General features: G+C 44.0%; 1 protein-coding gene across 1 annotated transcript; it reads right to left on the reverse strand.

The window, feature by feature from the left end:
• Nucleotides 1-3907: 3907 nt before the first annotated feature.
• On the reverse strand, nt 3908-43178 carry COMTD1 (catechol-O-methyltransferase domain containing 1). Its single transcript, XM_033148043.1, is given in 12 exon segments — nt 3908-4018; nt 4021-4131; nt 4134-4146; nt 6043-6069; nt 6071-6174; nt 7169-7223; nt 8135-8253; nt 9986-10051; nt 10054-10090; nt 11464-11547; nt 11549-11592; nt 43166-43178. Coding segments are annotated over 12 exon segments (717 nt in total). The 3' UTR covers nt 3908-3974.
• Between the last annotated feature and the right edge of the window lie 28911 nt (nt 43179-72089).

Here is a 72089-nt window from a genome sequence, read left to right on the forward strand (position 1 = left end):
ATGCACATAAATCGCTTTTTCTTTAGCAGTCTAGCTGAGCCCCTTCTTTCTGAAGCCCTGCTTTAGAAGTTAACTCTTATTGCATTATTATATTAATGCAGCAGATGACAGAGGCTGTGAGCATCTGCGAAGGGGGCCATGCTCGTGCGTCGATGGGGCCTTCCAAACAGAAGGACAACCTGACGTCAGCAGGTCAAACTTGGCGAGGGGGGAGACTTGGTGCTCATCTTCTCTGCCACGGGCAGACAAGCGGAAATACTGTGCCCTGGAATGGCCCCCTCTTGCCCAAACTTGCCAATTCCCTCTTCTGTGCAATGTTAAAGCTGCAAGAGCCCTCTTCTCTTTTTTCAATTGGTCACCCTACAGTTGTCTACCATTAGACAGTGTGACGCAGCTGCAGAGCATTGCAAACTCCTCTCGAATTTCCTGGGTTTCCTAAGTTAGGACACACTATTTGGCCCAAGGGCATTGTTGCTGAGACAACCAGAAGTGTACCTTTGTATCGGGATATTCATTCACCGTATTTTTCGCTCCATAAGACGCACTTTTTTCCTAAAAAGTAAGGGGAAACCTGTGCGTCTTATGGAGCGAATGGTGATCCCTGGAGCTAAATTGCCCAGGGGCCAAAGCAGATTGTGCCCTTTATTTTACAAAGAGAAAGGGGGGTTTGAAGGACCCCGCTCAGCAGCTGATCAGCAAGAGATCGGGAGAGAGATAAGAGTCCCGGCTCCCTTTCAGCCCCGCCCTCCTTTGTTGAATGTGCTGCAGAGGGGGTTGTTTGTTTCCCCAGGAAATTTGAGTTGAACCCCATAAAAATGGGCTTTTCCTCTTTGCTTTTCCCCCTTTATAAAAAAAGCTGCAAAACTTTTAGCTGATCCTCAAAAAAAAACAGGCTTTACCCTTTGCAAAAAGCTGCAAAACTTTTAGCTGATCCTCAAAAAACAGGCTTTACCCTTTGCAAAAAGCTGCAAAACTTTTAGCTGATCCTCAAAAACAGGGCTTTTAGGAGGAGGAAAACCAGAAAAATTTTTTTTTCCCTTGTTTCCTCCTCTAAAAGAGGTGCATCTATGGAGCGGAAAATATGGTAAGTGTGGATGGAGTTCCTTGACCCTACATTGTGTCTGGTGGCAGCACTGCCCAAATGAAGAGGCAGGGCATTGAGCAATTCTCTTAAAAATAATTACCATACTTTTCATTTATAAGAAACATTTCAACTCTAATTCTCACATTTCAAACTTGGGACTTCCCTCCCTCTCTTTCTGTAGTTCCTTAGATTTTTACATCTTTTCCTGCATATCCCAACCCTCTACTTATTCCTTTATTCATCTGTTTTCATAGATGTTTTTGAAACTGCAAGTTTCTACACTATCCTGCTAATGTCCTAATCTGTTTGCAATTTGTAGATATTTGCTCAACCATTTTCATTCCTTAATTAAAAAAAGCTTGTTGTCTTGACTTTTTATTCTTCTGACATGTTTTGCCATTTCTGTAGCCATTCTTCTCTAATTGGGACTTTTCTTCTTTGGCATTGAAACAATTCAACTTATCTACCAGGGTTGAGCGCTCTCTCTTTCTCTCTCCGCTGCCAACAAGATTTGGGGGGGGGGCACTCTTTGCGAAGAGGCAGGGAATAATGCACCTCCAAAATAGGTTTTGCAGCATGGATAAATTCCACAAAAAAAATCACTAGAGTAGTAGGTGTAAAGCCTTTGTGACGGAGAAGTAGGATTATATTACTGGTGAAGATCGGCAGAAAACAGATCCAAACATGCCCTGCCACAGCTTTCCTGAAACTCCTCCGGCTGACTCACAACCATGATATCTGGGTGGTTGGTATGGAGAGCAGAATAAATCCGTTAGCATCAAAGAAAGAATCAAGGAATATTTAATAGTCATGAATGAAAGACAACCCGGACAGCTGCTCAAGTTCACCCACGCTTTGAGGAAGTGGGAGGGGTGTAATGTATTCTTGGCATTCAGTTCACGTGCTTCCTCTTAACTTTTGCAGCAAGTTTACAACGGTTCATCGATTGCTGGCCTAGCCGGGCTTGGGGGCTTTTCTCTTAATGGCAGCTACGGGATCAGAAAGAGGGAGCTTTCAGAACATGCTCTCTACACGTCTTTAACATAGAAGACAATCAGGATCATTGTAGGGAGAAGCGGCCCCACCCTGGTTTGCTGTGGTCTAAGCCACTGAGCCTCTTGGGCTTGCCGATCGAAGGTCAGCAGTTGAATCCCTGCGACGGAGTGAGCTCCCGCTCTGTCCAGCTCCCTGCCAGACCCTGCCAACCTAGCATTCGAAAGAACCCAGTGCAAGTAAATAGGTACAGCTGTGCGGGAAGGTAAACGGCATTTCCGTGCACTCGGCACTCGTCAGTGTCCCGTTGCAGCAGAAGCGGTTTAGTCAGCTGGCCACCACCCAGAAACTGTCTGTGGACAAACCGGCTCCCTTGGCCTGAAGCGAGATGATTGCCGCAACGCCATAGTCGCCTTTGACTGGACTTAACCTTCCAGGGGTCGTTACAGGTGGGTAGCCGTGTTGGTCTGCCATAGTCAAAACAAAATCGAAAATTCTTTCTAGTAGCCCTTAGAGACCAACTGAGTTTGTTCCTGGTATGAGCTTTCGTATGCATTACCTTCTTCAGATACCACTTTCCAGGGGTCCTTGTCCTTTACCTTTTACCCCAATGCCGTCCATGGGCGAGGGTACGTCTGCTGTGAGGCAGCCTGCCAAGCACATGTTGGGGATCGCTGTGGGTCCTCAGCCATGGACAGCATGGAGAGAAGCTGATCAGACACAACACTAAGGCACAAAGCTGGTTTTGTTTCCTCTTGGTGAGCCAGGAGGGCAGTGAGGAGTGGTTTCCTTGTGAATGCAGTAAACCATGGTCATTCTTACGTATACAAAATCCACAACACACAAAAATAAAACATGAGGTGCCGAAATCCCAAAGGAGCAGAAAAGACTGTTATGTATGCGACCCACAGCGCACAGATGTTCTGGCCCAGAAATGGAAAGAAGATAAAGTCCCCCCCAGAGAAGAATGGCAGATGAATTTAATGGACTATGCTGAAATGGCTAAAATGACCTGAAGAGTTAGAAATCAGGAAGACCAAAATTTTAATAGGGAAGGGGGAAAATTATAAACAGTTAAAATCGTTAGTAGGATTGGAATATCACTTGTAGTTTTGCTATATACAGTTTGAAATTTTAATTTACACTTTTATCACATTCTACTCAGCTGAGTATTTTTTAAGCTATTTTATTGTTAGTAATTGTAAACCAGTCTGTGATGTTCTGTTTCTGTTTTCGGTTCTTATGTGTTATGGGCTTAAAGCCGAAATAAAAATGAGTTAGTTGGGCACTTGTAGTTTAAGTTGATTCTGGATATAATGGAAGAGGTAAGGGGTTTGGATTAACATAAAAGAGGTGGGAGGAAATGAGTAATAATAGGACCCACAAAGGGGAGGATGGAAGTCCAGGAGATCCTTGGAATCTTGTTTTTTATGATTTTGTCTCTGTAATTTTTAAGTTGAAAACCAAATAAATAATTTAAATAATAATAATATAATAACATTATGGGAGACTAGTCTAGAACCCCTCTCCAACATGCAATTTTCTATGCTTCAGGTTTTCAACCAACGAAGACCGAAGCAGTTTTACCACCTCCCACGTGAATGTCGTTTAAGCAACTGGTGTCCATGTGTCCCGGAAACCCTGGGTATTTTGAAGCTTATTTCATTGTATGATTTTGCATGTGAAAATAAAGAGTTTTTGTTTCCCCCCCCCACTGAGAACATGCAAAATACAGTTCCCTGCGCTCTCCGTGATTTCCAGCCGTGACTGCGATAGAGAAATGAAGGAACTTTTCTATGTTGGTTGCTGATTTCAAGTCTAGGTCTATTTATTGAGACAAGGTCAAATATACATCATTTCATCTTCATTGTTCCCATGATTGGAGGGCCCAGCCCATCTACAGCATCTGGGCTTCTCTCCTAAGCTTAAATGCCAACGTCACCCATCGCCAATGGGGAGCATGCTAATATTCACTCGCGGATCACGGAAGATCTTCTCATTCAACTGATGGGGGTGCTGGCCATCACAGGTCTCTTTGGCTGGCTTAAGGACTCTCCCGACCACAAAACCTATTAGAAAGGGTGGGGAGGGCAGGGAGAGAGAAAACGTATCTTATTTTTTACAAGAAAACACGGCACAGTGCACCTTTTACCCTTATATTTACATATTTCTATTTTATCTATATTATTTCCATATATGCCTAGGGCCTGACATTGGAGTCTGACCGATGTACCACCAGATTTGAACAAACAGCCATTTCCCAAAATACTGCTTGAAAAGTGTAGTCTGCGCTCTGAAAATCAGATTTCAAGCCATCTGATGATGATGATGATGATATATTTATATCCACCCATCAGGCTGAGTTTCCCCAGCCACTCTGGTGGCTCCCACAGAATATTAAAGCACGATAAAACATCAAACATTAAAAATCCCTGAACAGGGCTGCCATCAGATGTCCTAAATCTAAAAGTCAGATAGTTGTTTATTTCCTTGACATCTGATGGGAGGACATTCCACAGGGTGGGTGCCACTACCAAGGAGGCCCTGTGGTACCCTGTGTTACATACGTCATACTGATCCTTCCGGGTCTTGCTACGTAACCCAAGCATACGTAACGCGAACGAACAACAAAAAAGAAACACCCAGAGGTTTGTGGGTTTATGCGCTTGTGCAGAACGCTTTTGCGCACCCGCCGTGTGTGCGCTCCGCGGAGGACTTCCGGGTCGCGGAGGTGCGGTAAACTGGACGTACGCAACACGGAGGTGCCAACACAAGGTATGATGTATTCAATCTTTGCTCGGAGGTTGATTCAGCGATTACTCCCAGCAAGGGACTGTACTTTTAGTTCTCTCCCCGCCCCCAGTACAAATTGACTAATAGAACTGAGTTTTTTTAAGATACAAGAGATAATTCCCTTCCAAACGAAGTTCCAATGCTTTTCCCTTTCTTTCCTTCCTGTTAGCAAAGGCATAATATGTGTCCTCTGTCCACCACACCAGTATTTCCCCCGTAAAAACAACTCATGTGACTGAGGGCCTATCAGTTTAAAGCTGTCACCCAAAATAAAGGAGTGGCTTCTATGACTTCCCTTGATCGGTGCTATGCTCAACAAGGTCTAGTGTCCAGATCAAGGGAAGTCATAGTCCTGCTCTACTCTGCCAACTGGATAATGTGTCGAGTTCTGGGCCCCACAATGTAAGAACACTGACAAGCTGAACTTGTGTAGAGGAGGGCGAAAGATGATCAAGGGCACATAGGCAACTCGGCCGTCCAGATTTTTGGGACTACAACACCCATCAACGCCCTGACCACCACAACTCCCTGACACTGGTCCTGTTAGCTAGGAATGATGGGAGTTGTAGTCCCCAAAAACACTGGGGGCTGAGTTTGGCCTATGAAATGATCAAGGGTCTGGAAGCCAAGCCTTACGTGGAACGGCTGAAGGAATTGGGAATGTTCCGCTTGGCGAAGAGGAAACTGAGAAAATATATGACAGCCATCTCCAATATCTAAAGGGCTGTTACATGGCAGATGGAACAAGCTAGCTTCCTCCTGCTCTGGAGGATATAGGGCCCGTAGCAATGGCTTCAAGTTACAAGAAAGGGAGTTCGACTAAACATCAGGAAGAGCTTTCTGACAGTAAGAGCTGTTTTACAGTTGAGCGGACTTCTACGAGGTTGTGGACTCTTCTTCCTTGGAGGTTTCTAAGCAGAGGGTGGATGGCCATCTCTCATGGATGCTTTAGTCGAGATTCCTGCATCGCAGGGGGTTGGACTAGATGCTCGGGTGCCCCTTCCAACTCTACAATCAATGATTCTATAGTGTTTCCTATATCATAATCGTTGGAATTCTTTGAATGATTTAGTAGTGATTGTTAACAGGCTCCACAAAACCTATGCTCCAATGAATTTGTTAAGAACTTTTAAGGTGCCAGGAGCTTCCTTGAGGAAGCATGCTGTACTTACATTATCAATTGCTATTATCCCTCCTTTTCCTCACAAGCTGTAAGCATCTTTCATAGTAATCGTTGTACCCATCTTTGTTAGCATCTATGAAAGCAAAGTCAAATGTCCCAGCTTCGCCATTTGCCAGAAGTTCTCTAGACATTAAAAAAAGGACAATTTCATTTCAAATAGGAACGTCTGTGACAATGGGAAAGTCATATTGCAGAAGAAGGAAAAGAGAGTGAACACCATTCAGGGTTGCACTTTGCTATGAGAATGCTACAATGCTGCACGAGCAACAGAAACAGAAACCAGTTTTGCTTTGACTTTTGGGTTCAGTGTTTTGAGAGGGTTGGAGTGGGTTACAAAAAATGGGACATGCTTTGGAAATGGAAAATGTTAAAAATTATAGCCAAAAATTTTTGAGACCGGAGGGAGGGAAGGGTAGAAAAAGGGAAAATTTAGCTTTATAAATTGTTTGAATATTTAAAATCTGATAAAGGTCATAGAAGAGTTCAGAAGTTTTTAGAGGCCGAGGTCGAGTAAAAAATTATAAGTAATTAACTTGATGTATAAATATGTTTAAAAGTGGTAAGGAGGAAAGTTAGTGGGTAAAAAGAATAGATATGATGTGGAAAACTGGGAATTAGGTTCGACTTTGAATTCAACGGGGGGATCAGAGGAAGTCAATCGATGATGAAATCAAGAGAGGAAGAATGGCTGGCCCTTGGTGGGAGGGGGGAGTATGAAAAAATTTAACCTTGTAATGTTTTGTGCTTTAAATTGTAAAAACCCTATAAATTTTTAATAAAAAGGAAACATCTGTAGGACAGTTCAGTTTCAGTGAAACTAGCAGACTCCTCCCATTAGCATGCCTAATGTACAATAGCGCTGTGCTATAATTTCATAGGAGCTTGATTTGTGTGAGTTGAATTTCAGATTTTGTGTGAGTTGATATTTCAGAGGTGAGGGGCCTACCAAAAAGCAAACCATCCTTTATGAAAAAAACAACACTTTTTTGCATTAAGCCACTCTCCCGACACACCCACTAAACTGGTGAACCCATTTTGTTATTTACTTTTCTCAACCAGTATGACATGTCACAATTCAGCTGCACATTCTATATTTTCAGGCATTATTGACATACCTAGTGTTTGGATGGCTGGCTTTATCCTTAGGTCAATTTTGTGATCCACTCTTGCCTGAAGAGAGAGCTAAAGGTCATTTCCTATGAAAGGCAGCAGTCATGCACTGTAATTTGAACGGAATCCGTTCTGGAAGTCCGTTCAATGAGCCTCTTGGGCTTGCTAATCAGAAGTTGGCGGTTTGAATCCCTGCGACATGGTAAGTTTCCGTTGCTCTGTCCCAGCTCCTGCCAACCTAGCAGTTCAATAGCACGCCAAAAAGTAGCCCCCCCCCCCAAAAGCTGGAACCACTGATTAAATAGAAGGAAACAGCATCAAGGGGGGAGGTTGATATACTCTTCTAAGCCCGCTGTGCCAACCAAACTCTTACTTCTAGTTAAAAACTAAGAAACCCAATGCCTGAAATGACAGATCTCCCATGTAATACATTGCTTGGCTATCAAAAACAACGGGAAGGATAAGAGGACAAATGAGACAAGTAGTCTATAAGGAATGGAGAATTTTTAAAGATTACTTAAAAAATAATGGTATAGAAGGAATTATTGGGGCAGAACTAACTGAACCTTGTACGGATGAAATATAAAGGGTAAAGAGATATAGAGAAAATATAGTAACTATACAACTGTGTGATATAAGACAATAGACAAAATATAGTGAGATTAATTGGAGGTCATTTTTAATATTGCTTTGTTTTTATAGGTTTTGAAATTCATTTCGATCTAAGAGTATATAAAGGATGAAAGTCAGGCTATATTGGTTGAGTGAATATTCATTGTCTGTGAGTGTCTTATGTTTTTTTGCATGTAAGTTTATGTAGTATTCGTTTTTGTCTTTTCTTTTGTCTTGTTACTTAGTTTGTTAAATGTATTAATTTTAAACAATAAAGAAATATTCTTAAAAAAGCAAACATTGCTTAGCTCCGGTTCTCAGGTCTCCCAGTCCCAGGTGTGCCGACGCAGCTCGTTTACCTCTTTCCACACCGGCTTTCCGATATTGGCATAATCTTCGCTTATATCGCAGGCGACGACTCTGCCATCCTCGGGTATGAGCAGAGCCATGTTTAAAGCATTGTACCCTGTAAAGACACCTGAAACACACCAGGAATTACGGGCATTGTCTGAGCTTGGCTCCTATTTCTGAGACACAGAGAGTTCTACATCCATTCTTAACTGGTATCTTAACACAACCTCCTCCAGGCACGAGAGACTGCGGATGTCCTCAGTACTTGTTTCCAGAGAGAGAAAAATATTAAAAATAATATCCTGGCCTCTTGGGTGGGTTATTCCAAGCCTACTAACGATTTTAACTGTTTACAATGGTTTTTAAGATAAATTATAAAATTTCCCCATTCCTTATTAAAATTTTGGTCTTCCTGATTTCCGATTCTTCCGGTCATTTTGTCCATTTCGGCATAATCCATCAACTCGATCTGACATTCTTATCTGGTAGGGTTTTGAATATTTTCATGTCCTATTTGTAGAATGCCATTGCGTCATGAGAGAGAGCTACAGCAGAGAGAGAGAGAGAGAGAGAGGGGGGGGGGGGAGAAGCAGGCTCCAAAAATCTCTGGTCCTTAATGACCAATCCTGCACGGATGCTTGCGATGTCTCTGCAAAACCCACGAATTGCTCTCCTCTGCCCCACCCCAATTATCTCGCAGTTTCTAGTAACTAATGCAGAAGTGAAGGTGGTAGCGGAGACGGCCCAACTGAAACTTGCGTGCCAAGTGTTTTTTCCACCCAGCAGCCCTTGAGACTTTGCTTCGTTCTCATTTGGCCCTGCCTTGCCCTTCCTGTAAGCAGCTCGAATGGTGCTCTTGACAGTGGATTAAGCCCTGAAATGCAATTATTCAATGCTTACTTATATAGTGTTTGCCCTTGCGACTTCACAACGCTCAGAGCAATCTAACCGCAGCCAATGTACATTTGCAGGAGCTGCGGCAAGTTTGGGGATACATATGGTCTGGGACGCAGCGCAGTTCGGAAGCCACTTCCTGGAAAAATAAAACTTCTCAGAATTGTAGGCCTAAGAGGTTGCAGCCTGCTCAATGCTAGGCTTCCATTCAACATTGCCCTGGCCAGCTCAGCTCAAAGAAGCTAGTATAATTCAGACGAGAGTCCAGGCACTGAGTCATCTTTGGGGAAACCAACGCAACATTTTAAGGCAGAGGGCCAGGGATTGAATGCTGAGAAAGTCACAGAAATTCTAAAAGAACAAACGTTTGTTGCAGAATTGGGAGCATTTGTTCCTCTGCCTCAGCCCACAGCCTGAAAAGAACACGGGGATCTTTAGAGCCAAGCAAAATGTTGGGGCAGAAACTAGAAAGTGGTTGGATGCTAAGGGCTATGTTGAATCAGCCAAGCTAACAGCTAAAATACGAGAATCGAATGATGATTGGTGTTTTTTTATTTTGACGAATGGAAACCTTTTTCAGATTATTTGAAGAAATACTAATGCACGAAGAACCCGCCAGCAGGATTCAAACTATGAGTGACAGAAAGAATGAAAGATTATTGTGTTCTGACGTTAAAAAAAGAGGGAAGACAGGATGCAGCATAGGGGGGATAAGAAAAACGTCATGGCAAATGGGATGTTGACACACTCTCTCTAATGTATTGGAAGTTTTATGTGGATTTTTTTTTAATTTAATGATTTATATTTATTTTTAAAGAAAGTGATTGGATGCCAGACTTCCAGTGGACACAAGGTCACTTCTCCTCCAGATGCGATTAGCAGGCAACAGCCACATGACCCACAGATCCTGCAATTCACCTACAGATCATTCTGGAGCCATCCCGGCATAAACAGAATGACTTAACCTACTTCAATGACCTTCTTTGCTTTGATCAGCCTCGCCAGGTTGGCCATAAGCTGGGCCTGTTCATAGACACCATCATCATTTTATTGGGAAGGTTTGAAGTAACCTAGAAAAGACACCTGTTTATTACAAGTGGCTATCTTACTGATCAGTAACCAGTGCTATAAGTTATTATGGGGTGTGGGGGCTGTGTTGTGCATGTGAACACAATTTGCCTTCGGCTGATTTCTCATCTGTAAGGACCAGAGAAATGACAATAAGCTCATACCAGAACAAACTTAGTTGGTCTCTAAGGTGCTACTGGAAATATTTTTTGTTTTGTTTTGTTTTGACTATGGCAGACCAACACGGCTAACCCACCTGTAACTGCTGCACAGTGCTATTTTTTCTAGAAAAACAGGTGCCGTGAACTCTCCATGAATGCCACCCTTGTTCTCTTAGAATGGCAATGGCGGCCACCTGAGTTTGGGCATGATCCAGCTGGGAAAAGAAAGCCCTGCTCCTGCATAAAGTCTTTGCTGTAAGTCATTTGAGTTGCCTTTAGCAAAGAAAACGCAACCAGTAACGTTAACAAATATAATAATAATCACAGTAATAATTGGTAAAGGCTATACACTGAATAGCAGGAGAGTGGGGAAAACTACTGTCCCACAACTGCATAGACAGGTAACACAGGGATACCACATTTTCAAACTGTTACGTGAATTAATATTCACTGCGACGAGAGGTTCAGCAGTCGCAAGCTCCTAGAAATTACCTGTAGGTCAGCCTCGTTGCATTAACAGGGCTATTTAGAATTGGAAGGGTATTTAGAATTGAGTTCACAGTGGCAAGGGGGAAAAGGAGAGTCCGGGCCACGATACGGCCTACTCTCACTGCGGCTGAGCAGTACCACTTCAGAGGAACACAGCCTGGTGTTTTCTGCTCATCTCAGGAAAAGCAAAAGCTAAACACAGCCCGGTGTTCTCATGATGCAACGCTCTCTCAGAAGCAAAAGCTAAATTCCTCCCAACACAGACTACAGGTTGGGGGAACCGAACTGAGCACCTCCCTTCTTTCTCTTGTCTTGAGTCAGCATTCAGTCAGCAGTTACAATGGACCCAGCAGGGCACAATTACAGGGGGAAAAGGGAGGGTCCTGGTCTTTACCGATATTCGATTGTTTTTCAGAAGGGTCATATGGTGATTATCTGGTGAAAACAGCACAGAAACTTGGGGCGGAGCTTTTAGGTTTCTTTGTGGGCCCCATATACCTTTTCCTCGAGACAACGCAGAGTGGCTTCAGCTCTGGCGCAAAAAGAAACCATTGCGGAAATAAACAACCATAATATTTTCCCTGGGATGTCTATCCTTATCATCTCATGGAGAAGACAAACACCCAGTTCTGGGCACGAGCAAGTTCCTAAGTGGACTAACTGAATGGGGCACTTACGTGAGAGCTGAAGTCAGGCAGATAGACCCAGTAGAAAGACATACTTACCAATCTTAGCTTCTTCAAAGCCGGGTGTTCCCTCAAGGAGTGATCCAGTACGTACTGCAGTAATGGGGTGTTTTTTCCCTTTGAAACGGCTTTTGGGAGTTCCAAAGGGAAGGCCTGAATATCTTCTGCCTTTTGGGAAAGAAATAAAACAAGCATACAAACCCGTAAGCATCCAAGATTCCTGGTGTGGCTGCATGCACACATCACTCCCTTGCACCTAAGGGTTTCCTTCAATGGCAGAAGCAGATCTGCCCATGCAATCATTTAAAGGCCTGTCTTCTTCACAGAAGTTTATGGTAAGCTCATCCCAAACTCAGTGTGTACATCAGAGCACAAGAGCCCCGGGACAGGGGCAGTAGAGTTGTGCCCCACCCTCTTCCCTCTAGAAAGGCATCATAGGACTGGGAGCGTGCCGATTACCGCAATGTGAATTTTCCACAGCCCCCCCCCCAAACCGAACAGAGCACTACAGTGAAACTCTGCGATGATGTCCTTTTTACAGGCTCCATCCAGCCCTGACAGGAGGGCTGTTACACTATACAGTGGTAGCTTGGTTCTTGAACTTAATCTGTTTCCAGGAGTCTGTTCGACTCCAGAAACCATTCAAAAACCAAGGCACGTCTTCAGATTGGCTGTAGGAGCTTCCTGCACTCAATCGAAGCCGCGTCATATGTTCGGCTTCCAAAAAATGTTTGCAAACCAAATCACTCACTTCTAGGTTTGTAGAGTTCAGGGGCCGATTTGTTTGACAACTATGGCGTTCGAGAACCAAGGGACAAGGGGAGCGCTGTGGTCCTAAACCACTGAGCCTCTTGGAATTGCCAGTTAGAAGGTCGGCAGTTCAAATCCCCGTGACGGGGTGAGCTCCTGCCACTCTGTCCCAGCTCCTGCCAACCTAGTAGTTCGAAAGCATGCCAGTGCAAGTAGATAAATAGGTACTGCTGTGGTGGGAAGGTAAACGGCGTTTCCGTGCGATCTGACGGTGTCCTCCTGTTGTGCCAGAAGCGGTTTAGTCATGCTGGCCCTGTGACCTGGAAAGCTGCTTGTGGACAAACGCCGGCTCCTTCAGCCTGAAGGGAGATGAGCACCACATCCCAGTCGGCATCCTGAACTCCCTCAGTTTGTCCTGTTAAAGGGAGACTGGGGCTTGCCCCAACCCTAAACCCATATGCTCATTAGGGTTTGGGTTGCCCCTCCTCACACCCAGCCCACCCACGACTCCACCCTCGTCCGGGTCACGCGCGCAACAAGCCGTGGGGCCCCTGGCGAATGCGCACCAGGGCGGCGCCCACGCGGATCCTGCTTCCAAGGCGGACTCAGAGGACAAAGGGATCTAGTCTCAGGATCTTACCTACTAGGAATCCAGCAACAGCAACCACCCCCAGCGCTGCAGTCCCGACGACTGCTTCTTGGAGAGGTTGAAAGCGGGCATTTTTGGGGTTTTATTTTTTTGGGTTTTCTTGGAAAGCGTGCTAGGGAGGGAGGGAGGCTTCCTGCAGCTTTGCACGCCGAAGTGGACTTTCTCCCCGCCGCGCTCACGTGATGCCTGCAAGCTCTTGCTGTCGTCACGAGAAGGGAGAGGAAATTCCCGGTTTGAGCGCGCGCGCGCGCGCAGGGGCGGAAACTGGGGGGAAAGCCCACCCGTCTTGTGGGTGAAGCAGCCGGGGCGTCGCAGGCTCGACCCCCGGCATCTGCGGAAAGTTTGAAAGCCTGGACAATCGTAGAATGATCGAATTGTAGAGTTGGAAGAGGGGAACCCAGAGTCATCTAGTCCAACCCCCTGCGATGCAGGAATCTCGAACTCAAGCATCCAGGACAGATGGTCATCCAACCTCTGCTTCGAAACCTCCAAGGAAGGAGAGTCCGCAACCTCACGAGGGTGTTTCTTCCACTGTTGAACAACTTTAAAAAAACAAACCTTTTTATTTTGACAAAGAAATAATCATAAGTAACAATAAAAATGTGCACCCCACCACCGAGACCATTCCATTGTAACTATCCAACCTCCCAAAATGTCAACACCTCTTGAGATGGTTCGACCCCTTTCCGTTTTAACGGTACAAATTCTACAAACACCTTCCATATATCATCGAAATCATTTCTCCTGCATATTCCTGTCTTACCTTAATGGCACATGTTAATTCATCATTAATAGCTATATCCCACACCATTAATAGCTATATCCCATTTACAGTATAGTCAAACTACTCTTACCTGCAGAAACTTCTTCCTGATGTTTAGTTGGAATCTCCTTGAGACCTTGTAACTTGATACCTTGATACTGTGTTTTAATTTGTTGGAAGCAGCTCAGAGTTACTGGTGTAACACAGTCAGTTGGGCGGCATGTAATGTTATTGTTATTGTTACCATTGGTTAGGGTCCTACCCTCCAAGCCTTCTGCCACCTAGCAGTTTGAAAGCATACCAGTGCAAGTAGATAAATAGGTGCCGCTGCGGCGGGAAGGTAAATGGCGTTCCTGTGCGCTCTGGTTTCCGTCACAATGTCCTGTTGCACCAGAAGCGGTTTAGTCAAGCTGTCTGTGGACAACGTTGGCTCTCTCAGCCTGAAAGCGAGATGAGCACCGCAACCCCATAGTCACCTTTGACTGGACTTAACTTTCCCTGGAAGGGTAAGGATGGGGAGGCGGTCTCCACATACCGTGTTTCTCCTAAAATAGACACTGTATTATATTTCCCCCCCTCAACAAAACACAGTATGGCTTATTTTCAGGGGATGTCTTATTTTAACCGCATCGCATCGGTACGCTGCATAGCCACGCCTCTCCAGGCTGTTTTAATGGGAGGTGCCGCATCACTATGGCTTATTTCGGGGTATGGCTTATTTTCGGGGAACGGCTTATATTTCGCAAATGCATAGAAATCCTGCTATGGCTTATTTTATGGCTATGTCTTATTTTAGGAAAAACAGGGTAGGCATTTTCCACAACAGCTCCGCAGCACAAATCCATTCTGCAGGCAGGCACCCGTGCGCAAGAAATGCGCTCTGCTCCCCACAGCAGACCCATGCTCCCTCGCCCTCTCGAATTTCCCCTCTGCAAGCTGCATCCATGGACAAAACATCGCACCTAAATATTTCCATTCTGCACAACGTGCAGCATTTGCACGACCCCCTCCTAACAGCACCACACACGGAGGGATAATTCCTACACACAGCTTGATGGGCACATGTGCAACCCCCCCCCCCATAAATATATATCAGAACTGCATCAGAGGGAATGGCACATGCCTCTTTGTCAATTTGAGCATAGTTGCGCTCCATGGGCGACAACATACGGGAACAGAAAGAGATGGGCTTGGCCTGGGCAGCCCACAGGCCTGGGTAGGCCAGGTCGTCCTCTTATATACTTGCTGGGATTGACAAGTCACCTGACCCTCAACCTCACCTGAATCTCATAGCACTCCAGTAGCTGCCTTTGATTAGTTATAATTTAACTCTTGGGGGAAATAATTAGCATCACACATCATGTGCCTGGAAGTTGCCAAACCAATTAACCAACCAGAAGGGTTACTGTTAATAACTTGATATTGCTGGATAGTTTTGATCAACTGCAAAAGCATTTTTAGTTTGCTTTCTGTTGCCACACGGGAATGTTTCTTTATTAGTGCCACTTTGTTTTGTATGATTCCTTGCAAATGAAGGAATAAAAAGATCACTGCCTTTACATTTGATTCGCATGAGTCCGGATAACTGCAGAATGGATCCCGTTTCCGTCCAGTTGTAGGGTTTTAAAAATGGATTAAAAAAGGATTTAAAAAGAAAGCTGGAGTGCAGCTGAAGGTGCCCTGTTGAATATCATAAATCAGATTAGTAACTCTCTGCCTCCATCTAGTGGTCACTCTCAGTAACCACTTCCTATTATGTGGTTCCTATTATGCTTTCTAAAGTTTAGCATCATTGCTTTTATGGATCAAGTTCAAGGTAATTAAACAAGCATTGTTTTACTTCTGCTTATTTTGTTATGAAAGCTACTGCCGGGGTTAGCGCTTCAAACTTATTTATTCTCCGCCCTGCCCAAGCCTTTTAAGAGTGGTGTTCAGCTTAGTTTTACCCAGAGGAAACCAAATGAAATTAATGAGTTGCATTCATTCATTTCAACAAGTCTACTCTTGAACAAAACTGAATACTATCCTAAGTGTTGAGATTGTTGTTTTATGAAATTAAATTGATTTTGAGTATCGGTTTCCTCTTGTATTTTCAACTTTATTGTTGAGAATAACAAAGGAGGGAACAAAAATTTCCTAAATAAAATAAATAAAGCCCCTGGTTTGTACCACGCCCCTGTTATGTATTCCACTCTTTCTCAGTCTTGCTTTCCCCTCCATAGGCAATGTGTAGGATAATAATATTGCTTTACCTTAGAGCAGGGGTCCCAAAAGCCTTTAAAAAACATTTTATTTTTCAGTTTGACAACAATCACACATAAATCAGTACATAATCAGTTTGACTTCCCCCCTCCTCTTCCGTGGTTTTGTATAAAATCCTTTCCAAAACGGCATCTCCCATTTTACACCTTTTATTTAGTTACTCTCTAGTTTCCTTTTAAATAAACCTTTTAACTGCTTGTTACAGGTAGGTAGCTGTGTTGGTCTGCCATAGTCAAAACAAAATAAAATAAAAAATTCCTTCCAGTAGTTGGTATTTTATTTTGTTTTAATTGCTTGGTTTTAGATTAATCCTGCTAATATGTTTAGTTGTTTGCAATAGTTTTTAAGATAGTCCACATTTTTTGTTGAAAATTCTTCCTTCTCAATTCCGTATTCTTCCCATTAATTTTGCAATTTCTGCATTAACTTGATCTGCCATTCTTCCTTGTTTGGAACACCCAACCCCCCAACCCCCCCCTTTTTTACCCCAGGCAAGTTTGGGAAATCTAAGAAGCTGTCACAAAATGTTGCCCCAAGGAAAGAAGAAAGCAATACAAAATCATGCCTCGTTGTTAAAATCGTCAACTATATTATCATCAGAGACTCTTAGTTGCTTTAGTCATTTGGAAGCTCTATTGAAGGTATGCAGTTTTATGTTGAATTGGCCACAATTTGGAGGATGCAAATATAGGGCTGACGTAAGCACTTATCTGTAATGTCTTTGTGAGTGGGGCACTGAAGCAAGCGATGAAGGGGGTTTGACACCACTTCACTTCAATAGATACTCTGGAGCCTAAACTCCTCTAGTTAAGTCCGTTGTGTATATTCCAATCTGCCGAAAGCATCACTTGAACCTTTACATTTCTCTTGCAGCCATGCTCGCAACGCCTCCAACAGCCTGCTCTTTAAAGATGATGAGCTCACACAAACAAATTGCAGCTTGCTAAATTATCGGCGGCTATGCCAAGGCCAAGGCAAGACGGCAGATCGGGTTGCTGATCCAAGAACGGCATGCTATAGACAAAAAGCACAGACTGAAACGATAACTTTCGGTTAATAGGCTCGACCCATCCGGCAGCCAGCAAAAAGTGCCGTTGGGCTGCCCTTCCCACCTGAGTTCAGAAGGGTCGGAGAATGAAGGCCGCAGCTGCCAAAGCAGCCTCCTGCTCGTCCAAAAGGGCCCATTTGGTTTCTTGTCAACAGAGCAGATGTGAAAAACAGCATCTTCCTTTCAGCTGCGACCTCTTCCAAGGGCAGCGAGAGCATCCAGGTCCAGTTTTGCTTGTTTTAAAAGGAGACGCTTGAAGAAGAGCCTGTCCATGGGTGGATTCTGAGGCATCCTTTGAGTTCATCCCCTTAGCAGAGTTTCATTTTTAACTGGGGTGTTGGAAATTCTTCCACCAGCGGCATTATTAGGGAGTGGTGGTTGTGCGAGCTCCAGATTCTTTGCAATGGGCCCCAGATCTCCTGCAGCCCCTTTAAACATTTTATTTGCTTATAGGGCAGCTGGGCACACTGCAAAGTGTAGTACCTCTAAGGCACTCAGCCACCCAGAGGCAGCTATGCATATCCATTACCCTTAATATTAACAGGAGAAATTGAAAAATAATAATAATCCCCGTTCACCCAGGCATTCAGTGGCTGAAAGATACTGTTCCCGGCAACCCCGGCATTATTAGGTGTCTGAGATGGGCAGCAATTGGCTGAGCTGCTGTCCGGGAACAAAACCAAGCACTAGGCTATGGGGAGCAGGGAGAGGGGGGCAGGGACTCCCTAAAGGACGTTGAGAAAGAAGAAGCAAAGTTCAAGGGGAAGAAGCCAGGTGGGGCGAAGAAAGACCCAGCGGCCACCAACACGACCTCATCCAAAATACACATTTCTTTTTTTTTAATTAAAAATTTATTAAATTTTCCAATAAGACAAATACAAACCACAATCAAACAAACAATAACAAACAAAAAACAGATATCAAAACTACAAAAATACAAAACTATAATACTACAAAAATACAAAAATCTCATTATCTTTCCCAGGTTTTTAACATTCTATTGGGACCTCCTCACGTCTTCTCCTCTGTGTTCATTTCCGATCCTCTTTAGTAACTTTGTAACATTGTAATATCTACTTTTTACCCTCTAATCTTAATCATACAATCATACTCATTATATCTTAAATCTTAAACCTTATTCTTATCAACACATTTTAACTCCAAAATCTTATTCTATAAAACAAACATCAAATTACACATCACTTACCTCTTATATCCTTTCTTAACTTAACTTTGTTATGCTATAGCCTATATTTCTTCTGATTCCAATTCTCAGTCTATTAAAAAACCAAATTAACCTATACCTAAATATTTCTTCCAATCTCATATTCCATTTTCCCTCTGGTGTCGGATAATAATTCACCCATTACCCCACCCCTCTCCTGCCCATTTGTTTCCCATCCTTCAACTTTCCCACCCCCCCCCCCCAGTCTCCCCCCCAACCTTCCACCAGTCCAGATTCTCCTTCTCCTATTATCTCATTCAAAGTTGATTTAACTTCTTTCACTTTCACGTCTACGCATTTCTGTGCCCATCCCTACCATTCGGTTGGGTGTCTCTCCAGTAACCAGTGCTTTCCCCCCAGCCGGTACTTGCAGGAACCAACAACTCTCTGGTGGGCACCATTGCCATTATAAGAGAAGAAAGGAGATGTTCATGGCGAGGTCCACCGCCTCCCCTCTCCCCCCCAAAAAGCATGCTTGGAGTAGTGAGCATATGCCCAGTAGCGATCCAGAAACGGAACATCCATTTGTGGCAGCTTGGCTCAGAAGGAGGACAATGTTACTGACCCCATTTGGTTACAGGGGAAATGGCCTCTGCCACCATCCAAACGAATGGCGTTGAAGGGCCAAAAAGGCAGTTCTGCAGGAAGGTTATATGGGCACACTGTAAAACCTCCCGTCCTCCGAGACGGGAGACCAGCTGCATCCTTCTGCGCTTCTTGGCACCCTTCCCCTGGTCCTCTGGCTCTTGCTGCCGTTGCTCAGGTGAAAGAGGACCAAAGGGGGGGGGGAGGTCTCAGCGTGAGCAACACGCTCCTCCTGCCAGCTGGGCCTTGCTGAGATGGATGCAGACATCCCAGCAAGGTGATAACATGACCGTGTGCTTTCCAAAAGCTTCCTTTCAAATGTTATGGCTTTCAACAGGCTGCTCGGCGCCGCCGAAATGTGCACAAGCTAGGAAAATAGAAGATGGGGCTTGATCGACGCAGGGATGAAGGGGGCTCGATCCGTATTCGGAGCAGGGAGGACACCAAAAGGCACCATCAAAAATAAGGGGAGGAGGGGAGAAAAGAGGGTGCCTATTTTTCACATATGCTAATTGAGAGAGAGAGAGAGGAAGAGAATTTTAGAAATAACGACTGCAATTTAAATAGAGATACAATCACTATGAATTTCTTTTTTAAAAAAAGAGTTTAGTTTTCAAAAGTTTACATACTTTGCCATCAACAATATGTTTAAATTGATTGATTGATTGATTGGGTTTGTATTCTGTCCTATACCCGGAGGTCTCAGGGCGGTTCACAGAAAAGATCACAACGTATATAATCAGAATAAAAACAACAACCCAGTAACACCCTCCCAGAAAAGAGCCACATTTTAAAAGGGTATTCAACTGAAGGCCTGGTTAAAAAGGAATATTTTTGCCCATTTATCCATTGACTTCCCACCCATCTCCATGATGTTCAATGTTTACCTTTAATGCTGCATATTTTAACTTCTAACTCTCCTTATATGCATCCTAAATTATTAGCCCTCGTGTCTTTCTGCTGTCGCTCATATTTCAAATCCTGCTCATGTTTTCATGCCGTGAGGATAGTTCTTTAGATATTCCACAAAAGGTTTCCAGTCCACATTTGAATCTCTAATTTTCGCTGTGAGCTTTGCCAGTTCTGCCTACTCCCATCGTTTCACTAAGCCTTCTTCCTTTGTTAGATACATCTCACCTGCCGTCTATAGTGCAAGCTCCATAGAAATCACAGAACCACAGAACTGTGGAGCTGGAAAGGATCCTGATCTAGTGCAGGAATTGTTTTGCCCAATGTGGGGCTTGAACCCATGATCCTGAGAGTCTCGTGCTCTACCAACTGAGCGATCCCATAAGAGTTACCCAGGGAAGAAGAAGAAGAAGAAGAAGAAGAGTTTGGATTTGATATCCCGCTTTTCACTACCCGAAGGAGTCTCAAAGCGGCTAACATTCTCCTTTCCCTTCCTCCCCCACAACAAACACTCTGTGGGGTGAGTGGGGCTGAGAGACTTCAGAGAAGTGTGACTAGCCCGGGGGTCAGCAACCTGCGGCTCCGGAGCCGCATGCGGCTCTTTTACACGGCTGCCGCGGCTCCGGGGCGGATACACCCGCCCACTTCTCCAGCTGGCAGCGACCGCCCTCCAGCTGGCTGGCAGCCCGCCCTCCGGAGGTTGAGGGCGCTGCTCAGGGGTGTACCCAGGATCACCTGGTCTTGAACAGCGGGGCAGCGGGGCTCGGAGGCGGTGGGGACGCAGTAGAGGTGGCGCAGCTCAGCCGAGGGCTCTGGCGGGAAGCGCGCCTGAGGCGCGCATGCTCCTTCGGGAAGAGATGGAGCTGGGCGAGCGGGAGGGGGAACTTTGAAGACCCCGCCTCTGCCTCCGAAGCAGGCGCCCATGGGAGAGGCCGCCCCCCGAGCCTGCCTGCCGGGCCCAACCCTGCCCAGCTCCGGGAGTCTTCCTAGCGTGGGAGGTGGCCTTGGGGCGGACAGGGGAGCTCTGGGGTCGGCGGGTATGTGGGACCCCGCGGCATCCAGAGGCAGCTGGGAGGCGGGACGGGATGGGGGCAGGAAGGGGGCCTTCAGACGCGTTCCTGCACGGGCACTGGAGGCCAGGACTCCTCGGCTGGGTCGTGGGACCGCGGGGGAGGGCTGGCCGCGGTTCCTCTCGGAAGGCTGCTGGCTGCTGCGTCGAGGCGAGGAGGAGGTAGGCAGCTGCGGGCTGGGCCAGGGGTGGCGGGCGAGGGGGGAAGCCCTCTTTTAAAAAATGGTCGAGGAAGCGGCGCCTGTTTCCCTGCCGCTGCCTCCTTCGCTCCTGGTTCCGCTCGCAGCCTCAGACCGCGCTCTCGCAGGCGCGCGTCTCTCTCCGGCCTGGAGCAAGGCCGGGACGTTTTGCAGTTTTTCCTCTGTCCTGAGTGTGTGTTAGGGGAGCCTTGACAAAGCACCTGTTGGCATGGAAGAGAGGAGTCCTAACTTGGATCTGTGTTCATGTGCAAAATCTATCGCCATTGTCATTAAGGGGGCAGGGAACTCCCCTAAAAAGGTTTGAACACTACGAACTACTACAGCCACCTGTACGCAAGTCAGCACAAACATCACAGGCTTCTCTGGTGCAATTCTGTGCTTTATTTAGCAAGAGAGGAGGTTGGAAGAGGTGAACATAGCCTCTGGTCTGGAATATTAAGGGTAAAAGACACTAAGATTATTGTAAAAGCCAGCAGTCTTCAATAAGACATGGGACAAACATTTAACACAAGTGTGCAGTTGAGGACTCATTTTTTTTAAAAAAACAACAACAAATCAAATATTTGTATGCTGTTGCAACCCACCTTGGATCAGGCTGTGACCTGGTAGTGGTCCCCAGGGTGGATAAAAATGAATGATTTTTTTTTTTAAATGGATTTTTTAAATTTAAATCGGATTTTTTTATTTAAATCGGATTTTTTTTATTTAAATCGGATTTTTTAAAATTTAAATCGGATTTTTAAAAATAAAATGCAGTGTTATATTTGTTTTAAATGTCGCAATGGTTTTGCGGCTCCCAGTTTTTTTTTCCCCTTCGGAAACGGGTCCAAGTGGCTCTTTTGGTCTTAAAGGTTGCAGACCCCTGGACTAGCCCAAGGTCACCCAGCAGCTGCATGTGGAGGAGCGGAGACACGAACCCGGTTCCCCAGATAACGAGTCTACCGCTCTTAACCACTACACCACACTGGCTCTTGGGAGAGCAAGTGGGGTGCTCATGGAGCCTTATTTGCCCCTACGGGTTCCCATGGTTGCGCCCGGTGAGAAAACATGGGAGCAGAAAAGATACCTGAGGCTTCAGAGAGAGAAAGATTTATTTTCTGCATACAGAGGTACTGCGGTGTTCAGACATCCAAGCAAGTACAAAACTAGTCAATTTTCAGACAGTTCTTATAGACAGTTCTCTGGCTCTCTTCCCACCCCAGAAATCTTCATCTTGTCCATATAAGGAACATTTCCTGTTGTACATTTCCTGTTGTACATATAAGGCAAAAGGACATTTAGCCCTGAGTTGGTTCATGCGCACTCCAGCAAGGCCATCCTATCTCTGACCTACACAGTCAGTTCCTCTCTGTGCAAGGACAGTTACTCTCTGTGTTATCTCCAGACTCTTAGTCATAGCTTGCCAGAAAGAAGTACTATGCAGATCAAAGTTCACAGCTTTACAGCAAGGTTTCATAAGGCAAAGCTTAAAAAATTCTTTTATACTTCTGGACTAACAATACATTCAGGTAAATATATACAGGTTAGCTAATTAACCCCTTCCACTCTTACTTGGTTCCCATTCATCTGAGCAGGTAAAAGTAAAGGACCCCTGGTCGGTTAAGTCCAGTCAAGGGTGACTATGGGGTTGTGGTGCTCATCTCACTTTCAGGCCAAGGGAGCCGGTGTTTGTCCACAGACAGCTTTCCGGGTCATGTGGGCAGCATGACTAAGTCACTTTTGGCACAATGGGACACCGTGATGAGTGCCAGAGCGCACAGAAACGCCACTTACCTTCCCGCTGCAGCTGTACCTATTAATCTACTTGCACCGGTGTACTTTTGAACTGCTAGGTTGGCAGGAGCTGGGACAGAGCAATGGGAGCTCACCCCATTGCACAGATTCGAACTGCTGACCTTCCGATCGGCAAGCCCAAGAGGCTCAGTGGTTTAGACCACAGCACCACCCGCGCCCCTCATTTCAGTAAGGCCTGGGTAGGAGGGTTTGCCCACTGGATCACGTTCTGTGGCTCTACACACACACACACACACACACACACACACACACACCCCAGTAATACACTTAGGAGTGTAAAAGTGACATATGCAGAGTTGATGGAAGGGAAACAGGCTAGTTTTACAGCCTGCAGGGAAAACAACCCATCATATATTCTCCCGGTGACAAACAACCGAGAAAGTAATTGAGAGCCTCGCAGAAACCAATGTTGTTACCTCAGCATTATTGATTTTTGTCAGGCATCTTAATCTAGCACATGGCAAAACTTTTGGCCATTGCAGTAAGATATAGCTTTCAAGGAAAAATGGTATTTATAAAAGAAGTTTATGGTCCAAGTTAGAGGTGCTTTTGAAGCCAGACCCAGGGTATAAATGAAGAAAGGAGGCAGGACTTTCCCATCAAGCTTCTTTCTTCTATTTCGTTTCTTTAAGAAAAACTACGGGGGACAACTTGGGTGATTAAAGTGTCTGGAAGGGAGACCAAAAAGAAAAGAAAAATTATCCACATTATTAAAGCCCACTGCCCCATTCAACTTAAATTTAGATTTTACAAATGCAAATGTTCCTGTCTGTCGCTGAAACCAGACCTTGCTGAGTTGACTCTTCCTTTCTTCTTTCCAAGGTGCGAATTCAAGCTGGAGATGTAAACGCAGCAGAAGCTGCTGCTTCAATGTAAGAATGAGGAGCATATTCCAATTTTTCCTTTGCAGCCAGAAGCCCGCACTTTTAAAATAGGGCACGCTTTTCCTGCCACTGCACAGGGCGATGGGATGTGGAGGGACCACTTTCGGTTCCTAACTACATCATGTTCAGTCACCCTGCCCTAGCGGGGTTACTGTAACATCATCCATTTCGACTGTCGGGAGGGGAGTCGTGCTTCATCGAGATGCATGAACCCCGTCCCCTGCTTGCCAAGGATTGCAGGTCAGGGGGACATCAAGTAGAGGCCTCGGCACCTGGAGATTTATAGAACTGTTCCTGCAGCGGCAATTTGTACAATGCAAAAAGCGCGTTAAGGGAATGAGAAAACATTCTCCAGTCGGAATAAAGCACCTACGTTGCGCTGCTTTAGAAAGCAAATTGGGAGAACCTAGACATCAGTCTTACCTGTCAGCTGCACTGCTCCTTCTAAGACAAAGAGCTTAGCATCTGTGACTCTAAACCAGGGGTAGGCAACCTAAGGCCCGGGGGCCAGATGCGGCCCATTCACCTTCTCAATCCGGTCCACGTACGGTCCAGGAATCAGCGTATTTTTACATGAGTAGGATGTGTGCTTTTATTTAAAATGCATCTCTGGGTTATTTGTGGGGCATAGGAATTTGTACATCCCCCCCCCAATAGTCCGGCCCTCCACAAGGTCTGAGGGACGGTGGACCGGCCCATGGCTGAAAAAGGTTGCTGACCCCTGCTCTAAACAGAGAGCCAAACACCTTAACTCTTTGAAAACAGCAGGTTTTTTTGTTTGTTTGTTTGTTTGCCGGGGGGGGGGGGAGAGAGAAGCGGGGGTGCTTTGCTGAGAATGATCTTTCCGGTCCGAAGTCCAGCAACAGATAACTTCACATTATAGGTTTTGGAAGAGAAGTTTTAATGTGGCCCAGTGCTGCCACCGTCTGATTGTATTTTGAATAGCAGGATTTAACATTTCTGTACTTTCGGAGCAGACCTGGGATTCCTTCAACCTCAGCTCGCAACCTGGGACACCCTTGTGTTTTTGAAATGAATGCGAGATACATACACAGAGCCGAGGCAGGAGAGTCTTGGTGTGTTGTGTCCCACAGGTTAGATTGGTCTGGTTTTTGTTCTTCTACCTCCCGTTATCAACAGGTAACAGTAGTACTGGCTAAAAAGGACAGTACAAATGAATGAGGGTATTATTACGTGCTGAAATGAGATTTAAAATAAGGATTATATTCCCCCCCCCTTCCCAAATTTATGTGTGCTGGTGTGGTATAAGGCAGATAAAATGGCACTCAGCGCTAAAGTTGAGAATGTTTTCAGGTGGCGCCGGCAGATGAGAGATGCTAGTTTCTCTTTTATTTGTATATAATTTTTATTAAATTTTCTGTTTTACAATTTAAAATACTCATTTTACATCCTTAAGATATCAGTGACTTCCCTTCTTCTCTTTCCATGGTTCATTTTACATAACATAAATCCCTGTATATTTTACAAAAACTATACCATTCAGTATTCCATTATTACCATCCATCAAAACTTATTTACACTGCTGAATTTATCTTAGTGCTGCCAGCGTTTTCAGCGGCACACAATTATTTCCCACAATTATTTCCCGTTCTTCCTTTGCTGGGACTTCTTCTGCTTCTTTTCATTTTGGAGCAAGTAACATTCTTGCCGCTGTAGTCGCATACATGAATAAGTTTCTTAACAGTTTAGGTAGTTCTGTCCCTATAATTCCCCAAAGAGAAAAAAGACATTCTTTTGGGAATGTCAGTTCACATTAAAACGAGAAGTTGGAGAATTACTGACCCAGAGAATAAACCTGCATGTACTTTAGCTATACCACTTGTTTGCTTTTAATTTCATATGCTTTCATTTCTAAACCACTTTTGGGACAAATGCACACATCTGTTTTGGGTGGTGTCTGATTTTTCCATTCTATAAATAGGGGTAGCCAACATGGGGTCTCCGAAGCGAGCCCCCAATCTATTGTCACCCTTCTTTGTGCCAAGAGTGCATCTCACAAGGCGTCAGGTTGTTTTCTGCTGAAAAACATCTCCCTGGTTGCTTTTTGCCTCCAGAAGTTCTGTTTATCACAATCAGCAGTAAGTAGCAGACAGGCAGGCGATGCTTTTCAGCAGAAAACAGCCTAGATTGAGAGCTCTCGACAGATCTGGGGCCCATAGCTGGTTTTTCTCCAGCAGAAAAGTAGTTTAAAGCGGTTAAAGGTTAACGCCACGTGTCGCTTGGCTCCAAGGCTCAGGTGACGCGTTTAGCAGAACCAAACGGCAAAGAATTTCCTCGACTGAACACTTCAGACTAGTAGTGTGTGTCGCATGTTTGAATGGCCTCCGGTTGGTGAGTCAGGGGGAGAATTCTGGCAGAGCATAAAGATGTGCAAGGTAATTTGCTCCATGCACACTTGAGACATGTGAACGCTCACCTTTCATGGTGCAGTCCAGGAACAGCTTTATTTATTTATTTTGGTTTGCAGAATGTACAAACTGGACCTACACTGAAGTGTGCTTGCAGTGGAAATAGAAGGTATCAATAATGAGCACTCGCGCTTTACATTGTGGGTGCCCTTTGCGGGATCACGCGCGGTGCTACAGTTCCCAGGGAACTTAGTGGCAAACAGGGACTGGCCTGCCTCTCAGTGTTAATTTTGGGGGGTTGACGCCCAGCCTCAGTAATCAAGTTTCATTGCTGGGAGGTGGGGCCAGCCCCATATATATAAGGGGGTGGAACCGACAGTATCCAGGCAGTCGGCTCTGGAGATTCACCCTCCCTACCCTCCCTTAGTTTAATGTTTTCTTGTTTGCAGGTTAACTTTTTTCTTCCTCAAAACAAAATAAAAAATTCTTTCCAGTAGCACCTTAGAGACCAATTAAGTTTGTTCTTGGTATGAGCTTCTGAAGAAGTGTGCATGCACACGAAAGCTCATACCAAGAACAAACTTAGTTGGTCTCTAAGGTGCTACTGGAAAGAATTTTTTATTTTGTTTTGACTATGGCAGACCAACACGGCTACCCACCTGTAACTTTTTTCTTCCTGTTTAGCAGGCGCTGCTACGGTCTTTGACTGGTTGCTGTTGAAGGACCGGGAAGAAATTTCCCTGCATTGGCAGGTTTTGTCTCCCCCATAGCAATTCATCACAACTTTGGCGGTTATGGCCTTGGGTGGAATCCTTTAGTCTTTTCTTATCTTTAATGTGTGTGTGGGGGCATGATGTGGTGACTCACTCCCCTGCGGCGGCGATTCCAGGTCCCCTCTTAATGGGGTTATATATAATGGGTGTCCCTGGCCATACACCAAAAGGTTGTCAGTGAACTACCCTGCGTGCGGGGATATGGGCTGGGCCGCCTGCTACACTTACGTCTCGCAGAGCACCCCCATATCCCATTTACCCTGATGTGCCCCAGTTCCCCCCGGCTGGGGGGGGGGGCTGGGAGGTATACACGCCCAAGGCCTAAGCCAAGGTCTTCCTACATTCAGAAGTTTAATAACGTTGTGACCTAATTTTAATTCTATATAACGTTGTCAGAGTTTTCATTCCTTCCTTATGATCCCTGGGGGCTGGGGCTGTCGCCGCCAGGTCACGCAATATTTACCTATGCCAGGGGTCAGCAACCTTTTTCAGCCGTAGACTGGTCCACCCCCCCCCCCCCCAGAGCATGGGGTGGGTTGGCAGGGGCGTAGCAAGGTAAATTACTACCCGGGGGCAATTTTTTTTGTTCCCCCCCAGAGGCATGGGAAGGTCAGGTGGTACCCGGTGCAGAAAATTTCGTGTCAACCCCCCCATTGATCCCCCCCCCCGCAAAAATGTTTTTACGTTATTTCTAATAATAAAAAAACTTTTCTAATAATAATAAAAAACTTTTATTTATATCCCACCCTCCCTAGCCGAAGTCGGGCTCAGGGTGGCTAACATCAGATACATAACATTGGTATAAAATCAAACAATAATTAAATTACCTCCTAAAAACATCTCAAAACCAAATTAAAGTCTAATTAGATGGCTTTCCACAGGGTTAGGGTTGGGAACAGTAAGTGCTCCACTGAACTGGAATTTCAGCCTTCACGACATAGGAAAACAGCCAAGTAAACAGCTATTTTGGTGGAGGAGGGTCAAGATATTAACCGATATGCATGAAATTTCATATATAGCTATATAATCCCTAGTATAGTAAGATAAGACCTTCGGAGCACGCATTTTCAAAAGAAAATTTCAAAAAAAAATAAGTTCCTTGATAATTTGTCACCCCCTCCATTATGGAACATGGGGCGGCCCACCCCCCACTCCCTTGCTTCGCCCCTGTGGGCCGGACTATTTTTTTTTGGGGGGGGGAATGAATGAATTCCTATGCCCCATAAATAACCCAGAGATGCATTTTAAATAAAAGGACACATTCTACTCTTGTAAAAACATGCTGATTCCCAGACCATCTGCGGGCCGTATTGAGAAGGTGATTGGGCCGCATCTGGCCCATGGGCCTTAGTTTGCCTACCCATGACCTATGCTATTGATATTCCAGTTATTAGCTTGACAATATTTTTTAATTGTGCTGCCCCATGCGCAAATCATGTTCCTTGCTGCAGGAACATGTTTGTTGCCTGCTCCTCCCAGTCTTTCGGCCTTAACCCTTGCAGTTCTTCCTGTCCTAAGTGGGTTAACTGGCATAGACCACCAGAATTCCCCCTCGCTGCTATTTCTTCCGTCAAAGAAGGCCTCTTGTTTTAACATGCGAAAAATGGATGCAATTTAAGAAAATTAGACATTTAGCTTGCATAATGAACAGCCCTGATTTCTTTTTCTTTTTATCAATTTGCAGCTCTATTTTCTGCAATGTGACAAGTTTAAATGGCATTCAAGGAGCTTTTCATGGAAGGTGTCACTCTGTTTTCTTACTAATGCCTGAGCAAGTGCCTTGCCTATTGTCAGGTTGTTAATTCTCTGTTATTAAGTACTCAGGAGCTTCTTCCTTGAAAGGGCTGTCAGTTACCCCTGTAGAATGGGTGAGCTTTAGAAACCTGAGGATGTTGTCAGGTGTTCTGCACTTCCTTTCAACTGGCTGAAAACCTGATTCCCAAAAAGCAGTCGCTTCTTTGTAGTCTACTTTCCCTTTGTCAAGCTGTAAAATAAATAAATGTGTATGCAGTTTGGTGGGACTGGTGGGGGGGGGAGCAACCAAAGGAGGAGGAGGAGGAGGAAGAAGAAGAAGAAGAAGAAGAAGAAGAAGAAGAAGAAGAAGAAGAAGAAGAAGAAGAAGAAGAAAGGTGTGGCACTGATATCTCTGTGTGGCTTTTGGTTTTAACTGGAAAAGCCTTAAAACCAGTTTAGCACTTGGAGTGGTGTCCAGCAACGCTTCCTCTGAGTTCTCCTGCTTCTCCAGTGCTTTTGCAGACCTTCTTCATACTTCTAAGTTCTTCTTCTTCGTGCGCAACGGTATGTGTGCCTTTCGTGCCAGCAATTAAACTCCCACAAAGTCTGGCTTGATTAAAGCAAGTAAGCTTTATTTACAAGCATATAAATCATGGAGCTCCTCTCCGGGGCTAACGGAAGACATGTCCGCTCAAAAGTGAAAGCAGGACTGACTCGGAAATAAACGGTGCGTCCCATAAATCACAAAGACATCGCATACAGCAGATAACCCGGATGTTGTGACACATCCTCCCTGTGGGAGGAGCGAACTGTTGAGCTTCTTTAACCATCAAAGCTCCAAACATCACAATCTCCCAATATATTTTGAGGGGCAAATTCTCAAGCTGCTCCATATTTAGGAGAGTAAAGACACTTGGTTCATTATCAGCCTTGCCAAATACAGCCTCACCTTTAACCGCTGCTATTAGCATCACCCTCTGGCTGCCATCTCAGGGCACCCATGGTTGTAGGTAGGTAAAGGTAAAGGACCCCTGGACGGTTAAGTCCCAGTCAAAGTCGACTACGGGGTTGCGGCGCTCATCTCGCTTTCAGGCCGAGGGAGCCGGCGTTTGTCCACAGACAGCTTTCCGGGTCATGAGGCCAGTATGACTAAACCACTTCGGGTGCAACAGGACACTGTGACGAGTGCCAGAGCGCACAAAAACGTCACTTACCTTCCCACTGCAGTGGTATCTATTTATCTACTCACACTGGTGTGCTTTCGAACTGCTAGGTTGGCAGGAGCTGGGACAGAGCAACGGGAGCTCACCCTGTCGTGGGGACTTGAACCGCCAACCTTCTGATCGGCAAGCCCAAGAAGCTCAGTGGTTTAGACCCACAGCACCACCCGTGTCCGACACATGGTTGAAGAAATATAATAGGTATTAAAAACTAAAGAGCCCTGAGCATCACTAACTACACCTGCTGAAATTCCATCTTCTACACAACTATTAAAAATACAGGAACCCTACGCCCCTCAAGAATGAAGGTATTATTTTCCATTACTTTTATCTCTCTACTCTTCCTATATGAGGAACTACATCAAAACTCTTTTAGGGCGTGAGGTGTTGTGGTGCCGGTACATTTTGCAAACACCGTTCCTTCTCATGGGGTACCCCATGCAATGGAGCATTACAGCTCCCTTATTCATAGCTGTCAACTTTTCCCTTTTCTTGTGAGGAATCCTATTCGGAATAAGGGAATTTCCCTTTAAAAAAAAAGGGAAAAGTTGACAGCTATGCCCTTATTTATCATGGCAGCCTGCTTTGCATGCCACGGGAAAGTTCAATAAAAAGGAGGAGGGGCACCGAGCCATCGCTTTTCTTTATCACACAACTCTGTGGCAAACATCTCTGCGATGTCTTCTAATTGCATGGCAAGTGAGTGGTGCTTTAGAGGTCACTTTGGAAAAGTTAATTAATGAAAGCTGGTTAATTAATATGAGTTAACGGACGGAGCCATCTACCCGTTACCAGCGTAGGGGAAAAGACGAGGCTGGTTCTCCAAAAAAATACCGGTGGGGAGGAGAAGCCTCACCACTGACCCTTGTGGTAAAAGGGGTATTTTTGGTGTGCATGAGATTCCCCCCACCAGCCAATTATACGGGAGAGCAATTTCTCCATGGCAGGGAGATTGGCTGGTTCCCTAAATATACAGTAGCAGTCTAGCAACCCACCAGAAACCTCTATGGTAACAGGGGCCTTGTTGATATCTGTGTGACATTTCTCCCATCGCAGTCATTCCTGGGGGATCCTCTTCTCCCTCTCTCCCTCTATTTCGTTCTGTTTTTTTTTTTTTTTAACATGCCCTCCATCCCCCATGCTCGGGGGGGGGGGAGTGAAAACCGAAGTACAAAAGGAGTTTCAAATCAAACATAGCTGTGAACACTGAGAAGTCACCTACAAAACAAACAAACAAACAAATTATGGCCATGCAGTCACTGAGAAGAAATGAAGGACAAACCTTCCTTCCTGCAGATATGAACTCACCCATCCTGAGGCAGAAGATAGGATGGGAGAGGAAGGTGGCAGCTTAGGGTGCTGAGCTGGGTCTGCAGGACTGAAACTGTTCCCATGGAGATGGAAATAAATAAACGATAGATAGATGATAGATAGATGATAGATAGGTAGATAGATAAATAGATAGATAGATAGATAGATAGATAGATAGATAGATAGATAGATAGCAGTCTGGCAGTACTAGCATTTAATTTCCGCTTTCCTGGTCCTGTGGATCTGGAAAAAAAAATGCTGCTCACTAATGAAGTTAAGTCAAGATAATTTATTGCTAATTGGATGAACAAATTTATTTTTTGTGCACCGGAGAAAGCTTGTTGCTGGACATAGAAGATTCCAGTACAGCTGTTTGTAAATGCAAATTGCAAGTGACAGCCCAGTGCGGTCTTTAATGTTTAACCACAACAGCAAACGACTTTCCTTGCCCTCCATGAGATCTATTTTGTGATAACTCTCTGTGCAAAAGCATGCAGGGGAGCAGGGAGAAGAGGTGGCGGAGATGTCCGGCACGATGGGAAATTGCAAGTGAGGCAACATGACACCTTTTAGCTGGTCTTCATCCGGGATGAATGCACAAAGAATCTTGGCTTCAATTGCCCAATTGCTCAGATCAAATCTATTTACCGGCTCTGTCATCCCAGCTTGGTTGCGAAGACTACCGGTACCTTTTTTCAGTCCTGCCACCCTCTCTCTCTCTCTTTGGCGATCACTCATGGCCAAGTAAGATTGTCTTCCATAAACATGGTTTCAACAGTGTGTCTGTTGGTGACTGTGGACACCCGTTCTGGATCCACATGTCCTTCCACAGTGGGGACATAGGTTTCTGGGTGGGAGATGATCATGGTGAGGGTTTGCCAAGCGTGCCTTCCTCTTAGCTCATTTATCCCTTTTGTCATGAGTTTGAGCGTCTTCAAAACCCATGACACCTTTGATAAAAGCTGTTCTCCAATTGGAGCACTCGCAGCCCAGCGTTTCCCAGTTGTCGGTATTTATACCACATTCTAAAAAGATTTGCCTTGAGACAGTCTTTGAACCGTGTTTGTTGACCACTAGCATTACGGTTACCATTTTTAAGTTTGGAATAGAGTAGTTGCTTTGGAAGATGATAATCAGGCATCCGAACTGTGGGATGTAAACAGAGAGCAGTCAACATTGCTAGAGTGGACATGAAGGTAACTCAGTCCTCCAGGCATAACTTCCTGTTACCTGGACTGAGTTAACTTCCTCTCTGACCAGAAGTAGGTGTGGTCTCACCTGGGAACAAGATCCCAAGATCAGTCACCATTTTCTCCTCGTCTATCCAAAGAGCAACAAGCATGTTCTCCTGGCTCTCAGCCAAGAGAACAAAGGAATCTACTTTTTCCCTATGGAAGTAGCAACCACATGTAAATACTTTTACTAAACATGCCTGCCTTCTGAGAAACGCTGTGTAACTCAGGAAGTAATGTGATTAAACTCTTTTTATTCATTTAAGATATATTGTGTTGTGTGCAGTCTTTTAAGAGGGATATAGGGGAATTATACCAGGAATATATATATATATATATATTATTTTAGGCTTTAGCAAGCCTGTGCAAGCGCATCTGCTGTGTGTGTGTTTTAAAAGGGAATGAAACTCTGCTAAGTTTGGAGCTTGCTAACACAAGCTGGACCATCAAGAAGGCTGATCGCCGAAGAATTGATGCTTTTGAATTATGGTGCTGGAGGAGACTCTTGAGAGTCCCATGGACTGCAAGAAGATCAAACCTATCCATTCTCAAGGAAATCGACCCTGAGTGCTCACTAGAAGGACAGATCCTGAAGTTGAGGCTCCAGTACTTTGGCCACCTCATGAGAAGAGAAGACTCCCTGGAAAAGACCCTGATGTTGGGAAAGATGGAGGGCACAAGGAGAAGGGGACGACAGAGGATGAGATGGTTGGACAGTGTTCTCGAAGCTACTAACATGAGTTTGGCCAAACTGTGGGAGGCAGTGAAGGATAGGCGTGCCTGGCGTGCTCTGGTCCATGGGGTCACGAAGAGTCGGACACGACTGAACAACAACAACAACAAAAACAACAACAACAAACAAACAAACATTATTATTTTATTATTTGTATCCCGGCCATATGACTGGGTTGCCCCATCCACTCTGGGCGGCTTCCAACATATATAAAAACATAATAAAGCATGAAGCGTTAAAAAAACTTCCCTACAGAGGTTGTATAGTTTGTTCTTTTATGCAGGGAAGCAGGCCAAACCCCATTGATTAAAATGGAAGAGAAAAGCATGTGTTTATATCTCCGCAGTTTAAATCAATGGGATTCACAAGTATTTGGCTTTGACTAGTTCATGCCCAATTTTGATAGTGGACCACAGGCAAAGTTTTAAGAGATTATGAGCAAAGGCTTTACCGTTTTTATGTTCTGATATCTTTTTAAACTAGGTTATTCCTAAAGGATACAGAATATAATTGATGTGTGTGCATGTTTGTGTGTCTACTGTATATGATTTATATAAAATTATATATATATGGTTGCCAAAAATATGTTTTAGACTACAACTAATGTAGTAAACTGGAGGAAAAAGATAAGTCTCAATGTTCTTGAAAAATCTCTTAACATTACAATTTCATCTTAGGGAAGATTAAAGCACATTCCTGTAATTCTTAGTGAGTTGTGGGTGAATAACTGCAGTGAATGAGCAAGGAAGGCTCTCGAATCATTTGCAAATTGTGCTCGTTTGGAGTCCGGCATGAGAAATTTAGACATTTTTTTTTTACTGTATGCATTGATTTTCACTTTCAGCAGATTCAGTTTTGCTGGCCACCAACTCCCCAGTGTTTCTGCTCTCTTTAATTGGCCAGCTGACCTCTTTTACTGACTAAAGCAATTTACTGTCAGGCTTCCTGGCCAGGCTCCCCCCTCCCCATCTTGTTGTTGTTCAGTCGTTCAGTCGTGTCCGACTCTTCGTGACCCCATGGACCAGAGCACGCCAGGCACGCCTATCCTTCACTGCCTCTCGCAGTTTGGCCAAACTCATGTTAGTAGCTTCAAGAACACTGTCCAACCATCTCATCCTCTGTCGTCCCCTTCTCCTTGTGCCCTCCATCTTTCCCAACATCAGGGTCTTTTCTAGGGATTCTTCTCTTCTCATGAGGTGGCCAAAGTACTGGAGCCTCAACTTCAGGATCTGTCCTTCTAGTGAGTACTCAGGGCTGATTTCTTTGAGAATGGATAGGTTTGATCTTCTTGCAGTCCACGGGACTCTCAAGAGTCTCCTCCAGCACCATAATTCAAAAGCATCAATTCTACGGCGATCAGCCTTCTTTATGGTCCAGCTCTCACTTCCGTACATTACTACTGGGAAAACCATAGCTTTAACTATACGGACTTTTGTCGGCAAGGTGATGTCTTTGCTTTTTAAGATGCTGTCTAGGTTTGTCATTGCTTTTCTCCCAAGAAGCAGGCGTCTTCTGATTTCGTGACTGCTGTCACCATCTGCAGTGATCATGGAACCCAAGAAAGTGAAATCTCTCACTGCCTCCATTTCTTCCCCTTCTATTTGCCAGGAGGTGATGGGACCAGTGGCCATGATCTTAGTTTTTTTGATGTTGAGCTTCAGACCATATTTTGCGCTCTCTTCTTTCACCCTCATTAAAAGGTTCTTCAATTCTTCCTCACTTTCTGCCATCAAGGTAGTATCATCAGCATATCTGAGGTTGTTGATATTTTTTCCGGCAATCTTAATTCCAGTTGGGGATTCATCCAGTCCAGCCTTTCGCATGATGTATTCTGCATATAAGTTAAATAAGCAGGGAGACAATATACAGCCTTGTCGTACTCCTTTCCCAATTTTGAACCAATCAGTTGTTCCATATCCAGTTCTAAGGATCACAGAAATCTTAGGATCACAGAAATCTTAGGATCCCCATCTTAGGATCACAGAAATCTACAGTTGAAAGGGACCCCGAGGTTCATCTATTTCAACCCCCTGCAATGCTGCTTTCTGCCTTTATGCTGATTCCTCTGAGGAAATGGGCTCCTGACAACACAAAAAGCCAAGCCAGTGACCCAAATGGAACAGAGTAAGAGTGCAGTATTAATGCCATGTTGTTTTTACCATAGAGTCATTCTCCCTTTCAATGGCTGCATCTGAATATTTCATGAAACCAAGCCAGTTGAGGAACATCAACCAACCTTTTTATTATAATGGTTTTCTAAATCGGGCAGAACGCTTGCGGTCCAGGACCAGCTAGGAAGCTGTCGTGCTTCTTCCTCTCTTTGCTCTGCTTTAATTGGCTGAGACACCTTGCTCTTGTGCTTCAAGGCATCCCAAGAAGCCAAAGATCTCATGCATCCAAACTGGGATCAGGGCTGTAAAGATTAATCTGGCAACTTATTTATGAGCAAGTCCAGAAAAAGACCTTTTTTTTCCATCAGGGAACTAAAATACAAATTGTCTAAAACTGTTTAGAAATGACTGTAGATTAGTGGTGTCATGCAGACTTGCTTTACATGCTCAAATCTAAAATATAATACTTATATTATAATATTAATAAATTATGAGGGTTTCCTCTTTTTTTTGCCCCCTTTTACCACCATAGAAAAGCCCTTACTTTAGAATAAAGATTTTTTGTGTGCAACTTGTCCTTAATGTTTTTTTTTTATTAAAAAAAATCACTATCTTAAATGAATATGTTTGACTGCGTTGTGAACCATGTTAGAGCTATTGGGCTCCAGTTAGCAAAGCATACACTTGATATTGTAAACTGCCCTGTGACCTTTGGATGAAGGGCAGTATAGAAATTCAATAAATAATAACAGCAATAAAAAAAAAATGCTTGCAAGGCGCTGGACTTGAAGACTCCTTGGGTCCCCATTCCAACTCCACAGTTCTATGATTGCAGGCAAATAGCATTAACCTAACCAGGGCAGGAGTACCCAAATACGAAAATTATAATGGTCATTAAAAAAAAAACCTGCTAAAGGCAGTCATATTATTCTTAGGTATACAGACAATCAAAACTACTTCAAGGGGAAATGTTGGGATATTAATTTTCTGTTCAGATTGTTCCCCAAGTGCTGTATCTTCACCACCTTACCTAGGAATGCTTGGACTGAATGGTTGATCCCTACAAAGCTTCTTCTTCATCTTCTCTGGCGATCACTCGTAGCCGAGTAAGATTGTCTCCCATGAACATGGTCTTAACAGTGAGTCTGTTAGTGACTGTGGAGGCCAATTCTGGATCCACACGTCCTTCCGCAGTGGGGACATAGGTTTCCCGATGGGAGTTGATCACGGTGAGGGTTTCCCAAGCGTGCCTTCCTCTTAGCACGTTTCTCCTTTTCGTCCTGAGTTTGAGCGTTTTCAAAGCCCATGACAAAGGCTGTTCTCCCATTGGAGCGCTCACAAGCCAGCGTTTCCCAGTTGTTGGTGTCTATACTACATTTTAAAAGATTTGCCTTGGGAGAGTCTTTAAACCTCTTTTTGTTGACCACCAGCATTAGGCCTTCCATTTTTAAGTGTCAAAGCAATGATTCTTTGACATCAACTTTGTTGGACTGGTCGTGTTGTGTGGGTGCCTGATTATCATCTTCCAAAGCAACTACTGTATTCCCTACAAAGCACTGTTTCCTCAACTAACCCAGCAGATGGGATGATGATGATGATGATTAGGAATGAGCTGTAGTAACCAAAGACTGGTTTTCTACAAAATGTTGCTTTATGAAGGTTCTTTAATTCAACCTTGTGTTAAACACCAGGTGAGCTTATAAGATCAACAATGGCCCTACCATCTGTGGAGTCACTATTAGGTGTGTGTATGTAGTGACCCAGAGGACTGGGTGCATTTGGTGCATTTAAAATGGCAACAGAACCCCACCATTGTGTCTTAGTTTAAAAGGCTCTGCTAACCCCAGACCAGCAGCCCAAACAGACCAGTGACATGCGGTCAGTGGACTAGGTCACTAGGGGGACTAGGCTAGTCCCCTAAATGTTCCCCGGATGCCTCCTTCCCAAAGCCCAGAAAACTTCTGTCTAGCTTAGGGAGGCATGATGCTCATGTTCATGATGTCATCACGTTCGTGCTGTCACACGTGTGATGTCACTGACATAAAAAAAAATCACTGCATGCCACTGAAAGAGACCCTGTATATGAATCGGAATAGACTGAAGTGTGTGCCTCGTTTTAGTTTTCTGTAGATGGAGATGTTGTTTTCTAATTTATAAGATACAATTTCTCATCTTTATCGTGTGTTTTTTAAAAAACAACAACAACCCCCAACTTTTTTTATATCAAAAAAAAAATTGCCAAGAGGTTTTTCTTGCCTCCACTTTGAGAATTTAATGTAAATATGTTTAATGTAAATCACATGCCTTGCAAATAACAATTTAGTTAACAGGATTCATGAATGATTCATGGTACCTCTATACATAATGCATAATTAAATCATGGGCTGATGGAGTGGAATTTATTAATTGTGAATACACATGTGTTACCATGATACTAATTTATTTCTTTCCATTTTATTGGCATATTGCTCACTCATCTGTGACTGCCTGCTTTGTCGCATTATGCCGCAACCGTAACATGTTGTTCAAATTATCTGGACGTTTGGATAAGCTGTTTGTTCGCTGATGGGAACAATATGTATTTAGCAGGAAGACTTAATGTAAATTATTATACAGCGAACATGAGCATGGTGCTGTGTACCATCTCATTAGTGCTTTTGCTGATGAACTACGTTGACTTCTCAGAAAGGCAGGAAGTTTACTGAAAACACTGAAACGAGACTCTCTCATTAAAGAGACTAGACGCATTGGAAAGTGTACAAACAACGATCTGAGTGAGTGAGAGTCATAGGACTGCGTCTGAGAACTCTGTACCATGACTAGAGTTAGAAGAGGCTTCGATCCATGTCTGAGGTGACTACCCATGACAATAGGAAAGGTTTCTCTACTGTGTCAGGGAAAGCACAGAGGGAGAAGATTTGGATCCTGGCTCCTGGTGGTGGGAAACTGGCCACACCCCAGAGGAGGGGAAGAGCTGGGAAATACTGGAATCTGGGAGCTAGGAGGATGATGGAGAGGAGGAGACAGGCAGGTGCCCCAGCACAAGGCAGGGACAGTAGTAAGACTTGGCTGTTCTACCACAAAGCCACTCTGATGGCTTCTCTGCTGACAGCTTGCAAGCTCCAACCACTCCCAGAACGAGGCAGAGAGCCAGGCAGACAGAGAGTGGGTCCCTTGGATCTTGTTGTAGACAGAGCGAGGGGCCTCTGTCTACAACAGAGAGTTAGGGAGTGAAGGGGAAGCTACAAGCCAATCCAAACAACTGCTTCATCAAGACAGGAGCAGCCTCTAGAAGTCACCATTCATTCTTTTGCCCTGCTTTCCTTAATAAAGAGACTAACGCTAAGTTAGCCAAGTGTTTCACCCTCTTTCTCTGATCTGCGAATGACCTGTTCTTCTCATTGGCTCCCTGACACACTGTAAGGCACTCAGGTCCAAATACCTGGAATTAATGGGGAAGAGGGAACAAGGAAACTGCCCGGAGGATCTGAGCCTGGGAACACCTATTCCTGCCGGGAGATTTCAGAGCCAGAGTTGGGGGTGATAACCTTACATGGGACAACCGCACAGGCCACTTTCGTATTGGCAGCATGAACGAGAACAGACAAAGGTTGCCTGAGCTGTGCTCGTATCACAGTCCTACTGAATCCAGTGGGGCTTACTCCCAGGAAAGTGGGATAATGATTGTAGGTGAGTGGGGTTAATTGTGGGGAGTTTAATCAATGCAAATTAAGGCACGGCTGTATCTGCTAGGCTAAGGTCTGGGGTGTTAGCGTAGCAAGCAGTGAAAAAGTAAATGTTAAAAATGTCTTTTACTTCCATCAGTGATTAAATTATTGCAGGTTATTGCACTCTAATCTTTAAAAGTCATGCACCTGAGGATCTGATTATAGGCAACAAATTAATCAACTCGTTAAAAGTCAGATGATCAATTAAAATTAATGGAGATAACGCAGCGGGAGATTTGCTTGAGCAAACCCTGTTGAAACGACTAGGAGCTGCACAGCAGTGCTCCCATTTAGTCTGATGGAGAATTGTGCTCAAAATGTTTTGCGGGGACAGGGTAATAAACTAAATGCATACTTGGTGACTCCGGCCTCTTTTCTTTCTAAGGTCATTTAGTGTTCTCTCTCCTGCCACCCCTCATTGCTGTTGCTTGGCACATTTGTCCTAGGTACACTTTTAATTAAGGGGGAGATTCTTGTTCTGAATACTCATGATCATGATGGTATTGCCCGAGGCAAAGCCATTGGCTACAAGTACTTCAACAGACCAAATGCAGTTGCAACGCTCCCTGGAAACCATGGTAGAGAGCAGATTTCTGCCTTTGAACTAACATCTGAATGTTGTGTGTCCCACTTGACAGAGGGGTTAGAATCCTGGGAGCCGTGCAACCCAGATTTGTCATAAAATAAATAGATTTTAGGACAACGCAGAATGGCAGAGATTTCAGCAGACTGAACAGAACGGTGGAGGTACATTGACTTACAATTCAGAGAGCCTTTTGGGCTAAAGGGTGGGGTACAAATACTACCAATAAATTCAATTAAATACGATATCCTTGTATAATCTTAGAAGGAAAACACTAGGTTCTTTTATAAATTGCTTCCACCCATTGCCTCCCCTGTTATTCTTTCTAACTGACTGGGCTTTGACCTTAGGTTTCTTAATGTTGTTTAGCCTGCATGGAATATCTATAAAAAAAGAGATAACGCACTTTATTATGAAATACACACATGACCCCTGCTTGTAATAACAGAATGCAATTAATGTCAGCCTTGCTTTGGTGATAAATTAGGGGCTGAGAATGGCTTTTATTTTCTGAAACATAACCAGGGGGGAAAAAGTTTTAAATCATTTGCTAAGATTTCAGAAGACAACACCACCTCCAATCTGAGAACAAAGCTCTAAAATCCAATCTGCTTGTTTCTGTGGCCTGAAGGTTTCACAGCCAAATAAAATGAATGACAATGCAGAGGAATACGATTACTGGACATGATTAGGATTGCACTCCAGAATAACAATAGCAGCTTTAAATTACGAAAAGATGTTAAAAAGCCTGGGTTAAACGGAAAAGCTTGTGCCTTGTGGCAAAAGGATGAAACTGTAGATACCAGGCAGGCCTCTCTAGGGAGAGCATTCCAGTGAAAGGGGAGCCACCACAGAAAGGACCCTCTGTACTATATGGTTCATAATTCTCTGCAACATACATGGACACTGTGGCAAATGAAATAACAAGGAAAGTGTTTGAAAACCACCACTCTAGACCAAGATATCCTGAGTTTATGGTATGTTTCCCGATCAGAATGCTTCCTCGATGGTTTGTTGAATATTTACAGATAAATTGTAAACAGATAGAAACATTTGCAGGATTAGTGTAATAACCTGTGGTTTCGTAAGATTTATTGTAAGATTTATTGTAATAACCTGTGGTTTAGTAAGATATTTAAAGAAGATGAATAAATGAGCAAATTAAGTTAATTCGGATATGCAGAAGATATTAAAAATACATTTAAGGAGCTGCAGAAAGAAGGGGGAGGAAGTCAAGTTATGGAATGTCAAAATGATTGTAAAATGAGTGAAATGTTTGAGTAAACATTCGCAAATGTATATAATAAAAAATAGATGTCAATTTATTAGGAATTAATTGGGGAAATAATATGTAGGATGAATAAATTGAAAGTAAAACAAAGTGGAAGTATGAGGGAAGTTCAGCAGAGGGGGGCTGGAAAAAATGGAGAATTGTTAGATATTTCATAAAGGATGTATATATCGGGGGGGAAACTATTTAAAAATAAAATAAAATAAAATAAAATAAAATGAGTGAAATGTATAAAATGAGTGAAACTTGAAAAGTATAAATAAAAATTAAAGGAAAAGAAAAGAAACATTTGTTGCAACAAATAAATGACCAGGGCTCCTGGCCACTGATTTGCTCCTTACCAAAAAAAGAAAAAGAGAAAAAAGAATGTTTCCTCAATCTCAGGTAGTGGCAAAATAGTTTCTTTTTAGCTGCCCCCACCGCCCCGTCAAGCTGACTGGGTTGGACCTCCTAGTTGTGACGTGGCAAGCTACCAAACGGAATGTTGCTTTTGGGCCCCTGTGCCTGAATCTCATCCATCTCAATGACTGCTTTCTTTGTCACAGCTGTCCAATGCAAATACTGGGGTTGGGATTGATTCAGGGAAGTCGTGCCCGAGCGCTGATTTTCACCGAGATCGGCGTTCTCGTTAGGTCAACTTCACAAATCAAAATATTGATGCCTGGCAGGCCAACCCGAGTTTGTTTGGATTATCTTGCCCTGTGCCATGAGGTCAGGCCCGCTGTTATTTCGCTTGCGCCGAATGCTGTTTAACGAAAGACAAATCCTGGTCCCTGGGGGAAAAGCCAAGGAGGGTTGGAAGCTTTCCTCAGTGAAACCAATTGCGACCCATCATCGCAGAAATATTTATTAATATAACCGAAGTACAGATGAGAAGTAGAAGACGCCAGCGCTCCGACCGACTGGCTCTGCTCACCTTTGCTCCTCAAATGAGGTTTCTCTTTAACAAATGCTGATGTCCTCTTCCTCTAGCTCCCTCTTCCCACCCTGCTTCAGGCAGGCTGCCTGGCCTTTCAAATATTTGTTTTCAAATTTAGCCAATTAAATGCTTCATTCAACTGCCTGGTTATTACCAGACTACTAAAGTTTGTGTGTGTGTGTGTGTATGTATGTATATGTATATGTATATATACACACACACACACACACACACACACACACATACACACACACAAACACACACACGGACCAGTGGCCATGATCTTAGTTTTTTTGATGTTGAGCTTCAGACCATATTTTGCACTCTCCTCTTTCACCCTCATTAAAAGGTTCTTTAATTCCTCCTCACTTTCTGCCATCAAGGTTGTGTCATCAGCATATCCGAGGATGTTGATATTTCTTCCGGCAATCTTAATTCCGGCTTGGGATTCATCCAGTCCAGCCTTTCGCATGATGAATTCTGCATATAAGATAAATAAGCAGGGAGACAATATACAGCCTTGTCGTACTCCTTTCCCAATTTTGAACCAATGAATTGTTGCATAACCAGTTCTAACTGTAGCTTCTTGTCCCACATAGAGATTTCTCAGGAGACAAATGAGGTGATCCGGCACTCCCATTTCTTTAAGAACTTGCCATAGTTTGTTGTGGTCGACACAGTCAAATGCTTTTGCGTACTCAATGAAGCAGAAGTAGATGTTTTTCTGGAACTCTCTAGCTTTCTCCATAATCCAGCGCATGTTTGCAATTTGGTCTCTGGTTCCTCTGCCCCTTCGAAATCCAGCTTGCACTTCTGGGAGTTCTCGGTCCATATACTGCTTAAGCCTGCCTTGTAGAATTTTAAGCATAACTTTGCTAGCGTGTGAAATGAGCACAATGGTGCTGTAGTTGGAGCATTCTTTGGCACTGCCCTTCTTTGGGATTGGGATGTAGACTGATCTTCTCCAGTCCTTTGGCCACTGCTGAGTTTTCCAAACTTGCTGGCATATTGAGTGTAGCACCTTAACAGCATCATCCTTTAAAATTTTAAATAATTCAATGGAAGCTAGACACATATAAAAACTCCATGAAAATGCTTTTTTAAAAAGTGTTTTGGAAAAATATATTGAATTTGCCATAAGCTCACCATCGCCATCTTGTGTCACATTTATATAATGCACTTAAAACACTTAAAATGTTTTATTTGCAGCTGTATAGCTGAGTCCTTAGACTGTTGCACTTCCTTGGTAAAAGCAAGCTGTTTAAGGAACTGCAACCCAAAGCCAATAAAATGGGTGCAAAGGGTGGTGAAGATTTTTTGTCCACAAACCTAGCCCACTTCTTTCTGTGTATGGGAAATTATAATGACCGTTCCCCACATCACAAAGGTGTGCACATTTTGCGTGGTCGCGCGCAGCCCCCCTTTCATCACAGAGCAGCACTTGGTAGTTTGGTCTGGCACCACCTTCCCAGGTCAGACACCTGTGGTCTCCGCCTACCACAGTCAGCCGTCCAATCCCGCCTGGGGAGGTGTTGCCGGGGGGATTGGCCAGGTAGGAGGAGGGACCACGCAGCGCACACAATAGAAGGTGAGACATACCTGGGAAGGCCATGGCGAAATGTGCTGGGTTGCCCTTATGCCTTGGTTGTGTCACGAGCTTGCGTTCCGTCCCCCGCCAGATGCAGTTGTTTTCCACCTTGGCGAGAATGACCTGGTCGTTCGTAAGAGCATAGTGCTAATGAAGACAGCAATCGCAGACTTGCAAAGCTTACACGCCATGCGCCTTACCATCACTATATTCTGGTCAGAACTTCTTCCACGCCGGCAATGGCATGGCAACTCAGCACCTATCAGGCTTAGGTGATATCCAGTATATATATATAATATCCAAAAGACAGTAGAAATGGTAATTGATTTCAGAAGGCACTCTTCTGTTCTGCCACCACTTTCCATTCTTGGTAACATGGTTGTAATAGTAGAGTCCTTTAAGTTCCTGGGCTCTATAATTTCTTATAACTTAAATTGGTCAAGCAACATCAATAGTATTATTTAAAAGGTCCACCAGAGGCTGTATTTCCTGCGTCAACTAAGGAAATTTAAATTGTCCCAGGAAGTGTTGATCCAATTCTACAGAGGCATCATTGAAACTGTTCTCTGTAATTCTATAACAGCTTGGTACGGTACAGCCTCCAAGAGAGACAAGAAAAAGCTCCAACGAGCTGTAAGAATTGCAGAAAGGGTAATTGGTGTTAGCTTGCCTTCAATAGAGACAATTTATGCTACCCGAGTAAGGAAGAGAGCAGAGAGAATTGTAGCAGATCCTTTACATCCCGGTCATCATCTGCTTGATTTACTTCCATCTGGACGTCGCTACAGGACTTCATATACAAAATCGGCCAGGCACAAGAATAGTTTTTTTCCCTTGTGCCATTAAATTGTTAAATTCGTAGTTGTATAGCTTAAGGGGAGGTAAAATATGGGTGGGGTTTCTTTACTTCTTTGTATTGTGAGAGGAACAGTGTCTGTATGTTTACATTGAAATGTAGCCGAAACAAATTCCAAGTATGTTGGAAAATGTACTTGGCCAATAATAAATTATTCCTATTCCTATTCCTATTCCTTAATTACACTATTGAAAAAATAAATAGGGCATTGCGTGCAGCAATCACGTGCATTGGGGGCTGCGTCGTGAAGCACCCCAGCATCGAAATATACATTGGCAGGATTAACAGCTGCAGATATGTTGCATGCTTATGATAATATTTTCTTCTCTCACTGTTTTAAACGTGGCTTCCTTTAGTCATGTTTATTTTGAAATCTTTAAGATAATATTTTAGTTTCCTGTAAATTATGTTGCTTTAAACGTCTGCTTGACTTTTGTTTTACAGTGGACGCTCGGGTTGCGAACGCGATCTGTGTGGGAGGCGCATTCGCAACCTGCAGCATTCACAACCTGCGCTGCTGCGCCTGCACGCGCACGTGACGCAATTCGGCGCTTCTGCGCACGCGCAAAGCACGATCTAGCACCTCTGTGCATGCGCGAGCGCCGAAACCCAGAAGCAACCTGTTCTGTTACTTCTGGGTTCGGTGCAGTACGCAACCCGAAATCGCACAACCTGAAGCGGCTGTAACCCGAGGTATGGCTGTACCCTCGATTGTTTCGTTTGATGTTTTAATGTAGGTTGTAAACCATTTTAAGGTCCCCCCATTAAACATCTAAAGCTGTATGCAATGACTATCATCATCATCAGTGCGATTTTTTAATTTTTTTGAAATGTGTTTTATTATTTTTATTATTTTATTATTTTTATTAATTTATTACTTATTTTTGACAAAGTAATAATGATAAATAAATAAGAATATAAATGTGCACCCCACTACTGAGACCATTCCATTGTAACTATCCAATCTCCCAAAATTTCAACACCTCTTGCAATGGTTTGACTGCTTTCCATTTTAACAGTACAAATTTTGCAAACACCCTCCATATCTCCTCAAAATAATTTATCCTGCATATTCCCCGTCTTACTTTAATGGCACATATTAATTTATCATTAGTAGCTATACCCCACACCACTTTGTTCCATTCTTCCATTTTATATACTGCTTGCCCCTTCCACTTCCTAGCTATCATAACTCGTGCAGCTGTCAATAAATTTGTGAGCAAGTCCTTCATAGCCTGTGAACCTTCCACTCCATCGTAAATTGATAACAATGCTACCTCTGGACTTTTGGTCAGTGATTTCTGTTATAGTGGTGCCTCGCAAGACGAAATTAATTCGTTCCGCGAGTCGCTTCATCTTGCGAGAACGTCGTCTTGCGGACAGCGGCTTGCATTGAAACGGCTGTGCGGAGAAAAAAAATGGCAAAACGTTTTCGTCTTGCGAAAAACGGCCATAGAAAAAGTCATCTTGCGAGTCACCACTGCGATCGCAAAACCCTTTTGTCTAGCGAGTTTTTCGTTTCGCGAGGCATTCGTCTTGCGAGGTACCACTGTATCCCGTTAAACACCCTTTCCCCCCAATTTTTTAAAACATATTTTTACAACAATATTTACAATAATAGTGCAATTTTTCTAGAAAAAAGGTGCCAGAACTCACCATGATTGCCTCCCTTGTTCTCTTATTATGGCAATGGCACCCACCTGAGAGGTGCTGTTACTGAGTTCCAGAGAGTTCCGGCTGAAAAAAAGCCCTGATAATGATGAGGTTGATAATATGTAGACGAGCCCTATGTGGTACATGAGGGGGGAAATAACATATTCATGTAATGGTGCCTTTGAAGCATCTTCTGTGACCATTCACACATCTATGGGAAAGCTTGGTTTAAACTAAGAAGTGAACAGCCAATTCAGCCATGCGTCAAAAACATCATCTATGGACATGGCTCTCATTTACATACCATATTTTTCGCTCCATAGGGTGCATCGGACCATAGGCTGCACCTCGTTTTTAGAGGAGGAAACAAGGAAAAAAATATTTTTCTGGTTTTCCTCCTCTAAAAGCCCTGTTTTTTTTGAGGATCAACTAAAAGTTTTGCAGCTTTTTTTGCAAAGGGAAAAACCCTGTTTTTTGAGGATCGGCTAAAAGTTTTGCAGCTCTTTTGGCAAAGGGGGAAAAGCAAAGAGGAAAAGCCCCGTTTTTATGGGGTTCAACTCACATTTCTGCAGCTTCTAAAGGAAAGGGAGCCTTTTCTACAGTTTCCAGACAGATAATATAATCAGCCAGTCACATGTTGCTGGGGAAACAAACAACCTCCCTCTGCAGCACATTCAACAATGGAGGCCTGGGCAAGAGGGCGGGGCTGAAAGGGAGCCGGGACTCTTATCTCTCTCCCAATCTCTTGTTGATCAGCTGCTGAGCGGGGTCCTTTCAACACCCCCTTTTCTCTTTGTAAAATAAAAAGCATTATCCTCATTTGGCCCCTCGACAATTCAGCTCCAGGGACCACCATTTGCTCCATAAGACGCACAGATATTTCCCCTTGCTTTTTAGGAGGAAAAAAGTGCGTCTTACGGAGCGAAAAATATGGTACTCACATATCTCTGTAAGATTCTTGCCCAAAATCCCCACTCATGCCCCCAAATCTATTAATATTTCTGCTGCTCGAACAGACCATGTTTTGGACGAATAATTTGTATTTTACAACTTCCTTACAAATGCAACATACACATCTTTCAAATCTAGTCGTATCTAAATACACATGAGTATTCCCCATATTAGGCTACTTTCTTTCTTGCATTTCAAACAACAACAACAACCATTATGAGGAAATTTCATGACTCACAGAAATTCTTTTCTCTCTGAAATTCTCAAATATACACATTTTCAAAAGCTCAAATACTGTGTCAGCGTGAGCAATCACTTCTGGCTTTTTTTTTTATAGCCCTGCAGCTCATCTTGTAACTGAGCTCATAACTTCTGATCTTCTGAAATGAATATAAGTTTACTGTCAAAGTCTAGCTACATTTATAACTTACTTCCCCTTAACAGCATCATCACCAAAAGACCTTTTATTTAGAATTAAGTGAGGCCTTGTCTCATGTTTCCTGGAAGAGATTCTGGATGTTATAAATCGTGCTGCTTGGGGAAGTTCTGTCAGAATAGTTCAGCTACCGCGAAAAAAAGTATAAATGAAAAAATCTTGCGCAGAAATACTGCTTTTCCTGACAGGAAAAAATTAATTTGCTGGCTGTGGGAAATATTTCCTTCTATATATCTTTCACTACAGGCTCACTGCATTCTCTTATATCAGAATTTGAGCCATGAGCCAACATGATTTGGGGACTTTTCTGAAAAATTCCAAACTGGTGTTTTCATTGAAGCTGTCAGGGGTTCTGGGGCTTGAGTTGGGAACCTCTTTGCCAGAGTCTCCGATCCTATGCAGCAGGGGTTTCCAATCGGGTGCCCTACTAATGTGGAGGACTCCAATCCCCTTAAGTCCCAGCTAGCATTCTCTTGCTTGCATTCCCCAGCAACTGGTATTCAGAAGAAAACCTCACTTTCACCAACCTATGCATCGTTTTCTACACTCCTATCATGCCTCTCCCTTACCCATCATTTTTTAAAGTGAAAAGTCCCAAACACTGTGACTGTCCCCTGTATAGCCGTGTTGGTCTGCCATAGTCAAAACAAAATAAAAAATTCTTTCCAGTAGCACCTTAGAGACCAACTAAGTTTGTTCTTGGTATGAGCTTTCGTGTGCATGCACACTTCTTCAGATAGTGTATGGGTGTTGCTCATGTCCCTTGATCATTTTGGTTCCTTTTTCTGCATCTTCTACAGCTCTGCAATATCTTTTATGAGGTGCGATGGCCTGAACTTGACGATCATGCAAATTTTAACTTCTTGTAGTATTTTAAGTTTTTGTATGTTTTAAATTATTGTTGTAATTATTAAATTACTGTTGTAATTGTAAATCTTACTTTGTCTTTTTGTGAACTGCTTTGAGGTTTGTTTGTTTGCTTGCAATCAAGCAGTGTATAAATTTTATGAAGCAAGCAAGCAAACAAACTGTACACAGTACTGTGGTTGCACTGTAGATGTGTATAAAGGAGCCAGGATTTTGGCAATTTTATTAATATAACCGAAGTACAGATGAGAAGTAGAAGACGCCAGCGGCTGCGCTCCGACCGACCGGCAAACAAGGACTGGTAAGATAAGTGAGAAACCCCTGGCACCCCACCCTGGTCACTTTGTTACATGGTCGTATGCAACGCTGGTTGAATCTATCTACTTATCAGCATAATGTTGCCAGAGTTAATGCTCGATTGCAACCACTAGCTGTAATTTGATGTTTCTCAAAGTTATTTTTAAGTTTTTAAACTGTAGGATTAACCCATTGCACATCACTGTCAGTGTCTGTGGCAGAAAAAAAAAACGATTTAATAAATGTTAAAAAAATAAGAGGAAAATGAAAACATATTCAAGGTCTCATAGGATACCCTGGTTGGAGACCTCGGCTGCTTTAAAGTATAGATGGGTAACATAAAATGTCTTGTGCATCCTGGGTTTTCTTTTCTTGAGGATGTATGGACTCTCAAAATGGGGTTCTATTAAGACTCAAGCTGTGTACCTCCAATCAGACCATTCAGGTTCATAAATCACTTCTGTGAAGCAAGTGCTTAAATTACTGGATGAGTTTTTCCCCTCTACTGCAACAAAATGTCAACTACCTGGGGATATATTTATCTTTATTTGTACATGGATGACACATAGATTCTCAATATCAGAAGGATGGTATATGTGTGTTACTCTGAAACACTCTCTCTATAAATCTCTTACAGCTGTTCCCTATAATTTACTAGAATTGATTATTCTCTCCACTGATTAGCCACTTTCCACCCTTCACATCCTCTGCTGTAAATTGAAGAAGGAGCCGTATTTCAGTGGGAGAAGAGATCATTACAAACCTACAGGGAGATTTATTTATTCACTATAAGTTAGCAGCTCTTTCTGAATTTGGGTTTTCAGTCAATCCTACATATTACAGGGAACGTCCAGAATGTGGTCACTGTCGACATTCACATATGAATCCTGATGATCCCAGACGAATTTTTTGGATGCTTGAGAATAGAAATGTGTTTCCCCATTTTTCAAAGATTTGCAAGTGAAGGCTGACAATCCCATTTAGATGGCTGTCAGCATTCACTTGTACATCCTGGATTATTATTATTATTATTATTATTATTATTATTATTATTATTATTATTAATTTCCCTGGTGGCCCGCTGGAATGTGGAGTTAACCAGGGTTATTGACTGTCTGGCTCTGAAGTTCCCTCTCTGATTGCATGGAGCCCGGACAGCCCCATGGTTTCCTCTGGAGCTGAGAGCAATGAAACAATAGTTGAGACAGATAGAGCGCTTGTGGTGGAAAGCTCACTCTGATCTGACCAGACAGGGGTTAGAGCTCAATGTCGAGCCTACCAAGTGGCGGTAGTGATGGCGAAGAAGACTTTCTTCACTGCCTCTATTGCACCTGCAGGAAACAGCAACAGGAGACTCTTTCAGGTGGTTCTCAATTTAGCTGAACCACCTGCTTCATCAGGGCCCAGTACGGGCCACACGATATCCTGCAATGATTTTGCAAAGTTTTTTGCAGATAAAATTGATCAGATTCAGGAAGAAGTAGACTCCACTGTGGGAGCAGGGCCAGGGTAGGAGAGTGCTAGAGTCCTGTCTAGTCAAGTTGCATGGGATCAATTCCAATCTGTTACCTCTGAGGATGTGGACAGGCTGCTTGGACGAGTGAAACCAACCACCTGTCTCCTTGATCCTTGCCCATCCTGGGTTATAAAAGCTAGCCGGGAAGGGCTGGGCGATAGGCTTCGCGGGGTGGTGAATGCTTCTCTCTGCGAGGGAGCCTTCCCAGACCTGCTGAAAGAGGCGGTTATCAAACTGCTTCTTTAAAAAACCATCTTTAGATGTGGCCAATATGGCCAACTATCGCCCAGTCTCATATCTCCTATTCTTGGGCAAGGTGATTGAGCGAGGGGTTGCTGAACAACTCCAGGAACACTTGGAAGAAGCGGACCATTTGGATCCGATCCCAGTCGGGAATCAGGCCTCATCATAGGACTGAAACTGCCTTGGTTGCACTGGTCGATGATCTCCGGTGGGCTAGGGACAATAGTGAGAGCTGTTTCCTAGTTCTGCTGGATTTCTCAGCAGCTTTTGATACCATTGACCATAACATCCTTCTGGACTGTCTATAGGGGCTGGGAGCTGGGGGCACTGTTATACAGTTGTTCTGCTCCTTCCTCCTGGGCCGTGTTCAGAAAGTGGTGGTGGGGGATGAGTGTGGGGTGCCTCAAGGTTCTGTCCTCTCCCCCATGCTTTTCAACATCTACATGCAGCCGCTGGGAGAGATCATCAGGGGGTTTGGGCTGGGTGTTCATCAGTATGCGGATGATATCCAGCTCTGCCTCTCTTTCAAATCAGAACCAGTGAAGGCGGTGAAGGTCCTATGTGAGTGTCTGGAGGCGGTTGGAGGATGGCTGGCAGCTAACAGATTGAGGTTGAATCCTGACAAGATAGAAGTACTGTTTTTTGGGGGACAGGAGGTGGGCAGTTGTGCAGGACTCCCTGGTCATGAATGGGATAACTGTTCCCCTGAAAGACCAGGTGTGCAGCCTGGGAGTCATTTTGGACGCACAGCTGTCCATGGAGGCGCAGGTCAATTCTGTGTCCAGGGCAGCTGTTTACCAGCTCCATCTGGTACACAGGCTGAGACCCTCTCTGCCCACGGACTGTCTTGCCAGAGTGGTGCATGCTCTAATTCTCTTTCACTTGGACTACTGCAATGCACTCTATGTGGGCCTACCTTTGAAGGTGACCAGGAAACTACAACTAATCCAGAATGCGGCAGCTAGACTGGTGACTGGGAGTGGCTGCCGAGAACACACAACACCGGTCTTGAAAGACCTACATTGGCTCCCAATACGTTTCCGAGCACAATTCAAAGTGGTGGTGCTGACTTTTAAAGCCCTAAACGGCCTCGGTTCAGTATACCTGAAGGAGCGTCTCCACCCCCATCGTTCTCCCTGGACACTGAGGTCCAGCACCGAGGGCCTTCTGGCGGTTCCCTCACTGTGAGAAGCCAAGTTACAGGGAACCAGGCAGAGGGCCTTCTTGGTAGTGGCTCCCGCCCTGTGGAACACCCTCCCACCAAATGTCAAACAGAATCGGATTTTTGCGATCGGCGGGCAGCGCTGCCTGGCACCCCTGGCTGGCATGCAGCGCTGCCAGCCGGGGGTGGGAGCACGGCCTGCTAGGCAGCCGGGGGTGCTAGTGCTACCTGCTGACCGCGGAAATCTGACTGCCGATCGCGCAAATACGCCCAGTGGCATAGGGATGGTACAGGATGGCACGGCACGGGGCACACCGCAGCGTCCTTCGGGCCAATGCAATTCTGGGCTGCATAAATAGGAGTATAGCGTCTAGATCAAGGGAGGTAATAGTACCACTATATTCTGCTCTGGTCAGACCTCACCTGGAATACTGTGTCCAGTTCTGGGCACCACAGTTCAAGAAGGATACTGACAAGCTGGAACGTGTCCAGAAGAGGGCAACCAAAATGGTCAAAGGCCTGGAAACAATGCCTTATGAGGAATGGCTTAGGGAGCTGGGTATGTTTAGCCTGGAGAAGAGAAGGTTAAGGGGTGATATGATAGCCATGTTCAAATATATAAAAGGATGTCATATAGAGGAGGGTGAAAGGTTGTTTTCTGCTGCTCCAGAGAAGCGGACACGGGGCAATGGATTCAAACTACAAGAAAGAAGATTCCACCTAAACATTAGGAAGAACTTCCTGACAGTGAGAGCTGTTCGGCAGTGGAATTTGCTACCAAGGAGTGTGGTGGAGTCTCCTTCTTTGGAGGTCTTTAAGCAGAGGCTTGACAGCCATCTGTCAGGAATGCTTTGGTGGTGTTTCCTGCTTGGCAGGGGGTTGGACTGGATGGCCCTTGTGGTCTCTTCCAACTCTATGATTCTATGATTCTAGGGCGCACTGCGGTGCCCATAGGGATGGCACGGGACGCCAGTTCGCCCCACCCCTGGGCACGCTGCCCCAGGTGCTCGAGAGGCTTCCTCCGCTGCTGATTGTGGCGCTTCAGGAGACTGTTGTGCATCCCAAACAGCTGCATATTCCTTATGCCCCTATTTGCAAAAATACCTCATTATTGCTGCTTGGGAAAAGGAGCATGCAATAAATGTATATGTGAGCTGATGTATGCACATCTTGGGATAGTACCTCTCTTTCCTGCTGCTTATATAACTTTGAAGCCAAGAGATGAATTATGTGAATTGGGGTGAAATGGGGGAAATCAATAGCTCACATCAACAAGCTGTATTTCTAGACAGATAGCTTAAAGGCCTTTACAACAAACACTGCCTCTCCTCTCCTCTCCTCTAGTCACAGGGCATATTCATTTCTCTCTCCAACACACCCCCAGTTCTCTATCAAACATGATATAAGGCTTGTCACGGAGGATTAAAAATAAAAGCCTTTTGAGAAGGGATTCTGTGCATTTTGGAGCCACCGTGAAGCAGACTTAATTAGGAAGGATGACAAACAACGAGGGCAAAAGATGGAGCTGGCTGGCTTAGCGAGCTCACATGGAAAGGGCTGGGCTCCGTTAGAGCCAATAGTTGCAATTTTAATGACATTTTAGCACAGGACGTGGTCAAAGGTGTTAAAATGTTATTAGGACTTCCAATATGAAGACCAGTACCATACAAAATATGTTCTTTATGGGTTAGTGGACATAATTTGGCGTGGCGATTCACCTTTCCCCTAAGTTCTTGGTCTTCAAAGTATAAAGCAGGAGCTGTAGTGAGCAACTCTGGTTCCCCCCAAACCAGCTCTCGTGTTGAAGATCAACCAGTGGCTCAGGCTGCAAACATTTTAAGCCCTTACTATTCTCCAGCACGTTGGAATGTGGGTGGCGCTGTGGTCTAAACCACAGAGCCTAGGGCTTGCCGATCAGAAGGTCGGCGGTTCGAATCTCCGCGACGGGGTGAGCTCCCGTTGCTCGGTCCCTGCTCCTGCCCACCTAGCAGTTCGAAAACACGTCAAAGTGTAAGAAGAAAGGCAGGAAGACGTTTCCGTGCACTGCTCTGGTTCACCATGCTGGTCACATGACCCGGAAGCTGTATGCTGCCGGCTCCCTCAGCCAATAAAGCAAGATGAGCACTGCAACCCCAGAGTCGTCTGCGACTGGACCTAACAGTAAGGGGTCCCTTTACCTTTACCTATTCTCCAGCACATTCTTCAAGTTCTTTTCTCGCTCCTTATGGGGAGAGAGTATTGTGTAGCAGGAGTACCTGTGCTGTGGAACTCCCTGACATTAGAAAGGCACCCTCAATATAGAGAAGCCTGCTGAAAACTTGTTTTAGCTGAAAACCTATATTTTAGTTACGTATTTTTGTTTTGTTTTTTATTTTGCGACTTGATTTAGATTTTTCTGTGATTTAAAATTGCTTCCCTATTATAACGATGATGTGCCATGTGTTGTTTTGATGCTGTTCTCCACTCAGGGATTTGTTTTAATGAAGAGTGGACTAAGAGAGCCTCAGATAAATAAATAAATAAAATTTTGCCTTTTGTGTAGCTCGAGGTCTCCTCTGGCGGGTTCCCTGTCTGACCTCTCTTGTTTCAGGATTATAAAAGCCAGGAATTAGACAAATTGGACTCACTGTAGATAAAATAAATAATCACAGATTGCAATGGGATTGTAAGAACAGACAGTTGTATTTAATAGGCCTGATACATCGTCCAGGACCAGTTTGAGGGCTAGATCACGAAGGTGTTTTCACCTGGTGGTATATCGTGGGTGGGGCTGGCTGGTGCCTTACCTTCCTTCTCTGGCTGAGTGGGTGGGCTGCCTCTTTCCTCCCTGGTGCGGGACACTGCGACTGGCGACTGCAGGAGCAGTGTCGGTTTCACCCTGGAGCCGGGGCCAATGCTCCTTCCTTTTCACCATCATGATGTACTAGCCCTACTATATTGCAATGTTTAACTGGTGATGCATTGTGACGTTGAAAACCTGATGTTGCCCGGCCCTCGTATGTAATGGTCTGAGGTTGTCAGTCACCTGGCAGGTCACAAAACGTGGTTGGTGGGTTGCAGTGGTCTTCCTGGGCCACAAGTTACGTAGGGCAGGATAACATTCCAGGAAACCCCCCCCCCCCACAAATAAGCATCCACTACAAACCCAATCCAGGAATTGAAAGCCAAAATAAAGAAGTCAAATCTGCCCCCGCTCAGAGGGCTGCTGCTGACAGCCGTGGCAGAAATGCTGAACAACAGACAAGGCAAGGGTTTGTTCAGCTTTCGACTGAGCAGTCGCCCATATCCCCTCATCCAGATTCATTCTCCCTCCAGTGCTTCGAGCAAAGCCACAGAAAGCTCCATTGAGGAGATTAAGGCCAAGAGCTCATTCGCTCCCCGTGCCTGGGATATTATCATTCCTCTGCAGGATGGGAAAATACTTTACCTCTGGCCTTTCTGCGCTTGCAACACTCTGGTGTGTGGGTGTCTTTTTAAAAAAACAGACTGGTTATATCTCCCAGTAGCTTCTGACCAGCTTTTCACACCGAGGCTTAGCAAGTGCTTGAAGAGAAAATTTCTGCTGAATGTGTGCCCTCCAACATTTCACAGCTGAATGTAGGGACACCCGTATGGACTTATAAGATCCCTGTTTCCACTCCAAAAACCACTGCCTGAGTGCTCCTCCATCATGCCACTCCACTGTGCTTTAATGAAAGCTCTTCTCTGCTTCCCAGCTCCTGTTGCAATTTACTCAGGATTCCCTGGCTTTCACTAATTTCTGAAGCTGTGTGTGTTAGAATAGACCCATTTTTTTAAAAAAGCAACGTGGGCTAAAACTGCTTCTGGGGTCCCTCTGTGTTTAGGGGCCCTGAAGCTTAAGCTTCATTAGTTTCATAGTAGATCTGTCCCGAATCCTTTCCACCAACATTTAACTTCTATAGACTTGGAGGAGTACCCTTACAAAAAAACAAAAACAAAAAACTTCAGCTGACTCAATGCTCCATACCTAGTGAGCATGCTCAGTCAGTTCTCATTGGATTTTGGGGGGAGGTTCTCCTACCTTTAGGGTTCACCTAAGCCTGTTTATCTCTCTCTCTCTCTCTCTTGTGGCTTTTGGCTACAGAGAGATTGAAGCTTGCTTCTGAACTATTCATGCAGAGAGAATGATGATGCCAAATGGAACCTTCAGGTTCAGTGACTAGCACGGTAACAATGGGAGAAGAATAGTAACTGCTTGAGGGTTTCTTGGAGACATCTAGTTGGCCATTGTTGGCAACAAGATGCTGGACTCAGTAGACTTTTGAAGGTTGGGAAAATACTTTCTTAGGTTCTTATAACAATATATGAAAGGATTTTTTTTTTAAAAAAAGTCTGCAATGATGTCTTTACATAAATTAAACAAGGACTATATGCAGATAAATATAACTGAACCTCGTACGTTAATAAATTACAATAGAATTCAGTCCCACGATTGTGGAATACGGATATCAGATTTACATCATGTTGTGGTCTAAGAGAAAATTATATGAAAATGATATATTGGTGGTATCTAACACTGAGCAAATTGGCAAAAATGTATAAATCTAAATCAAATAAGTGTTGGAAATGTAAAGAGAAAGAAGGTTCTTTTTATCATATGAGGTGGTCTTGTAGTTAGGTTAAAGCTTACTGAGAAATGATATATAATGAATTGAAAAGGATGTTTAAAATAACGTTTGTAAAAAAAAAACCCAGAAGCTTTTCTTTTGGGAATTATAGGGACAGAACTACCGAAACTGTATAGAAACTTATTCATGTACATTACTAGAGTGGCAAGAACGTTACTTGCCCCAAAATGGAAAGAAGCAGAAGTCCCAGTAAAGGAAGAATGGATACAAAAACTTATGGAATATGCAGAAATGGCGAAGCTTACTGGAAGAATAAGAAATCAAGATAACAAACTTTTGATGAAAGAATGGAAATGGTTTATTGAATATTTACAGATAAATTGTAAATTGGCAATATTATTGTTACAACCTGCAGTTTTATAAGTATGTATTTAAAGTAGATGAATAAACGAGCATATTAAGTCAATTTGAATATGCAGAAAATAAATTTAAGGAACCGCAGAAAGAGGGGGAAGGAAGTTAAGTTTTGAAATGTTAAAATGATTGTAAAATTAGTGAAATGTATAAACCTGAAAAGCATAATAAAAAAAAGACACAGTGGAGCCTTATTTGCCCCTACGGGTTCCCATTGTTGCGCCTGGTGAGAAAACATGGAAGCAGAAAACACCTGAGGCTTCTGGCTTCAGAGAGAGAAAGATTTATTATTCTGCATGCAGAGGTACTTGCGGTGTTCAGACATCCAAGCAAGTACAAAACTAGTCAATTTTCAGACAGTTCTTATAGACAGTTCTCTGGCTCTCTTCCCACCCCAGAAAACTTCCTCTTGTCCATATAAGGAACATTTCCTGTTGTACATATAAGGCAAAAGGACATATAAGGCAAAAGGACATTTAGCCAGAGTTGGTTCATGCGCACTCTAGCAAGGCCACCCTATCTCTTGACCTAGGCAACAGTTCCTCTCTGCAAGGACAGCTCTACTGTCTGTGGAAGGTCTACTGTTATCTCCAGACACTTAGTAAGGCAAAGTTTGCAGATCAAAGTTCACAGCTTTTACAGAGATGTTTCATACAGAAAAGCTTAAAAAGTTCCTGTATACTTAATACAGTCACTGGACTAACAATACATTCAGGTAAATACATACAGGTTAGCTAATTAACTCCTTCCAACTTTGGAGATCAGAGCGAACCACTCTGACACTGTCTGGCCACCTATTGGGGTAAGTGCAGCAAGAGAACAAGCCAGCAGCTCTCTCTCTTTTTTGGCAAACTCCCACAATGCAGAGATTGATGCACTCGGGAGTTCCTGTTCTCAGAGCGCCGGTGATTGATAGCTCCACGTACTGCTTACTCTTATTTGCAAACCATCTCGGTGGAATGCTAGTTAACTGGGGAGGGTGCTGCGAAATGTGGATTTCTGCTGGCATAGGCCAAGCATTCGGTTGATGGTACGGATAGATACATTGGTGTTACAAGGGTGGGTTTAGTGAACGGGGCGATTTCACTGCACCCATGTAACATAAGCCAATCTCCTCCCTCGCCTGCGACTGAGGTCTGCGAAAGAACAGGCTGTCTCTTCGAAGCATTTGCGCTAGCTTGTTTGGGGAGCTGATATTTTTGCCTTTGTTCTTGGCATTTAAATCCTTTCCTTTTCTCCTCCTTCCCGTGGCAGTATCAGGGACATGAACTTTGAGCATGTTGCGCCTGATTGCTGTAGGACAGGTGTACAGATAGGGTTGAATAAATGCCGAGAAAATGTTGTAGTCACCAAATGGCTATAGATGTCCTAATTCAAGACACTCAGCGTTATATATTAGACAGGAGCCCTGCTTGAACAGTAAAAGAACACGTCACTATATATCCCTGTCAGATTAAAAAACTAATTTGAAAAGATTAATGTATTCCATTCCTGTTAGCCTGAATCAGATACCGCTGTGCCTACAGCACCACTGCCTCCTGATTATTGAATTTTTATGGCCTTGTAATTAATTGCAGATTCCCTGTTTTGTTCTATTTCTTTTTCTCTGACATTTTAATTTCAACAAAAAGCAGCGGTCTCCATGCAGCCTCTCTCAGGAGATCCTAATGGCCTATAAAACAAAATGACTTATAGATATGGCACCCACTTCAGCCGGCTAGCGATTGTTCGAAACCTTGCTGATCATGCGGAATTTAATTTCCCCCTGTTCCTCTACTGTACTTATTCCTTGCCTATTAAATTGCAGCTCTGCCGTCTTGACTAACAAATGGATGTAACAAAGTGCAACCCTCCGGTAATATATTACCGTTACTATGTGCAAATTTTAATCCCTTAAACCCCCCCCCCCCAGTTTGTTTTATCTAATTATCAGTGAATAAATGGCCGGGGCACACGCATAGACGGTTGGCCTTGAAACTGCACGTGAGGATCTTGGATCCTGAGGAATCATCTGAGACAGCGAGGAATTTAAAGAATCACACACACTGCTTTGTTGTTGTTGTTCAGTCGTGTCCGACTCTTCGTGACCCCATGGACCAGAGCACGCCAGGCACGCCTATCCTTCACTGCCTCTCGTAGTTTGGCCAAACTCATGCTAGTCGCTTCGAGAACACTGTCCAACCATCTCATCCTCTGTCGTCCCCTTCTCCTTGTGCCCTCCATCTTTCCCAACATCAGGGTGTTTTCTAGGGAGTCTTCTCTTCTCATGAGGTGGCCAAACACTGCTTTACATGTCCCCAATTCCCCTTTGAAACTAAATGCGAGAGAGAAAATTATGTTTTGGACTGCATGTGTTTTTCCTTGTTGGCCACCTTGCTGGTATTACCATGTAGCCATGGTTATACAGAATTAAATGATCAGGCTTACGAGTGATGTATCTCAAAGGCACAAATCCTTTCACTTTTAAAAAGTGACCGTTGTGCCTGGGTTGAAAACATTGCTATATCTGTTACAAGGTTTAAACAGTAACCACAACAAAGAATGTTACTTGCCCAAAAATGGAAAGAAGAAGAAGTCCCAGCAAAAGAAGAATGGATACAAAAACTTACGGAATATGCAGAATGGGCGAAACTCACCAGAAGAATAAGAAATCAAGACAACAAACTTTTTATAACAGAATGGAAATGGGTTATTGAATATTTACAGATAAATTGTAAACAGATAAAAAAAACACTGGCAGGATTATTGTAATAACCTGCAGTTTCATAAGAGTATATATTTAAAGAAGACGAATAAATGAGCAAAATAAGTTAATATGCAGAAGATATTAAAAATAAATTTAAGGAACCGCAGAAAGAGGGGGAAGTCAAGTTTTGAAATGTCAAAACAATTGTAAAATCAGTGAAATGTATAAATCTGAAAAGTATAAATAAAGTTTTTTTAAAAAAGTAACCATGACAAATGTCCTTAAACGACAATACAGTATATTGGTTAAAAAAAAAAATCCCTGAAGGAAACCAAAACCTTGAAATGTTTTCATCCTTCAAGGCACCGTATTCCTCTCTCTGGGCTTCATTTCAACTTTCCTATCTCCAGATCACCAACATGCCATCTGACTCCCAGCCCTCTTCATCTTCTGAGATTCCTCTGTTGCCGTCTTAGAGAGAAATCCTTTCCCCTGTTGATGGTTTAAGATGGTACCTTGATGCCTATCTGCTGGTCTCCAGTGGCAGAAAGGAGAATGTCACGGATGGGGACTCCCCTGCAATGGAGACTCCAATTGTGCCCTAGTGGATGGAAAGCTAGTGTCAGTAGTTCTCCCACTTGTGATATCAAGTGGAAAGCCCCTGAGCTGGAGTTTCAGGGACAGGGCTATGGTAGCTTTGAATCCACTGGATCTAAATCTCTGAAGCTCCTCCAAGGGGCCTCCTACTACGCCAGCCCAAAAGGGAGAACTTCCCTCCTACTTTCTGCATGTGATGTGGTGGTGGAGCCATTGTTCTCCTCGCCCCCCAAGCTAGAACTCATCCACAAATAAGGAAAGGGTACCTCAACTTGGCATGTCAAGGAAAATGTCTTAGAGATAAGCAGTTAGCACATTTGCTGACTGGTGACTGGGAGCGGCCGCCAAGACCACATAACACCAGTCTTGAAAGACGTACATTGGCTCCCAGTATGTTTCCGAGCACTATTGCCTTTAAGGTAAAGACTGGCCACTGGACGTTGGGGCCAGAGGATCTATACTAAGGAGACATGGGACTGTTCTCTCCAAAAGGCTGCCAGTGTATGATCTCTTTCACAGAGAGTTCAGCCCCAACATCCAGTGGCCAGTCTTTAGCCTACCTTAAAGACAGCCCCCTTCCCACTGTGCATTTGTTCTGCATGGGGTTAGGATTCACGCCGCGTGGAAACGATGTTACGTGACTTAGGTGAGGAATGAGTGGAGAGCAAAAAAGGGCAAATTATAAAGCAAATACTTTAGTTGTTGCAGTGAATAATGCATGAGCAAGCCACAGGCATAAATGTGTTCAGATACATCAAATAATTCCACATATCAAGCACATTTCTGAAAATCAAAGTCAGGGAGAATAGTGCCTAATTTTTTCCCCGTCAGATAAATTATTAACAAAGTATTTAGTGCAATCGTAGCAAAGCCTAGCTAATTAATGCAAGGAAGCTGCTTTCCATTTCCAACCCAATGAGGCCTTTGAATTCGTGCTTGCTTGGGGTTGGGGTAGCCTAAAAAGAAAACAAAAAGAAAACCCTTAGAAGTGCGGCAGCTTCTTACCCTGTCTCACGTTGAACATTTGAAACACAGAAAGGAAGAGAGAAATAGAAGGCTTGGGAGTCACTCCTCACGACTGAAAGCCGTGACTGTTCTGGTGCCACTTAAGACGCTAAGAGCAAACTCCTGTACATGTCTACTCTGAAGTAAGCCTGGTTGAATTCAATGGGACTTGCCCCCAGGTGACAGAACATTTAGAAGTGTGCTATGAATTAGGAAATCCCACCTTTGCAACGAGCTGAGTTGATAACCCCCTTGGCAAGCCTTTTGTTCTCTGAATCAGCCTCCCTCTGCAATATGGTGGCATTAGTACTGGCCTACTTTTTACAGGACACGGGTGGCGCTGTGGGTTAAACCACAGAGCCTAGGACTTGCCGATCAGAAGGTCGGCGGTTTGAATCCCCGCGACAGGGTGAGCTCTCGTTGCTCAGTCCCAGCTCCTGCCAACCTAGCAGTTCAAAGTGCAAGTAGATAAATAGGTACCGCTCTGGTGGGAAGGTAAAAGGCATTTCTGTGCGCTGCTCTGGTTCGCCAGAAGTGGCTTAGTCATGCTGGCCACATGACCTGGAAGCTGTACGCTGGCTCCCTCGGCCAGTAAAGCGAGATGAGCACCGCAACCCCAGAGTCATCTGCGACTGGACCTAATGGTCAGGGGTCCCTTTATCGTTACCTTACTTTTTACTAGGTTGCAAGATAAAGTGTGATTTTATTTCAGGAGAGAAGAAAAGGTGTTGACATAATACCTCCATGTATATATATATATATATATATATATAGAGAGAGAGAGAGAGAGAGAGAGAGAGAAAGAGAAAGAGAGTGTTGTTTGAATTATTCCAAATAATTCTCCCTCTTTGTTAATGTGGATTTTTCAGCACAACTTTACTGTTATGTTATTTTCTTCAAACACTTACGGCTGAAAAATGCATTAGAAATTATTGTATTGTTGTTATGATATAAGAGATAGAAGATAGGGTGTAGCAAAGAGGGAGAGAGAAAAAAAAACTCCATGTAAAATGGGAAGTCAGCAAAAACAGAACAAAAACTTACAGTGGTACCTCAGGTTACAGACACTTCAGGTTACAGACTCTGCTAACCCAGAATTAGTACCTCAGTTTAAGAACTTTGCTTCAGGATGAGAACAGAAATCATGCTGCGGCGGCACGGCAGCAGCAGGAGGCCCCATTAGCTATAGTGGTACCTCAGGTTAAGAACGGTTTCAGGTTAAGAACGGACTTCCAGAACAAATTAAGTTCTTAACCTGAGGTCCCACTGTATTATGTATTGGGGTGTATATGTGAAACTTTTAAAAATTTAATAAAATATAACTGGGAAAAGGTACATTTGAAAACTTGCAATGTATTTATTAAATTACTAATGGGCTCAATATTTAAAGAAAATTAATTTATTGTATATAATTGAAAATCTCCCTGATAAATACTGTGGGCTGACAGTATTGTGGTGGGAATGCACCACAATCCTGAGGAAAATGGACAAAATGATGCTGAGTCAGCAACAAATGCCCCTCAAGATGCACTCGGGCATGTATAACTTATTCTCACGGTTTTAAATAGTCACTTAGCAATGCTGCGTCTATATTTGATCACAGTTATGGCACTGAAAACCCCTCGCAGTGTTTGGCTGTGCTGCCATGACATCACGGAATGTCTGCAGAGACTTTCATGCATGCAGCAAACCTGCCGGCAACAGGTTCAGGGCCATTTTCTGTTGGGGAAGGGAAGTCATTCAGTAAGTCAGCAGGGACTTAATAGGAGCAGATGCAAGTATCTGTGTCCAGACTGCACATCATATTCACAGGGTTTCCTCTTCGTATAGAGGCTCTTCCTCCCTCATGCTTTGCTCATCATGACAGGCAACTAGAACTAGTAAAATAACAAATAGCACAATTTGGCCATCTAGTAACATCTCTGCATTTTTCTAGGGAGTCATTTTTCTTCCCCTGTGGTGAAGGCTATGTACAGTATATGGATTGCCACAAGAGAGGCACACCAGCATAATTTCACCACAATGCAATGCCTTACTTAGTCACTCTGAAAGTAGACAAAATGGTGATGTTTTGGCTCGCTGAGCCTTCAGAGTACATAAATAACATCTATTATTGCACATAAATTACACCGGAGTGCGGCAGCTCATTCACCTTTCGAAATTTATCTGCATAGATTAACATCTCCTCGCACAAGTTCACGAAACAAACTGGAATAGAGAATAATCCAAGCTACAAGCTCACAGAAGAGAATTCACCACGCAGGGCATGCGTAGTCAAGGGGGCGCCCTCCACAGGTTGTCGAAATATAATTCCCAGCAGCCCCAGGCAGCATGGGAGGATGAAAGTTACAGGGCTGCAACATATAAAGTATACCACATTGGTTACCCCGGCATAAGGTCGTGTGGAATGGTAAGCTCTCATTTATGTGGACAAAAGTGAAAGATTGTTTTCAGGTTCAGAATTGTTCTGGGATGAAATCTGCCCCATGTCTCTGGTGGCCCCACTGTTTGGGAGCAAGGACTGCCCCCCAAAAAGTGCTGCATTGAGCTTGCTCCTATCTGCATAGCACGTCATCCTCAGTTTTGTGGTATTTTTTCTAGAAAAAAGAGGTGCCGGAACTCACCATGAACGCCTCCCTCGCTCTCTTCGAATGGCAATGGTGCCCACCTGAGTTCCGACAAGTTCTGGCTGGGAAAAAAAAGCCCTGGATAGAATCATTTTGCCAATGGAGCCAGGCTGTTGGGTTGAGCAGATCACGATAGAATCAGTGTTGTTGTTGTTGTTGTTGTTGTTGTTGTTGTTGTTGTTGTTGTTGTTGTTTTCTAGAAAAAGAGGAGCTGGAACTCACCATGAATGCCTCCCTTGTTCTCTTATTATGGCAATGGAGCCCACCTGACAGGTGCTGGTACTGAGTTCTGGCTGGGGAAAAAAGCCCTGGCTAGAATCATTTTGCCGACGGAGCCTGTGGCTACAGTGTTATGTTTCTTGGAGGGTCTAGGAAAACTGTTGGAGATGGCGCTTATAAGTGGTCCATTTTTCACAAACCTACAAGTAAGGTCGGTAGTGCAATAGATTTGTAAACGAGCATTTTGGTTTCCCTGCAAGTGTCCTGGTCCACTTGTACAGCCCTTTCACACATAGGGCTACGGTGGTGCATTTGGTTGCCGCTTGTGGTGGGAGCGGGGTGGGGTTTGGCGGGCTAGGTGGTGTGGCCATGCTACTTCCCCTTGCAGTTTTTTCTCGCATGGCAGGAAATGGTTTGAACCTCCCCAGAATGGTAGCTGAGGGATGGCTGGATAGACAGACAGGTATTGTGTAAGGTGAACAGCATCACCTTGCCGACAAAGGTCCGTATAGTTAAAGCTATGGTTTTCCCAGTAGTGATGTATGGAAGTGAGAGCTCGACCATAAAGAAGGCTGATCACCGAAGAACTGATGCTTTTGAATTATGGTGCTGGAGAAGACTCTTGAAAGTCCCATGGACTGCAAGAAGACCAAACCTATCCATTCTTAAGGAAATCAGCTACCAACATGAGTTTGACCAAACTGTGGGAGGCAGTGGAAGACAGGAGTGCTTGGTGTGCTCTGGTCCATGGGGTCATGAAGAGTTGGACAAGACTAAACGACTAAACAACAACGAACAGCACCCTATTTGCTACTGTCCATGGTACTGCCCATAGTCTTTGTTTTTTTTGTAATAATCTTGTATTCTTTTTTCTCATATGGAAAGTTACATTTGCTAACAATTCTATTCCAATTCCACAAAACGTCCCGCTCACTTAACATCAATGTCTATAACTCAAATTACATACAATTGTGTTTAAAGATTTTGTCTTATTTAATCCTCTCTAACATGCTTATTAATACGGTCTGCTGTTTTCTTACCCTTGAAACCCCGCTGTGGTCTTTGCATTTGGGAGGTAACTTTTTAGATAGACTTCCAGACTTCTTTAAAAGATTCTAAATTTGTCTCTTTTATCACTGCTGTCAATTTTGCAATCTCTGCCTATTCTAAGATTTTCGTCAACCAATGGGACCGTCCATAGTGATGAATTCTTTTTCAAGGACTTGTGTTCTGAGCTCCTTTTCATAGAATCATAGAATCGTAGAAATGGAAATAACCCTTTGTTTTGTCTAGTCCAACCCCCTTGCAATACAGGAATCTTTTGCCCAATGCGGGACTCGAACCCACAACCCTGAAATTAAGTCTTTGGTGCTACTGACTCCACTGTGCTGCTGCCTTGAGCTGCTTTACTGGACACTAGCCCTTGCTTGGCAAAATATCAACAACTGGTGGTACAGTGTATTCTTGCCAGGCTTTTCTGAATAGATTTCAGAAAGGAAGGCCACAGAAACAGTTCAATACATTTCTTCGCCACAATAATTGTGGAGCTGAAAGGTTATACTCCCAGCCAGCAAAAGGCTCCGCTAAAGAGGTCAAAGAAGGGGCTTATTATTACCTCACTGGGAATAGCATTCTATGTACTTAAAGCTGTGTGAATAGAAAGCTAATTCCTTTGGGGACACTGCATACTCTGAACTTTCAACTAAAGTATGTACCTGAATTGCTATATTAGAATAATGTTGCACAAGGGTTCTATAGATTAAAGACCTCTCGAGTCAGGAGTGAAACCCAAGAGGAAATGGGTAAATACCAATAATTCCAATCACAAGTATACTATTTAAATGGAAATCCTGTTTCAGGTTTCCCGTCCGCCTTCCTAACTATAGCAGTATACTTATCTAGAGTTCACCGGAGAGGTATTCTGCAATTGAGATTCCTTTGCAGTTAGCTCTGGGGGTGAGTTATACTAACATTAGCTAATGGCATGAGCTTATTAACCAGGCACGCAGCCTTGGTTAGAATGGATGTGATTAACTGTAAATGTAGGTTTAACTCTGTGATTCATTCGCGCGATTTCTTTTGCATAGCAAGGGATAAAGTGGCTGGCCTGCTGCAAAGAGATGGGCAAGCTAAAATCTGTGACACACACACACACACACACACACACACTCAACATTCCCCCCCCCCCCAAAAAAAAAATTTGCACAGGTAATTACAGTAAAATCATAATGGCGTTATAAGCAGAGTTGTCAACTTTCCCCCCTTTTTTGCAATGGGAAATGGTGCTGGAATAAGGGAATTTCCCGCAAAAAAGGGGAAAGTTGACAGCTATGGTTATAAGCTTATTAAAACAACAACCACCACCCCAGTTTATCAAATAAATAAATGCAACCAGAGATGTGAAATATACAACCCAGAGTCTCTTAAGGCAATTAAACATCAAATGCTTACCCAATGCACTCTTACGGGCCTTATCAGCAACGATACAACTTACAACTTTTAGAAGGCATCTGAAGGCAGCCCTATATAGGGAAGTTTTTGATCTTTGATGTTTTATTTATTATATTTGTTGTAAGCCAAGCAGAGTGGCTGGGGCAACCAAGTCAAGATGACTGGGATACAAAAATCATCACCATCACCATCAATACTAATACTATTATTACTGTTGTGTTTGGGTTGCTTATATACTTATGAAGGCCCTTGTTGTGTTTTTATTAAATATAAGCTATTGAAGCTAATAATTTGCCCAAGCTATTGAAGCTAATAATTTTGCCCAGGATTTTGAGTCTTCATCCCTGCCTAAACTTGATGGCCTATGTGTAATTTATTTCAAAAAGCCCTTTTTACGTAATGGAGTTGAGAAGGGTTGGTTCATCTCTGTTTATCTTGCTCTGCCAAGTGAATTATGGTTGCCTGGCCACGCCTTGCAACTCATGCAGCCAAGTTTGCTGTCCCCTCCCAGTGTCACAGGGAATCTTTTCTTTGGTTCCTAAATCATTTAATCTGCCATGTGTGCCTGTGTTTTCAAAAACAAGAATGTAAATTACCCCGTTATGAATTAACCGTGTCTGAGCTTGAATTACATACCTGTCTAAGGAAGCCCATGAAATCGCTCAGACACTAATGCAACTCCCAAATTTTAAAAGGATACTTGGATATATAAATCCTTGAATGCAGGTACAATCCTTGCACTCAGCATCTACTGGTTTCATCAATTGTGTGTGACAAAATCTGTAATTCATGTAGCTTCCAGGGCTTAGGTTGAGCCAGGTAGAAGAATTTAGACCTGGCATAAGCACATGACACTCTAGGGCAACTATTTTAGGGTCCCAGTTTAGGGTTCCATTTTATTTTCCCCTGGACTGTCCCTATGTTGGATGCTCTGGGGCATTGTGGGAAATTTAAAATGGCAGCTCCAAACCTTGGAACTGCCACCACTGCCAAGTAACCCTGAGATGATCCATTAATGTAAGGATGCTCTCCTACCATTAGGCAGTAGGATTTGGGTGTTCATGAATGGGGTCAATCGCTTAATTTATTATTATGGTGTGTATTTACAGCGGTACCATGGTCCACACCTTGTTGACGTTGAGAATGATTTAGTTATTTATTTGTCTATGAACAAATCTCATAGATATTGTTGTGTACTGCCTCTTAGAGACGCAAGCTCAGAAGACTTCAGCTTAGCAGATCATGTGAGAGGAAAAGAAGTGAATGACCACTTTTGGATGCACTACGTGAGAAAGACCTTGGGTCTGCTAATTCCTCAAAAGTCCCAAGCAATTCTGGCCAAGATAAGCAGCAATCATACCATTATTCAGTTAATGTTTATGTTCCTCTTATGAGTTAAAATTGTTAGCCTGTGTTCTGTAAGTTTTAAAAAAATAATGGTTAAGTCTGAAGACATCTGGTGTGTCCTGCTGTTACCCATATACAAACAATTTGGATTCAAGTCATTTATAATTCACATGGAAGAGCGAGATAAGCTATCGTCAACTTCCCTTTGAGTGCGTAACAGGCAAAGCCAGTGGAGAACAAAAAAGGAAAGCTTTTTTTTTTTTAAATTCCAATGGATTTCCATTGCTCAGTGGCAAGGCACATGCGTTGCATACAGAAGTTGCTAGCTTCAGAAACTGGCATTGCCAGTGAAAAAAGGATGTTGAGTACTACAAGGACTGGAAAAGATGTGGGACCACAAACTTGGAGAGCTGCTTTCAATCAGGACAGAAAGTTGGACTGTGATGGACCAGTGATCTCAACAAGTCTGATGCCCTATATCAAGAGTGAGGAATTGGACCTGGCCAGTGGGCCCAGTTGTTATCTCCCCCGCCCCTCATGGGCCAAGTTTAACAGGTGGGTGGGGCTGCCCACCTGTCAATAACCTGATGCCAAGCAATCCATTTTTGCCTGCATGGCTTGAAATTAAACCATGCAGGCAAAGGTGGACTTTGGTAATCTTTTGTAAAATGGTGCCCTGTGCAAGGCCAAGATTGGGTGCCCCCAAGTGGATATTCTCAATTATGGATCGTCTCGATTTTGCATCCCCTTGGCTCAGCACCCTGTATGAGGGAACCACCCAAAATCTGGTGCTGGCACAGCCCTTGCTCTGCAAACCCAACAAACAGCTGGTGGTCGGGTTGTCCAAAGCCCAGTGCAGCTGGTTCCACAAGCTATAAATAAGAAAATCCAAGTCCTTTGCAATAAATAAATAAATAAATAAAATCCAGGAGATTCCAAACAAATGTCAGTGGCAGAAAACCAACATGGGAGCCAGCATGGTGTAGTGGTTAAGAGTGGTGGACTTCTAATCTGGTGAACCGGGTTCGCTTCCCCGCTCCTCCACATGCAGCTGCTGGTTGACCTTGGGCTAGTCACACTTCTCTGAAGTCTCTCAGCCTCACTCACCTCACAGAGTGTTTGTTGTGGGGGAGGAAGGGAAAGGAGATTGTTAGCTGTTTTGAGACTCATTAAGGGGAGTGAAAGGTGGGATATCAAGTCCAAACTCCCCCCTCCCCTCCTCCTCCTCTTCTTCTCTGCAGATCAGCTGAATATTGGAGCCAAGTGCACAGGTTGTGGCAGGTGGGAGGCAGTTCCTGCAAGCCCCCTTTCAGCTCAAGCTGTGTCCTTACACACCTGGCATCATATAGGACAGCAGGTGTGGGATGGGTAGGCCTGGCTTGATCAAAATGGCCTTGTGGGCCAAATGGGGGAGACCTAAATTGGCCTGTGGGTTGCTCACCATAACCCTTTACTTGGGGGGGGGAGCCCAACTGAATTCAGTGGGACTTACTTCTGAGTGGGCATGTCTAGGCCTGCACTATTTCTATAAATACACTTCAATGGTTAGGTAGGGGCAGGTGTTTTCCCCCACTGAGCCATTTCCCCATGCACATTCCCACTGCAGGGCGGAACTCTTTATGGCAGAGAGCTAAAATTCAAAGTTATTGGGTAATGGCGGGGTTGCCATGCAAAAGGTTGCTCCCCGGTATGGCCCTCACATGACTACAGAAAGAGCTATTCCACAGCCTCCTCAGTCTCTCTTTTGTGCCGTTCAGAATTCTCTTTAAAATGTAAAGAGGATTAAAGCCCAAATCCGGTTAAAATTATCCTTTTCAAATTTTTGCCTGAATCTATGTTCTATTAATTTAACCGCCCTAAAATGTTTTGTGATATGCGTCATGCTTTTAAACCCTGTAAAGGGAGATGGCCCCCCAGGCTTCCATGGAAATTATGTTTATAGTATGAGATCTCTGTTTGCTCCTCATCGCCGTAAGCGGCGCAGCGTCGTCGCTTGTACATTTTCCCTGGCAAAAATGGATGCATCATTTAAGTCATTACGGGTCTGGTGATCATTTGTTACAATAAACTATACCATCCTTGCTAGGAGGCCAGAGAGAGCCTGTAGTCGCAAATATATACATCTTCCTGGGCTAACTCGATTCAGAGCAGCAGCATGCCAGTGTAAAGTATTACTTAATTTATACTGTAATGTTTAACATTGATTCTGTGTGGGAAAATGAAGCCCAGCACATTCGGAGAACCCACATCATTAAGGTTTAATAATTTAGGCCTAGTTAATGCAATAATGAATTTACTGACACCTAAAAGTGCAGTGTTAGTACTTGCGTTTCTAGAAATACTTACTCAGAAGCTTGGCTTTCGAGACAGAAAATGTTTATTATGAGATTGGCTTTTGTAATTTCCCCATTCACTCCCTTCCCCACACAGACAGTTTTCTCACATGGTGAAGAACAATTCTTTAGATGTATTTATTAACTTCCTGGTACACAAGGACTTTCATGAATTGTATAACTTCTATCACTAGGAACTAGGGCCTGGAGGCTAGAGGAATCTTGCTCCATCCCCGAATTCTTCTCTTCTGTCCAATCCCATATTTCCACCTCACCAACATTTGCCTCCATGCTTTATACTTCCTCTCACAGCCCACTCACTTCCTCACCAGAGGAGATACTCCGATATCCTCCATTGCACAAACTTTCAAGCTGGGTTCATCTTTGGCTTCCTCCTTCTGTTTGCAAAACCGGCAACGTCCGGTGTTTCAGCATCTTTGAGACATGTCTGTACATCGGTGACCCTACTACCATTAGAAACACCACTCTTATTTATTTTGCATTGAACGTTAGCAAAAATGCCTGCTGTCGTGATGGGTAAAAACGAGGTCCATAACTGTTGCAGTGTGACTGTGTGCTCTGCACATGGAGACACAGGGCAACCAACTATGCGGTTCCCAATGGTCCAATTCAGGCCACTAAGCATCGAGCATGAAGGTTTCACCCTCACTGAAACAGAGTCCCCAAGTCCATTGTTTTCCTCTCCTCCAAGGAAGGCATAGCATTAGGGTGGAAGCTGAACCTGCTCCTGGTTCATGTTGAGCCTTATGACCTATAGAACAGGACTAGATAGTGAGACTCAACACCGTGGAGCGTTGTATCCTAAGGTGTTATGCTTGTCTCATTCAATCAAATCTAAACAGTTGAGCCGTAATTTATACCTGACAACTCTACAGTGAAGCTCTTTTATATAGGTACAGTAAGGATGGATGGAAGCATTACTTTCTAAAGCAGTGTTTCCTCTGCTTGCTCCTGATCTTCCTATGTTACTGCCTGAACTCCAGCCATCTTCAGTTGCCCCTCTGGGCACCCTATATCCACCAAGCTTCTTTTGAAATGGCTGAAATCATGAGTTTCAGCCAACAACACTGATTCTATCGTGATCTGCTCAGCCCAGCAGCCTGACTTGTTTGGAACATCTCAGGCAAGGAGGACTCTTGCACTCAGGCAAAAGTCTTAGGAGTCTTACCCTGAGAGTGATAATCCTTCTTGTGACGACTCCTCCTCTTCCCCTGAGATGCTCCAGAAGAGGGCTCGGCTGCAAGTCCTGGTGTAGGCGTGCTAACTTGCGCTGAAGATTGGGGGGCGGCTTTGCACACAGTGCATGTATGTGATGTTCTGCTATGATGAGCCAGAGCCGAATGTGGTGCCAGCACGTCTCCAATGGCTGGCAGCTCCTCCTCCTCCTCTGATGCGGCTGTCATGGGAGGGGCACGTGCCCCCCAAATTATTGGGGGGTGCTAAAAGAGCTTAGCCCCCAGGAGATGGTACCCCTGCCCTTGTGAATTGTCCTGGAGCATTCCCACTAAAAATAAGATCCTGACCGTGAAACCTGATGACTCCTGGGATTCAGTTGTATTTACATCACCTCAACTTCCTTACTCTTCCCTGTCATGTCCCTTCAGATTTGCGTCAGGACTCAAGGTAGGGTGACAGTGAGCACAGCCTGACATTAGGAGAAGTAAATATGTGAGACCTGCAACTTCTACGCTGCTTCTCCAACAGCAGCAACCAGAACGATTCAGTATGCAATTTAAAGAAGCAGGGGGTTTTATTTAAAAATTCTCATAGTTCATATTGAATTTCTGCAAATAAATGCTCATTCGTCTGTGGCCAAGGTCCTTTCTGAAAGATGTTCCCGCTTTCTTTTATGCGTACTGTCATTTCCCTTCAGTTTCAATAGAATATCATAGACATCTAACAGGCATTTATTTTTAGTGGGGGAATTATTAAGAGATGGAAAATGCACTGATAAGCTCTGCTAAAAATAAAAGTCCAATAGAACCTTTAACTTTCTATCTCAATTGTCCCCTCTGCCCCCCCCCCAACCTCTACCTCCTACCTTGTAGTAAGAAAAATGGCTGGCTTTGTTGCAGATGAAGAAATAAAAGGGATGGGCTACAGATGACTGTTCAGCACTGCTGCTGATATTTCGTCAAGACAAATTTCACATTTGCCTAATGGCTTGACTGGGCCAACATCTGGGGCTACTGACCAGTTCTGTTCCCCATGGCTCCTGTTTAAAGCTGTTATTTTGGCCTATGACTGCATATGACTGTTGGACTACAGAAGACTTTGGTAACCAATAGACTAAAGTTCCCCTTTCCTGCTGGTCTGGCTCGAGAAGCAGCCGAAAGAAATTCATACTGCATCTTACATAACATAATGTTATTTCTAGACGTGCAGTTTTAAATGTTCCTTGGCACCAGCCAGCAAATTAGGAGTTTTGGCATGGAACCATATTTCATTAAACTGTAATATTGGAGGTGGGAGTGTGTAGTCACTGCCACTTAAGATGGATTGGAAATGTCTGGCCAAAAGCCATTTTCTCCAGATGTGCTGCTTGTACCATGTCCTGTAGCACTATGACTAACACAGTTGAGAAAGGTGAAGAGGCGAGACACAGTGATAACAGCAAGAGACTTCAGTGAGCCAATGGCTAACAGAACAGGACAGTCCAAATGGG

The sequence above is a fragment of the Lacerta agilis genome, chromosome 5 (genome assembly GCF_009819535.1).
Source record: "Lacerta agilis isolate rLacAgi1 chromosome 5, rLacAgi1.pri, whole genome shotgun sequence".
Lineage (NCBI taxonomy): Eukaryota > Metazoa > Chordata > Lepidosauria > Squamata > Lacertidae > Lacerta > Lacerta agilis.